Source organism: Neofelis nebulosa, chromosome 18 (assembly GCF_028018385.1).
Source record: "Neofelis nebulosa isolate mNeoNeb1 chromosome 18, mNeoNeb1.pri, whole genome shotgun sequence".
Lineage (NCBI taxonomy): Eukaryota > Metazoa > Chordata > Mammalia > Carnivora > Felidae > Neofelis > Neofelis nebulosa.
Window position 1 is genome coordinate 10,151,807 of NC_080799.1, and position 55,164 is coordinate 10,206,970.

Below are 55,164 nucleotides of genomic sequence, written 5' to 3' on the forward strand. Positions count from 1 at the left end.
GCCTTGAACCCCACGGCTACTCCTCGGGCCTCATCTTGCCTGACCACTTTTGCAACCTCAGTCACCCTGGTTTCAGGTGCCATCTGTATGCTAACAACAGCCGGCGTTGGCCACTCCCGAGTCTCAGTTCTTCATATATGCCCTGCCGCTTCCTGGACGTCTCTGCCTGGAGGCCCAACAGGCTTGCCAAACTCTGTGCATTCAAAACTGAAACCATCATCTTTCCCCAGAAACCTGGTTTCCCATTTTGGTAAATGGCATCCGCCAGCCATCCCAGCAATGACCTAGGGCAGAAGATTGGGGTTATCCTAATGTTTCCATCTCCCTCACCCTACCTATCGAGATGCTTCTCAAGCCCTCATCTTGCTTCCTTCCAGCCCCTGTCAGGCCCTGCTCCTGACCCCACTGTCCCTGCCTTCTTTCTGGCCACACCATCTCCAAGAGGATGGCTGTGGACCCTCTTCGATGGTGTCCCCACCTTCTTCTCCCTCCTGGAATCCCACTTCCCCAGGGGCTCCTGGAGATGGTATTTTGGAGCATAAATCTGACCAGGCGTGTCCTTCCATGACTCCCAAAACACCAGAGTTAAGGTCCAGAGTCTGTAATTCTGCATCTGAGACTCCATGGCTTGGCCTCCTCCTGGCCCCTGGCTGGGCCTCACCACATTCCCCTCACACTTTGCTGTGCGGCCAGCCCTGGGGGGGGGATCTCTCTTTCCTGGTCCCAGGCACAGGTGCCCTTTCCTACTACCTGAACCTCCTGCGCCTTCTCCCGGACACAAGGCCTTCCAAGCCTGTTTAAACTCAAGCCCTACAGCCTCGCCAGAGGGTCATGCATCCTGACCCTTGGGGGTCCCTAGGAAGAAAATGAGGCCCCTTCCTCCTCGCCCCTCCAGGTGAGAAACTGCCGCCCAGCTTTACTTTTGACGCTGTTTTACCAAAACAATAGGGCTTTTTGTTCCCCCCTTCCAAATATGAAATCATAGCACTGAATGTGCTCTTTCACACGGAGAGGGAAGATTAGATGTGCAGCCGCACAGGGGAGGACGATTCTCCAAGCACAAACCCAGAAGGCAAAGACTAGGGAGGAGGGCCCGGGGCCACGCTTCTCCCCGCGCCCCCCCCCCCCCCCATGCCTCCGTCCATGCAGCAGGCTGGAAGTGCTCATGCCTCTCTAGGTTGGCCCTTCAATGTCTGAATCCCCAGTGAGTAGGCCAAATGGCCACCTAGGGCGCACCCAGTTCGGTTTCGAACCACACTTTCTTGGTTACCCAACCTCTGCCTTCTCTAAGCTTCATAGCGGGAGAGCAGAACTCAGCCAAGGCCAACCCTTGAGGGGCGGGTGTTCGGTAGGGAGGTGGAGACCTGTTGGCGCTCGCTCAGAAAGTAGGCGCCCGGAACTGCAAAAACGAAAGGCTTTTATTGAAAAATATCAACTGGCCCTTTCCAAGACTGCCGGTCCCTGCCCAACGCGGGCTTTGGGACCGAGGCCCGACGGGGCGGGCAAGTAGCGGCGGCCACCCGGCCCCGCTCTCCGGAGGGGCTGAGGTTTCACTGTCCATGTGGGCTGGTCCCCCGCGCGCCGTGGGGCCGGGGAGCGGGGTGTGCTGCCCAGGAAGGGGCCGCGGGGTTGGTCCCTCCCGGTCCAGTGTGAGAGCTCCTGGCACCTGGGGGGAGGGGGGGCTGGTCTCCGAGGAGAGGCCGCACGCAGCACCGGTGGGCGCTCTCGTCCGTGGGGTGGTGGGGTCTCCCCGCGGCCGCCCCTCAGACGTAGTCCTTGCGGTCGTAGGCTGTGCTAGTGCCCGGGCCGGCGGAGCGGGGCGCGGAGTAGACGATCTTGGCGGGCGCGTACTTCTTCTCGCGCGGCGGGCAGGAGCAGCAGAGCAGCGCGCCCCCCAGCAGCTGCAGCGCCGCGGCCGCCCAGCCCACGTACAGGCCCGCGCCCATCTCACGCTTCTGCGCCTCCGGCACCAGGGGGTTGTAGAAGTCCCGGATGATGGTGTTGGCCGACCAGGACACCGGCACCAGCGTGAGCAAGGCGGCCAGCAGGAAGAGCACTCCCGCCACGATGGTGATCTTGGCCTTGGCCGTGTCGTCCTGCACGCAGTTGGTGCACTGGGCGCCCACCAGCGCCACGAGGAGCCCGAAGGCGGCCAGCAGGATGGCGACGACGATGAGGGCGCGGGCCGCCTGCAGGTCCTGGGGCAGCGCCAGCAGCGAGTCGTACACCTTGCACTGCATCTGGCCGGTGCTCTGCACCACGCAGTTCATCCACAGGCCCTCCCAGGTGATCTGCGCCGTGATGATGCTGCTGCCGATGAAGGCCGTCACGCGCCACATGGGCAGCGCGCAGCACACGATGGTGCTCAGCCAGCCCATCACGGCCAGCGAGGTGCCCGTGATCTCCAGGCCCATGGACATGGCTGCCGCGCCAAGGCCGGCTCTGCCGGGCGGCTCAGGGTGCGGGAAGACGACGGGCCGTGGCCGCCGGGCCTGGGTGGGAGCTGCCGCGCGCAGACGGAGGGATGCCTCGACGGACGCGCGGACGGCTTGGACGCACGGACGGACGGCGCGCGCTAACGGCTCCGCTCAGCCCGCTCGCCCCTAAGCAGCGCCTGCACCTGCCTGTGGCTTTGTGGGCGGGCGGCGGCGACTGGGCTGGCCCTGGGCTGGGGCCGGTGAGTCTTAGATCCGTGCCCAGCGCTCCGGCGGGGGTGGGAGGGGCGGAGCCGCGGGTCCCCGGGCCTGGAGACTGTGACGTGGCCCCTCTTCCCACCTTCACCAAGCGCTCTGGGAGGAAGGACTCGCCGGGGAGTGGCGCACCGCGCGGGGTGGGGGTGGGGGGGTGGGGGGGTGCCAAGAGAGGGCGGGGCCGGGGCCTGCGACCCCGCCCCTCGCTCTTCATCGCCCAGTTCCCAAGCTAATTCTCCGGGGCTCGCAGGGGTTGCGGTGCAAATCCCAATCTGCTCGACACTCCCCGACCTCCCCACATTTTCGGTGCCGTTCGCACAGGCGTCGTCGGGAAGGGGTCTCTGCCAGCTGGCCGGGATCCATGGGGCCTGGAAGGGCCCAGTGGGCGTGGCCGGGGCTGTTTTCCGGAGTGGGCGGCTGCTCCGGGAGCCGCACACCTGCTCCTAGGTCCCTCTGGCCTCTGAGGCTCTGCTGGCACACAATCCGGGCTTGATCCAGGCCCTGGAGGTCTGCGCTCAGAAGCCAGAAATCCGCCACTCCCCACCAAAGACACCGAGAAGATGCCCCAAACCAGCGCCGAACTCAAATTCACTTCCCAGCCCCACTGCTCCTCCCTTAGCTCCTGGATCCTGGTAGCAGAGTTGCTCTCCCCTCCCAGAAGTCCCTCCTCCTCATTGATTCCCCTCCTCCTGCGCAGCCTTGTGCTTCCTCCCTCTGGGCCCACCTTCATGAAATCGTAGTGAAAGGTTTGATCCTGGCAGAAGTGGGGAGTCAGAGGTGTTACTTACAATGCCTTCCCTCCTATTAACCTTAAAAGTAAAGCCGTCAGTTATCTTACCAGCAAAACATGGGTTTATTGGGAAATAGAGAATTGCAATCCAGGACAAGCAAGCTGCAGCAAAACCATAAGCAAGTCCAACAAAGGGGAGGATCATTATTTTATGGAGAAGGAGGAGGAAGTTGGGAGGGATTGCAAGAGTTCAGGATAATGCTGGTTTTCTCACTGGTTGAGTTGCAGGGGTGGTGAATTTCTTACAGAAGATGCTATGTACAATTTTTGCCGTTGGGGTCTGTAATTGATTATTCTGTCCTGTTGAGATTCTTCTGCTGGAGGCTGTAATTGACCATTCTTCCTGTAATTGACATGGAGTGCCAGCCTCCCCTTCTAGCTCCCCAGTTCTGCTTCACTAATTTTCACATTTCCTTCTTTTGATCAAGATCTTTCCTTGAAAGCATCGCTGATCAAGAATTAGGTATGTTGCGTATAGTGGTTTTGTCCCTGAGTCCCTGGAAGGCCCTTTTCTGGTTGTCACGCCCCACTTTGGAAGGGAAGTGCATAGCAGTTGGAAACCACTTAAGGCCAGGTTGGCATAGCAAGGAGGGTTAGGAGGGAGAGCTCTCAGGCATTTCCCATCTCAGGTCTGTATCTTCTCAAGGTTATCAGCGTTGGAGGTCATCTTGAAGTATGGAGCCAGTATAATCTTATTGGGTACATTTTTTTAAAATGAAAGATTGATAGGCAACAAGTACAGAATCAAAAGTAACGTGACAATTCCAACCTGTATGTTGGTTCTAAATCAGGACCTTAGGTCTGAAGGTAGCCAGCTGAAAATGTTTATTGGCACTTATTCCAACTTAGGGAAGAAAAGTTTCTGGCTATGAAGGCAGACCTGGACGCACATATGCCTCCTGGAAGTCCCTGCCTAAAGCAACCATGAAAGCAGAATGGTAAACACTGCCAGAGCACACGAGAAGAAGGAATCAAGTGCATTGGGAATCACGTGCATTGGGAAGATCCGATGCAAAGCAGCAACACTTCAAAGACTTAAAAACACATATATTGTTATCTTGGGCGCCTGGCTGGCTTGGTCAGTGGAGCGTGAGACTCTTGATCTCAGGGTTGTTAGTTCAAGCCCCATGCTGGGTGTAGAGATTACTTAAAAAATAAAATCTTTTTAAAAAGAGAGGAAGGGGCACCTGGGCGGCTCAGTCGGTTAAGTATCTGACTCTTGGTTGCAGCTCAGGTCATGAGCTCACGGTTCATGGGTTTGAGCCCCCATTGGGCTCTACCCTGATGGTGCAGAGCCTGCTTGGGATTCTGTCTCTCTTCCTCTCTCTCTTCCCCTCCTTCTCTCAAAAATAAATAAAAACTTAAAAAAAAATAAAAGAGAAATAAATAAATAGATATCTCAAATGGACTGGTTTGAAAACAAATGTTATCAAATAATAGTCTGTAAAGTTGTAAGTTCAGAGACCATGGATGTGTATAAGAATCCAATGTCAGTTAATAGTTGGTTTTTATTTTTACTTATTTATTTATTTTTAAAAGTTTATTTTTTCCTCTTAAAATTTTTTTTTCTTGTGATGAGAACTTTTTTTTTTTTTTAAATGTTTTATTGATTTTTGAGAGAGAAGCAGAGTGTGAGCAGGGGAGGGGCAGAGGGAGAGGGAAACACAGAATCAGAAGCAGGCTCCAGACTGTGAGCTGTCAGCACAGACCCCGATGCGGGGCTCGATCCCACGAACCACGAGATCGTGACCTGAGCGGAAATCAAGAGTCGGACGCTTAACCAACTGAGCCACCCAGGTGCCCCGGCATGATCATTTTTAATAGAAGCCATTAGGCCTTTACACTATTGAAATATATCTCCTTCTATCCGCTGTGGGTCGAAGGAGGCAGAGGCCAAGTGTTTTGGATGTCCTGCGACTACCTCATAGGGGGAGAGTAGAGTTGCTAAGGGGGTGGGTCTGAGTTTCAGAGGACCAACAGCAATGCTTTAGGTCAAGGTGTTTGGAGGGTTTCTACACATTTTTCCCTTTGAGTCTTAATAGTCCATTAGTACTTGTTGAAGCACCCAACCGGCAAAATGGATTCCCTGATCACCGTGAAGTTTGAGAGGGGCTCCCCAGGTCATGATAATCTTTTTCTTTTTTAAAGATTTTATTTTTAAGTAATCTCTTTTCCCCAATGTGGGGCTCAAACTTACAGCCCCAAGATCGAGACTCACATGCTCTACCGACTGAGCCAGCCAGGCGCCCTGTGATCATCTTTTCTAACAGAGGAAGCATTGGCCTGTCTACACAACAAAACTTTGGTCCAGTGAGAAAGCATATGAGCCATAACTAAAACATATTTGTCCGTGAGATGGGGAAGCTGTATGAAATCCATTTATATGAACAGGTTTCCCTGGATTATACTTTGGACACGTGGGGCAAGTGAGAGAGGCACTTTCTGTGGCCCTTATGAACTTTTCACCACAAATGTTCATTCACGAATGCTATCATTTTGTCAGTAGACCAGTGGTTTAATGCGTGTACGGTTGTAAGCACTGGGAATTTTAGAATTTCTAGTAGGGCCGATTATTATTTGGTCCCGACCAGAGTTCTCTCTCTTCTTGTGGAACCTGCAAGGATACATTTCCAAAGCTGTTTTTCCCTCTCTGGGGCCAATTGTTAGGTATCTTTTGTTGATGTCTCCAAAATTATCATTTGAGAGACCATCGCTTTAGACTATAACAGGGGTTTGGCTATTGGACTCCTTGAGAGCAGCATTTCCATTTTGATGATGGAAATGTCATCAGGGTGGATTACTTTGGTCCTCAAGAAGTCGAGCCTGGAGTGCCCAGCAACGTTAAGAGTCAGAGCAGCTGGCCAAAGTGTGGCATTTAATCAATTTTGGACATAGGAGTCATCCTTAATATTATTCCCATTGGAGATAAGAACATCTCATTGTTTCCACAATATTCCAAAGTCATGAGCTACCTCAAAGGCATATCAAGGATCAGTATAAATGTTTGAGGTTTTACCCACAGGTAAAGTACAAGCCTGAGTAAGAGCATATAACTCAGCCTATAAGTCACTGACATTGGGCTGAAGTAGCCAGAGATAAAGGTACGGCCTTAATGACTTCAAGGGAGTGGGAAAAGCATACCCAGGACAGTATTTACCATTTTCATTCTATAAATAAGAACCATCACTATGGGCGCTTGTGTGCCTCAGTCGGTTAAGTGTCTGATTTCAGCTCAGGTCATGATCTCACAGTTCGTGAGCTCAAGCCCCCGAGTCAGGCTCTGGGCTGACAGCTCGGAGCCTGGAGCCGGCTTCAGATCCTGTGTCTCCCTCTCTCTCTGCCCCTCCCCCGCTGGCCCTCTGTCTCTCTTTCTCAAAAGTAAAATAAAACATAAAAAAAAATAAGTAAGAACTATAAATAAACCATGAAAAATCTGCATCTGTTAGAGGAGTCTTGTAAATTGTCAGTGGGTGTCAAAAGGTTATCTGTTAGCAGTAAGCAGTCATGAGGGGTTTCATCTGCGTCCATTTCTAAGCCCGTATTCCAAGATCAGATGCCCTAAGTATCTAACCTAAATGCGACCAGACTGTAGTTTTTCTTTGAAGACTTTATGTCCCTTTAAGGACAAAAGTCTTAACAGATGGATGCTGTCTTCCTGTGAAGACGTTTGAGGAAGGGGGCAGAGAAGCAAACCATCTATGTATTTTGGCCAAATAGAGCCCGCAGAAAACGTTCTGTTTTTCACATCAGCTTTTAAGGTAGGAAGTACTCTCTGTGAAATCCTGGGGCGTTACTGTCCAGCTGTTATTTACATTCTTCCAAGTGAAGGCAAAAAGTTACTGGCTGTCCTTATCAACTGGAATACTAGAGATGTACCACATAGATCAATTACCGTGACAAATACGCTCTCAGTGGGAGTGGATGTTGGAAATAACACACTGGAGTTAGGAATACCAGGTGCTGAGGGATAACTGTCATTTACTGCTCAGAGGTCCTGGACAAATCTTCATCCTTGGCCCTTGGGTTTTCTCATGGGTATAATTGGGGCCTTACAGGGACTCGTGCAGGGATTCATGAAGGCTTGAGCCTTGTAATCATCTGTTATGGGCTTGATGCCTCGAAGCTCCTCTTTAGTTTTATGGCATTGATTAATTATGGGAAGAGGTTTTCAGGGATCTATTTGAATCTTGGTGGGAGGTGCATTGTGGATTCTGCTAATATCAGTTGAGGATCTTGCCCATAAAGAAGAGAATACCTGATCTGATAGGAATAAATGATCTGTGTCCCCAAGTCTCAACTATGGTGCCATCAGAGACAAAGCACAGAAAATATGCCGAAGGGCCATTTATTTCTCCTGTTTGGCTCTTCTGTCAAATTCTGGAATTATTTCTCCCTTTTAGGAGAAACAAATTCTGGCACAGTACTACTTTTCTAAGAAATCGCGGCTCAGCAAATGAATAGGGGTAGAGGAAATAAGGAGAAAAGGGTGCCTGTCTCTCAAAGGTCATGGACAAGAGGGAGTAGGTTCAGAGACAGGAACTTGTTGGTGTTGATTAGAAATTTCTATTATTTGAACCCCTACTATTCTAGGACTTTGAGATAAGGGTTGCTTTACAGCAGACAGGTTGAGCAGTGAGAATTAGCTTCGGTGTCAATGAAGACAGAAACCGGTTCATCCCTGGCCCCTTGGAGTTTCTGGGAGCCCCGACCCTGGGAACTGCTGGGACATTAAAAACACTGACCAGAGGGCTGAAGGCAGCTGGAGTGCTTAAGTTAAAAAAAAAATTTTCTTAATGTTTATTTATTTTTGAGAGAGACAGAGACAGAATGCAAGTGGGTTAGGGTCAGAGAGAGAGAGGGAGACACAGAATTGGAAGCAGGCTCCGGGCTCCGAGCTGTCAGCACAGAGCCCGACGCAGGGCTCGAACTCACGAGCCGTGAAATCATGACCTGAGCCGAAGTCCGACGCTCAACTGACTGAGCCACCCAGGTGCCCCTGGAGTGCTTAAGTTTGTAACAATCTTAAAAAAGATTTTTTTTAGATGACCTGGCTCTTTGCAATAATAGCAGAAATGAAAAGGTTATTAGTTTTGTTTATGGGCCTTCATTTGTCGGAGTTGAAAATTGAAACTTTAGTGGTCTTTCTTTTTTTTTTTTTTTTTTTTTCAACATTTTTTATTTTTGGGACAGAGAGAGACAGAGCATGAACGGGGGAGGGGCAGAGAGAGAGGGAGACACAGAATCTGAAACAGGCTCCAGGCTCCGAGCCATCAGCCCAGAGCCTGACGCGGGGCTCGAACTCACGGACCGCGAGATCGTGACCTGGCTGAAGTCGGACGCTTAACCGACTGCGCCACCCAGGCGCCCCTAGTGGTCTTTCTTTTAAAGATGTGAGTGAGTCAGTTTGCCACGCTAACTAAATCTATAGTGGTCACTTTTCTGTTCCATCCTGGTCCTTTTAACTGAAAGAATAAGATACTGGTTCAGGCCATTAATAAACAAACATAAAGTTAAATCCTACCCAAGTGGACTTAACATCTAAAGGGAGACCAGAATATTCTTTCTTTTTTTGTGTGTGTGTGTAGGACTAATACCTTTTAAAAAGTGTTGCTCGCCGGGGATTTCCAGTGAGTGTTCTAGCATCTTGCCAAAAGTTAGGGGCTTGTCTCTCTAAATCCCCTTTCAGGATGTTACTTTTCAGTTCATTTTATCCAGTGGCTAGGCTGGTCCTCAGCAACAAGCATGCAGACTGATAAAAATCTCAGAAACCAGGTTGGTAGGTTTGAATAACTATGTTAGATTATTCAGCAAGTTGCCAGGGGGTCCTCAGTCACTTTGGGACTTTATTTATGTCTGTCTGTATATTAAAAAATTTTTTTAATGTTTATTTTTGAGAGAGACAGAGCACGAGCTGGGGAGAGGCAGCCAGACAGGGAGACACAGAATCTGAAGCAGGCTCTAGGCTCTGAGCCGTCAGCACAGAGCCCGACGGGGGGCTCGAACCCACAAACTGAGAGATCGTGACCTGAGCCAAAGTCGGACACTTAAGTGACTGAGCCCCCCAGGTGCTCCGGGAAACTCTTTGAACTTTGGCTCCTAATCCATCGATTGAAACAAACAAAAAAAACAACACACCAAAAAACCCATCAAGAACCAAGACCTTAACAGGGGCGCCTGGGTGGCGCAGTCGGTTAAGCGTCCGACTTCAGCCAGGTCACGATCTCGCGGTCCGTGAGTTCGAGCCCCGCGTCAGGCTCTGGGCTGATGGCTCGGAGCCTGGAGCCTGTTTCCGATTCTGTGTCTCCCTCTCTCTCTGCCCCTCCCCCGTTCATGCTCTGACTCTCTCTGTCCCAAAAATAAATAAAAAATGTTGAAAAAAAAAATTTAAAAAAAAAAAAAAAAAAAAAAAAAAAAAAGAACCAAGACCTTACATCAGATCCCAAATAAAGCCTGGAGAGCTCGGACACAAAGCATAGGGCTTGAAATTCAGGAGAACAGGTGTCCTCAAACTCCACGATCAGCGAGAAAGCAGTGAGCTGGGCTCTGTGGGTATTGGCACCTGTCTGCTTCTCAGCCCCAGAGTGGTTGGGGGTCTACTCTGGATCCCACCTCTGATCACCGAGAAAGGCTGACCTTAAACATAAAACTGTTTGGGGCACCCGGGTGGCTCAGTTGGTTAAGTGTCCGACTTCGGCTCAGGTCACGATCTCACGGTTCGTGGGTTCTGGCCCCACCTTGGGCTCTGGGCTGACAACTCGGAGCCTGGAGCTTGCTTCAGATTCTGTGTCTCCCACCCTCTCTCTCTGCCCCTCCTCCCTTTGTGCTCTGTTTCTCTCTCTTTCAAAAATTAATTAAAAAAAAAAAAAAACATTAAAAAGAACCCATAGAACTGCCCAGTATTTCAGCAGCAAAAATGGCTTTCTTTGGGAATAGTAGAGAACTCATAATCCACAACAAGCACGCTAGGGCAAAACCAACCATAGGCAAGTCCAACAAATCAGGGGAGCATTATTTTATGGAGAAGAAGGAGGAAGTTGGGAGGGCTTGTTTTGAACAGAAGTCCATTGGAGAGAAGCAGGAGTTCAGGGTGATGAGGGTTTCTCATTGGCTGAGTTTCAGGGGTGGTCAGATTCCTTATAGAAGATGCAAGATGTTCTGTATGTCCTTCCCTGTTGGGCCCGTAATTGACAGTGCTTCCTGTAATTGACATGGAGCTGTAAGGCTTGCCCCACCCCCAGCCTCTCCTTCTAGCATCCCTGGTCCACTTTAGGGAGGCTTCCCTTTATTAATGTTCTCGGGCTATTCCTGACCCTGCTTGGAGCCTTTCTGGCATTGGCCTTGGTGGTTCTGCCTGGGCTGCCCATCATTCGGTCTCACCTCTCGCCCCAGCAGTTGGATTTCCTGCAGCCACTCACCCCACCACGTCCTATCTCCTTTGCATACTTCATACCCTCCTTAGCGTTAAACACCCTCCGTAGTACTTGAGTTTTCTAATTTATTTTTCATTCTTCCTTTCTCTTCTCCAGTATGTCAGCTCCACTGGGACACCCAGAATGTCCTCAAACGGGCAAGGGTTTCTGCCGGTTTTATTTGCTGCGAGGGAGCTTTGTAACCTAGTGGGAACCAGGGGCACCTCCAGGTGAGATGAGAGGCGTCACGGAGCCGGCCCTGAGCGTTTTTCTGGCTTGCCCCATGTCTGTCAAACCACACGCATGCAGCCTCTTCCCTAAGTGCCCGGGCCCTGGGGTGATAGGAGAGTAAGGTAAACAGGGCCAGAGGGCCATGAAAACCAGGGTCCCTGCTTCTTTCAGGGGCAAAGGTCTTGGGCTGGGCCTGTTGGGGCTGGGCTGGGCAGGGCTGGGAGTGCCCGGCCAGAGGGCCCAGCTGGTGCTGGGTGGGGGCTGCCTTAGAGGAACTTCGTAAGCCTGGGTCCACCTCACTGGACTGTTGGCTGCCCTCAGTTTCCTGTTTAGTGAGGGTGGCTTTGGGCCAGAAGAGAAACAGAAGCCTCAGGCAGTGTGGCTGGGCGTAGGGGGGCCGAGCTCAGGTGCTCTGGGCCAGAGAACGGGTCCCTGGCTGGTGGTGCCTGGGTGGGGTGCTGTGTGCTCTGTCTCTTGCCAGCTGCGAGGCCAAGGAAAGTCGTATCATCTCTTACCTTAGTTTCCTCTTCTGTTAAATGAGGGAAACGACGTCTACATGACCCACCTCACAGGGCGGGGATGAGAATGGACGCAGTGGGAGTGCAAATTAGAAAACAACCCAGGTGGGCCATGCAAACATGCAGGGAATGTGGAGCGAGTGTGGGGTATAGCTGGACAGACCTAAAGGTGAGCCCGGCTGCCCCTCCCCAGCCGTGTGAACTTGAGCAGGTACTTTTTCCTCCTTGAGCCTCAAGATCCTCACCTATGAGGAAGGGTTTGTTCTGAGATGCTTGGGTTGGGGGTGGGGTGGGGTGGGGGTGGGGGTGGGGGGAACAGGGGAGTGTGTGTGTGTGACGGACAAGGAGAGGTGCCTTGCTCCTGAGGCTGAGGGATAGGGACGTCCTGGGCAGGGCCACGCAGAGATGAGGTATCAGGGACAGAAAGCTTTGTGCCCTGGGGCCAAACTTCAGGGACTCTGCAAATAAGACTTTGGCTCTGGGCAAACAGCTCCAATCAGCTTTGTGCTTAATATCTACCACGGTTCTTACAACCCAATAATAAAAAGACAAATAACCCAATTTAGAAAATGGTCAAGGGATCCGAACATTCAGAATAGACAAAGAAGACACACGAATGGCCGAGAAGCATATGAAGAGATGCTCCAGGCCATTAGTCATTAGGCAGATGCAAGTCAAAGCCACGAAGAAATGCCACTTCATACCCACGAGGACGGCTGGGATCGTAAAGACGCACACAGACAAGTGGTGACAAGGAGCTGGAGGAACTGGAACCCTCACACCCTGGTGGGAATGTCAAATGTCAGAGCTGCTTTTGAGAACAGTCCAGCAGCTCCTCAACAGGTGGTTACTTTTTTGCCCCGGCATTTCCACTTCTAGGTGTGTACTCAGGGGACACGAGAAATATGTTCACGCAAAAGCACGTACATGAATGCTTGCAGCAACGTTATTCATAACAGCCAAAAAGTGGAAACACCCAGGGGCGCCCAGGTGGCTCAGCGGCTAAGCGACCAACTTCAGCTCAGGTCATGATCTCACGGTTCGTGGGTTCCAGCCCCGCCTCAGGCTCTCTGCTGTCAGCACAGAGCCTGCTTCGGATCCTCTGTCTCCCTCTCTCTCTGCCCCTCCCTGACTCACGCACCTGCTCTCCCTCTGTCTCTCTCTCAAAAATAAACATTAAAAAAAAAAAAGTGGAAACACCCTAAGTGTCAGCTGGTGAATGGTTAACCTAATGTGGTATGTCTATCGATGGAATATTATTTGGCCATAAAAAGGAATAAAGTACCGATACCTGGATAAACTTTGACAACTTTATGGGAAGTTAAAGATGCCAGTCACAAAGCGTGACATGCTAGGTGATTCCTTTTGCAAAAAATATCCAGGGGCGCCTGGGTGACTCGGTTAAGCGTCTGACGTCGGCTTAGGTCATGATCTCACAGTTCGTGGGTTCGGGCCCCGTGTCAGGCTCTGTGCTGACAGCTCAGAGCCTGGAGACTGTTTCTGATTCTGTGTCTCCCTCTCTATCCCTGCCCCTCCCCTGCTCACACTCTGTCTCTGTCTCAAAAATAAATAAACATTAAAAAATATATATATCCAGAGCAGGAAAATCTATATAGAGACAGAAAGTAGACTGGTGGTAGCTGGGGGGTGGGGGTGTTGGGAGGAAACGGGGAGCGGCTGCTAATGAGTACAGGGTGCTTTTTTTTTTTACGGTTATTTATTTTGAGAGAGAGGCAGAGAGAGAGAGAGAGAGAGAGAGAGAGCGCGCACACCACTGTGCTCAGGACCTGCAGCATGTCTGTGGGTGTACGTGCCCCAGAGTGTGGGAAGGAGAGTAGGATGTTGCTGTCTTTGAAGGAAGAGGGCTGTGAAGGGGTGGGAGGAGGCTGAGGCTCGGGGGCTCCAGACACAATGCCTCCCCCCCACCCCCACCCCAAAGCACACTCCTGGGCCTCCTGTCTTTAAGCGTCAGCAAGGAACCCTGCAGGGCTGAGTGATGTTTGGAAGGAGGGTTCTGGGGCTGTGCTCATCCAGGAAAGCATTCCACAGGAAGCTGGGCAGGGGCGGGTGGAGAAGGATTTGGCTGCTGGAGGCACTAGGTGTGATTGGGTAGAATGGGGTGTGTGTGTGTGTGTGTGTGTGTGTGTGTGTGTGTGTTTCCAAGGAGCACGGGGCTAGGAAGAGTGCTTGCAGCTAGATTAGCCTGTTTCTTATCTCCTCCCCAGCGTCCAACCCAGAGAGTAGCCATCCTCCTGTGTCTCCTGTGCCAGCGCGCTCTGGCTGGCCTTCTACTCGCCCCCGTAGGCAGTCACCACTAGGGCCACATTCTTGCAACCTCCAGCATTGGAAGTGTGAGAGTTGTGTGCAGAGGTGGGGCAGGGGAAGAGCCTAAGCCTGAGGAGTTTGGGGGCCCACCTGTCCCTTGCTGGGGGCAAACCATGTGGAGCCCAGGGACGAGGGTACCCAGGGAGCCCATCTGTGCCTACTGTGGATGCTGAGTCCTCGGAGGAAGTGTCACCCTGTAACTGGTGGCAGCATCTGGGTGTCGGTGTGGTGGAGGGTGTGTGTGTGTGTGTGTGTGTGTGGACGTGCAGTATTTGTGCATGATGTGTCCGGATGTGTGAGAATGAGGACTAAGCAGTAATGATTCTGCATATCGCTAAATGTGTGTTTTAAACTCTGTTATCAATTTCACTTGGTCACGGTGCTAATCTGTGTTCCCCATGCTTGGCCAAGGGTTGCAAACGGCAGCCCAGGGGCAGAATTCAGCCCGTGGAGTTTTGTTTGACCAGCACAAAGTTCTTCTACAGACTGAGTTAAAATGCTTCTCAGCGGGGCATGCGTACTTCACTTGCTGCCGGAACCCCCCACCTATGATCTTTGTTTGTTTGTTTAATTCACGTTTTCATTCTGAGATCATGGTAGAGTCACATACAGTGGGGGGCACCTGGGTGGCTCAGTCAGTTAAGCGTCTGACGCTTGGTTTCAGCTCAGGTCACCGTCTCCTGGTTTCGTGGGTCCGAGCCCCGCGTGGGGTTCCTCACTGACGGCGCGGAGCCTCCTTGGGATTCTCTGTCTCCCTCTCTCTCTGCCCCTCTCAGACTCACGGCTGTCTCTGGCTCACTCAAAATAAATAATCTTAAAAAAAAAGATTCACATACAGTTGTAAAAACTGATAAAGCAGTTTGTAAAAAGCAATGCAGAGACCCCCATACCTTCTATCAAGTTTCCCCCAATGATGACGTCTTGCAGAATTATAGCCCAGTATCGCAACCAGGATATGGACATTGGTAGGATACAGAGCAATTCCAAACCTCAAGGGTCCCTCATTTGCTCTTTAATAGCCACACCCACTTCTCTCCTAACCCCACCCCCTCTTTGCCAACAATCACTCATCTGTTGTCATTTCAAGAAGGTTGTATAAGGGCACTTGGCAGGCTTAGTTGGAGAAGCCTGTGACTCTCCATCTCAGGGTCATGAGTTTGAGCCCCACTTTGGACACAGAGATTACTCAAATACATAAAACTTAAAAAAATGGTGTTATGTAAATGGCATCACACAGCACGTACTATAACTTTTGGCATTGGCTTTGTTCACTCAGCAGGATTCTCTGGAGATTCATTCAGGTTGTTGTGTGAATCAGTAGTTTATTCCTTGTTATTGACGAGTGATATTCCCTGGTATGGATGTAAACATTTTGTGTCAGCATCCACCGCTTGAAGGATGGCTGGATTATTTCCAGTTTGGGGCTATTACAACCAATGCTGCCGAAAAACATTCATGTGCTGGTTTTTGTGTGAGTATGTCTTAATTTGTATGGGATAAATGCCTACGGATGTAATTTCTGGGTTGTCTGGTAGGTACATGCTTAGCTTTTAAAGAAACTGCCAGACTGTTTTCCTGAGTCGCTGTACTATTTTTCATTTGCCCCAGCAATGTGTGAGCTATCCAGTTTCTCTGCGTCCTTAGCAACATTTGGTATTGTCACTATATTTTACTGAAGTCATTCTGATAGGTGTATAACGATATTTTGCTATGGTTTTAATTTGCATTTCCTTAATGACTTAATGATGTTAGACATCTTTGCATGTGTTTATTTGCCATCTGTGTGTCTTCCTTATTGAAATGTCTGTTCATAGCTTTTGCTCATGTTATAATTGGATTGCTTGCTTTTTTTTTTTAACGCTGCAATTTTCAGAGTTTTTTTTTTTTAAACCTATAACCCCAAGATGAAGACCTAAGCCCAGATCAAGAGCTGGATGCTTAACTGACCAAGCCACCCAGGTGCCTCCAGAGTTCTTTATATATCCTATATAGCTATCCTTTGTTGAATGTGTGATTTGCAACTGTTAATCTTAAAAAATAAAACTGACAGTAATTTATTATTATTATTATCTTTTTAAGTAGGCTCCATGCCCACCGTGGGACTTAAACTCACAACCTGGAGATGAAGCTTCAGATGCTCTATTGCCTGAACCGGCCAGGTGCCCCCAAACTTCCGGTTATTTTACCAGCAGAAATGGTTTTAGTTGGGAATAACAGAGAATTACAATCCGTGACTAGCAAGCTAAGGCAAAACCCCCCAAACAATGAAGAACAAACGCTCTTTTATAGAAAAAGAGGGGTCAGTTGAGAAGACTGTTATAAATAAGTCCATTGGAGGAAACTGGGAGCTCAGAGTATCGTGGCTTCTCATTGGCTGAGTGGGGACAGTCTCTCATTGGCTGGGCTGTTGCTGAGGGAGGAAGAAAGCCTTTCCTCCTGGGCTGGGGTAGTGAAAGTAGCATCAGCTTGTAAGTCTCTTCCTGTTGGATTTGCAATTGGTAATAAGTGGTAGGACATGAGAGAAGTCCCCCCGCTGCCCTTCCAACTCCATGTTAGCGAAGTTTCTCTATTAATTTTAACACAGTTGTTGATCCCACGCTAGCTTGTCTTTTTGTCCTCTTGACAGGGTCTTCCAAAGGGCAAAACCTATATTTTTGTGTTTAATTTTATGTGTTTATCTTGTATCCTGAGACCTTCTTAAACTCACTTATTCCAGGAGGGGTTTTGCAGATTTCTTGGGGTTTTCTACAGAGGCAATCATGTCATCTGCAAATAGGGATAGATTTATCCTTTCCTTTCTCATCTGTACACTTGCCATTCATTGATTGATTGATTGATTGGCCTTACTGCTCTGGCTACACCTTCTGGCACTAGCTGAATAAGGGTGGGAAGAACCAGCATTCTTGGTCTTGGGGTGCAAGCATCTAGTCTTTGACCATTGAGTAGAACGTTAGCTGTAGGTTTTTTTGAAGATGCTCTTAATCAAGTTAAGGATGTTCCCCTCTATTCCTATTTTTCAGAGTTTTTTGTTTATTTAAAAATTTTTAAATGTTTATTTATTTTTGAGAGAGAGAGAGAGAGAGAGAGAGAGAGAGAGAGATCGTGAGCAGGGGAGGGGCAGAGAGAGAGGGAGACACAGAATCCTTAGCAGGCTCCAGGCTCTGAGCTGTCAGCACAGAGCCGGACGCAGGGCTCCAAGCCACGAGCCGTGAGATCATGACATGAGCCGAAGTCGGATGCTTAACTGACTGAGCCCTCCAGGTGCCCCTGTTTTTTGTTTTAAAGCATGAATGGATGTTGAATTTTGTCAGATGCTTTTTCTGCATCAATTGAAATGATTATGTGAGTTTTCTTCTTTAGCTTGCTCATGGGCTGGATTACATTATTGATTTTTGAATAACGAGCTGGTCATGTGTGCCTGGAATAAACTCCACTTGTCATTGTGTATAATTCTTTTTATATGCGCTGAATTCCATTAGCTGATATGTTGTTGAAGATTTCTGAGTCTATATTCATGAGCAATAGTGGTCTGAAGTTTTCAATTTTTGTACTGTATTTGTCTGGTTTGGGTATCAGGGTAATATTAAACGAAATGTTTAAATCACCATGATGATCATTCTGTCACCTGAAACATTAAAAAAAGAAATTTATTTTAAGTAGGCTACGCGCCCAACGTGGGGCTTGAACTCACAACCAGGAGATCGAGTCACCTGCTCTACTGACACCTTCTTGAGCGCAGGCTTCTCCCCCACCCCCATTCTTTCCTTTTGTTTAACCCTATCCTTAAGGACACCCTTGAGGCATCATGTGCTTGATCTGCCCTGGGGATAGGACTATGACACACGTGATTCTTAAACAGTTTTTCTCTTCTTGGGTAGGTCCTCCAGTTTGTATACAGCCTCTAGGGCTACAAAAGCAGGTCTTAAGGGAGGTGGGGTTGTGGAGATCCACTCATCTTGTAACACTCCAAGACATGCTTCTGTCCGTTAGTCGCCTTAAGCCATTTTTGGTCACGCTGTACTTGGCCTTTTTCTTCAGCCGTGCAGCTCCTTTGGCCTTTGGACGTCGTTTTGCACCTACCTCCCTTTCACACAACAGACCTCTCCGTTCTCAGGTTTTTGGAATTGGACTGGATTATACCACTTGGTTTCCTGCTTCCCCAGCTTGCGGATGGCAGACCAAGGGACTCTTCAGTGTCCGTGACGGGGCGAGCCATTTCCTTTAACTTCTCTCCCTCTCTCCTTGTCTGTCCTCTTTCTGGATGACCCTGATGAACACAGTAGAATTTTCCAGTGAAAACTGGGCCTAGAAATTCTTTCTGAGGAGTTTCAAGTTGCAAATTTAATTTCCTTAATACAGGGCTATTCAAATTATCTAAATTATTTATTTCATATTGGGTGAGTTGTAGCGTGTGTGTGTCTGTTTGAAAAATGGACCATTGAGTCTAAATTGTTGAATTTATGTTGTAGAGCTGTTCATAATATTTGCTTATTAGCCTTTGGATGGTCTGTAGGGTCTGGATGATTGCTACTGTTTTATTCCTGTTGGTAAGTTTGTCTTCTCTCTCTCTCTCTCTCTTTCCCAGCCTTACTAAAGGTCTGTCATTTTTTTTTTTATTAAAAAAACTTTTTTTCTTAACATTTATTTATTTATTATTGAGAGACAGAGCGTGAGCAGGGGAGGGACAGAGAGGGAAGGAGACACAGAATCCAAAGCAGGCTCTGGGCTCTGAGCTGTCAGCACAGAGCCTGACATGGGGCTCGAACCCACAAACCGCAAGATCATGATCTGAGCTGAAGTCGGATGCTTAATCAACTGAGCCACCCAGGCTCCCCGTAAAGGTCTGTCATTTTTATCATTTTCTTTCAAACAACCAACTCTGTCTTTCACTGATCCCTATTTTCAAGTTCATTGATTTCTGTTTTAATCTTTGTTATTTCCTTCCTTCATTTGCTTTGGGTTTATTTTGCTCCTCTTCCGTTGTCTCTCTCTTTTTTAAATACTTTATATTTAGATTTGCTTTTTTTTTTAAGTTTATTTTTGAGAGGTGGGGGAAGCATGTGAAGGAGGGGCGGGGGGGGGGGGGGCGTTGGATGATCTGAAACAGGCTCTTCACTGACAACACAGAGCCCGATGTGGGGCTTGAACTCATGAACAGTGAGATTATGACCTAAGCCAAAGTTGGATGCTCAACTGACTGAACCACCCAAGCATCTAGATTTGTACCCCCCCCCCCTTTTTTTAAAAGAGGGATTGTGAGCAGGGGAGGGACAGAAGGAGAGAGAGAGAGAATCTTAAGCAGGCTCCACACTCAGTGCAGATCCACCTTGGAACTCAATGCCATGACCCTGGGATCATGACCTGAGCTGAAATCAAGAGTCGGGCGCTTACCCGACGGAGCCACCCAGGCGCCCCATATTTTGCATTCGTTTTAAGCGTGTCCGTAATTGGTCGTGTGATGATTTTTACCATGGCTGGTTTAAGATGATTTTTGTCAGGGGATTCCGGGATCTCTGTCATCTTGGTGTTGACATCTGTGGCGTGTCTTTCTCATGATGAGTGACAATGATGACAAATGATTTTCGGTTGAATCGTAGGCATTTTTGTATTATGTTCGGAGAGTATTGATCTTATTTAAACTTTCTGTTTTAGATGTTTTATTTTGACACTGTAGGAGAAGGGCAAAGGGCTTCCTCATATTGCCAGGCAGGAGCAGAAGTCCTTCGTTCCCCATTTGGCCTTGGTTAGCCCTCGGGGCAGGGCGGAGGGGAAGATGGGAGCCCCTCTTGACTTCTGGACAAGGACAGGAGTTCTGGTTCTTTAGGTAGTTTCCACCGACAGCGTGGTGGGGGGTGACCTCTTCTGATACAACCCGTTGGGGGAGGCTGTGTGGTGTCTTTTACTCCTCGGTGAGCGTAGACGGCTAAACTCCCTGTGTGGCCTCCACTGATACTGAAGGGGCAGATTGTGACATCACCTTAGTGGCGGTGTTGCTTGCTTCGGTACAGCCTTCTTGAGGGTAGAAGTCTAGGCCGTCTCTACCTGGCTACGCAAATAATGTGTAGCTGGTTGGCATCAGTCTTTCCCTGGCGTTTGGCTGGTGTAGGGTGGTTATCGTCGAAAATTTCTTTGTCTTTCTAGGCTGCCCCTTTCCTGGTGCTTTGACGAGAGCTTTCTTTGGGGTTTTTCTTTGTCTGTGCCCGTTGGCGTCTTCCAGTTGTCTGCTTCTTCGGTTCTACGTCTCGGATTCATGAAGGAAAAAGAAAGCCTAGGGCACTCACCATGCTCTATAAGGAGCCCGAAGGTGGCTAGCAGGATGGTGACGAATAAGGCATAGCACGTCCTTGGGTCTAGAGGTTCCTAGCTGGTCTGCTTTCTCGCCACCTTTCAATCTTCTCAGTTATGTTGTATCTGTAGAGTCCAGGGGTTTGGGGGCGCCTTGGGTGGCTCCGTCGGTTAAGCATCTGACTTCGGCTCACGTCATGATCTCGCGGTTGGTGGGTTCCAGCCCCGCATCGGGCTCTGTGCTGACGGCTCAGAGCCTGGAGCCTGCTTCGGATTCTGTGTCTCCCTCTCTCTCTGACCCTCCCCCGCTTGGACTCCCTCTCCCGCCCTCTCTCTCTCTAAAATAAGTAAACATTACAAAAATAAATAAAATAAAGTCCAGGAGTTTTAGCTGTACGTGGCAGAAGGAATAAGGAAATGTAATCTACTTCATCTTCTTACGAGTCGAAGCCCCCACTGTTGTCTTTCACTTGGCTCTGACCGTGCATTTTCATTATCTGTCCATCCCCTGTAACGACTTGAGTTTGAGATACCTGGCTTAGCTTTTGTAGCTCTCGGTTTGGGCCCTGGATCCCTTCCTGGCAACCAAAATGAGAGAAAGGGAAAGGAAAAGAAAGAAACCCAAGGGACACTCAGTGGGGATGGGCTGAGGCTGAGGGCACTGCGGCAGAGAGAGGGATGTGAGACCTTGGTCCTCCGCTCCTGGAGGGTCTTGTGTCCTCCCCTCGTGAAGCCTCCCTCTTAGGGAATGGAGAGTAGAAGACTCTGGTGCATTCTAAGTTTATGTAAGCCTTGGGGACCTTATCATATCTTCATCCAAACAGCGTAAAGTTAAACAAAGCAGCTTTTGAGGCCCAAGGAGAGAGAAGTTGATTTAAGATAGGGCTCTATCAGAGGTTACTCAACCCTGAGTGTTTTCTGCCTTATCGCCGACAGAGGCCACCCTCCCCTATCAGCACAGTCCTGGGGCACTGGTGCCCTGACTCTGAGCTCCAGCCCAAAGGAGAGTCCTGTCGCCGTGGGCTAATGAGCAGCCCAGTGGGTGCCAGGTAGCCTCCTCCCCCGGCCAGCCCAGTGCCTGCCTGATGGGCTTGTGACCACAGAGGCCACTACGGCAGGCAGGGAGGCCACGCGTGGCTTTCTCTCATGAAGGCTGTCCCCAGTGCCCACTGGAAACAAAAATAGCACCAGTATGGTCCTCTCCTTCCCCAGGGACCACCGAGCCTGATGCAAACCCATCATCCCAGACCCCTGTGGGGAGGATCTCAATAGTTTGTCTGTTCCCCGACGGGTGCTCATTTGGGATTTGTATTTGCTTTACTTGTGCGGTTGCCCGTCGCGCCCTTCATGAACTTACTAATGCCTCATACACTATGCTGGTGAATCCTTGCCGTGTTGCTTCTGATCTGGAAGTTGCCTTACAGCAAAAGACGCATGGGGGTAACGTCCTGGGAAGTCCCGCTCTTATCACAAACCCCACCATCTAGAAGCATCTGGCCTTGCGGGATGACGAAATGGCCATTCGAAGACAGCAGTGGCTCCACCCAGGAGACGACAGCCTGGGAGGCTGGACTCCTGCCTGGCAGATGCCCTTTCTCCTGTAGGCGGAACGCGTGTGTGTTCGCGAACTTCTTCCCTCCTCTGGTCTGCCAAGGAGGATTCAATCATTGAGATAGGACCTGTCCCCCATCTCATGGGTCAGAAGGACAAAGTGCTTACTAGGGGAAAGATGACGGGGAGATACGAAGTTAAGTGTTGAGATGGGCAGGAGAGGAACAGAGCTCTTTAGAGCTCTGGGGGTGGCAAAGAGGTTTGGGGAGAAGCTTCTGGATCTGCTTAGGATCAGCTGTGGGGTGTGAGAGGGGAGGAAAGGAGGTTCTCATCTGTTGCAGTGGACCACAGATCTCCATACTTGGGACATCTTTCAAAAGGCAAGGGTGGGGTAGGGAGTTCCTATGTACTTCTGGGTCATGCTTTGTGAATGGGACATCAAGCTTGGCCTGAATTAGGTCCCCAGGATTTTGGTGTATGTGGATCCGAGAGCGGAGGGGCGAAATCACCCGAGGAACACCCTATGGTCCACTCTTAATAGTCTTTTCTTAACCCAAAGGAGGAATGCTCTCGAGGGGGACTTCATGATAACAGACCCACTACACTGGAAGGGAGGGGGCCTCCTGGCCATTAAGGTTCCTTGTGGCCCTACGAGAACAGGCAAAAGCGAATCACCACAGTGGATGAGGGGATTGACTCTGACCATGGAGGTCCTCCATGGAGGACTACGCTTACCAGAGGGAAGCACGGGCAGTGCCAGTGTAGCTCAGGGACCCTCCTGAGCGTCTACATTCTGCCATCACCACCGATAAATGTTCAAAAAGCCCACCTCCAGGGCCAAAGGCCGGGAGGCCCAGGGAGGAAGGTGAAGCCATCTCTATGGGAGAAGAGTGCTGGCCCAGCCTCCAAAGCTGAGCCGTGGAGGAAAGGAGGGAAGGCACAGCGTGAGATCTGCTGCAAGAAATCCGTCATCTTGTTGCTATACTCTAAAGTTACCCTCTTTCCCTTCAAAAAAATTTTTTAATGTTTATTTTTGAGACAGAGAGAGAGAGCATGAACAGGGGAGGGTAAGAGAGAGAGAGAGAGGGAGACACAGAATCCGAAGCAGGCTCCAGGCTCTGAGCTGTCAGCACAGAGCCCGACACGGGGCTCCAACTCACGGACTGTGCAATCATGACCTGAGCTGAAGTCGGACGCTTAACCGACTGAGCCACCCAGGCGCTCCCTCTTCCCCTTCAAACATATATTTTTATTTTTTATTTTTTAAAATTTACTGATTTATTTTGAGAGAGAGCGCGCGAGTGGGGGAAGGGCAAAGAGAGAGGGAGAGCGAGAATCCCAAGCAGGCTCTACACTGTGTCAGCACAGAGCCTGATGTGGGACTTGAAGTCACGAATCATGAAATCACGACCTGAGCCGGAATCAAGAGACAGACGCTTAACCGATTGAGCCACCCAGGTGCCACTCAAACATAGATTTAAAGTTATTTCACACACTCAGGAACGTGGAAAGAGTAATATAAGAAACCCCCATGGGACTCCATCACTCAGATTTAGCAAATCTTTTGTGCCCCTTCACTATCCCATTCCCTTCTCTTCTTCCAGGGAACATTGTCCTAAAGTGGATACATCATCTTCCTGTTCAGGTTTTATATTTTTGCTACTTACGTATACGTCCACTCACAATACGTAGATCTATTTGGCGTTTTAGACATTTTTACGTAAATGGTCTTCGATTGCACATACCATTCTCCAGTTTGCTTTTTTCATTGACCGTATGTCTTCAAAACGGACCCACGTTTCTACAAGAAGCTCCAGTTCATTCATTGTAACTGCTGTGTAGCATTCCGTCCTGGGAGTGTACCACAGTTTACCTCTCTTCTCTCCACGAGCATTTGGATTGCTTCCAACTGTTTTGCTATTACAAATACGATGCGAGGCACGTCCTTATAAATGCCTACAGGTACATATGCCCGAGAGTTTCTTTGGAAGCAAATCGCTGGGTCGTAGGGTAAATGCACCTTGCGCCTTACTGGATATTGCCAAATGAGTCTCGAAAATTGTTGTCTAATTGGCACTCTGTCCAGCATGTTGGAGACTTCCTATTGCACACCCCTGCCATACTGGCTAGAGTCAGACCCTTTATTGTTTGTGTTTGTGTTTGCTTTTGTTTTTGCCATTCTGCGGGTGGCAAGTGACATGTCATTATTTCGTGTGCCTTTCGCTGGTTATTGGTGACATCATGCATCTTCCCACTTGTTTATCACTCATTTCAGTGCTGTCTCTGTGGGCTACTTTATTGACGGAGTTTGCCTAGTTTTCTGTTGGAATGCTTGTCCTTTCCTTATTGATTCATAGAATTTGTGTATTCTGAATGCTAATCATTTGTTGCAAATATCTTCTCCCAGACCATGGCTTATCTTTTACCATTTTTACGGAGACTTTCGCCACGCGGTTTCTTTTTTTCTCGTCCTAAAATACGTTCAGTGAGGTCCTTAAAAGGCACATTGTTTTTTTGTCTGAAGATTTAATTTTTTTTCTTAAAGTTTATTTATTTATTTTGAGAGAGAGAGAGGGAGAGGGAGAGAGAGAGGGAGGGAGACAGCGTGTGCATGTATGTGCACACGTGAGGGGAGGAGGGGCAGAGGCAGAGGGAGAGAGAGAATCCCAAGCAGGCTCTGTGCGGTCAGCATAGAACATGACGTGGGGCACGATCTCACAAACCATGAGATCGTGACCTGAGCAGAAATCGTGAGTTAGATGCTTACCCGACTGAACGACCAAGGCGCCCTCGAGGGTTTTATTTTTAAGTAATCTCTACACCCAACATGGGGCTTGAACTCACAACCCCAAGATCGAGAGTTGCATGCTCTACCAACTGAGCCAGCCAGGGGGCCCTAAAATGCACAAATCTTAAAAGGACAGCTTGATGAAATATTTATGTTTGCACATACCAGGAAACCACCACCCAAATCAAGATAGAGAACATTTCCATAACCCCTGGTGTCCCTTCTTTTTCTGTCTCCCCAGAGATGGCCACCTCTTTCACCATTGATGACTGTTGCTTGTTTTGATATTTTATATAAATAGAATCTGTGTGTATTCGTCCATTTCTGACTCCTTTAACTCAAAGTAAGGTCCCTGCATGGTGTTGGGTGTGTCAGTATTTCATTCACTTTTCATTGCTGTATAGGATTCCGTTGTGTGAGTATGTCGCAACTCATGTCCATTCTTCTTTTGATGATGAGCAGGTGGTTTGTTTCCAATTGCTTTTCTATTACACGTGAGCTGTTCCTTGTTTTGCAGGCACACACGCCTTGAGAATTTCTCTCGCAGTGGAAATGCTGGGTCATAAGGTTTACACACCATCCACCTTAAGAGGTCTTGCCAAATGATTTTCTAAAATCGTTGTGCCAACCAACACTCTCTCCAGCATGTGGGCAGGTTCTGTTGCTACACATCCCCGTAAATACTTGCTAGTGTCAGACTTTTAAAGTTTGTTCTTCTGTGGATGTGAAATGCTAACTTGCTACAATTTGCATCTGTCTGATGGCTAGTGAGGTTGAACACCCTTTTTTTTTTTAATGTTATTTTTGAGACACAGCACAAGTTGGGGAGGGGGAGAGAGAGGGGGGACAGAAGATCCCAAGTGGGCTCCATGCCAACAGCAGCCAGCCCAATGTGGTGTGGGGCCCGAAGTCACAAACCCTGAGATCATGACCTGAGCCAAGGTTGGATGCCCAATTGACCGAGCCATCCAGGCACTCCCCTCTCCTTTTTTAAAAATGCATTGAAGACCTTCTATAGATTCATTGGTCATTCCAACTTCTTCATCTTATAAGATGCCAATTCATAGCCTTTGTCTGTCTTTTATTAGGTTGTCTTTTTCTTATTGATTTTAAATTTTTTTAATGTTTTATTTATTTTTTTTTTTTTTAATTTTTTTTTTCAACGTTTTTTTATTTATTTTTGGGACAGAGAGAGACAGAGCATGAACGGGGGAGGGGCAGAGAGAGAGGGACACACAGAATCGGAAACAGGCTCCAGGCTCCGAGCCATCAGCCCAGAGCCTGACGCGGGGCTCGAACTCACGGACCGCGAGATCGTGACCTGGCTGAAGTCGGACGCTTAACCGACTGTGCCACCCAGGCGCCCCATGTTTTATTTATTTTTGACAGAGAGAGAGAGAGAGAGAGAGAGAGAGAGCGATGAGCAGGGGAGGGGCAGAGAGAGAGGGAGACACAGAATCCGAAGCAGGCTCCAGGCTCGGAGTCTGTCAGCACAGAGCCCGACGCAGGGCTCGAACTCATGGACTGTGAGATCATGACCTGAGCTGAAGTCAGATGCTCAACCGACTGAGCCACCCAGGCACCCAGACTCATACTTATCTTTTTGACTTAAGTTACGCATTGCCAGTGTTTGTTGCTTTCAATAAAAATGATCACATCTAGCACGCCTGCTCTCTGCTCATGGCCATGCCTCTGGGGAGAATTTTCTGAGGGGTCACAGGCCCTGCCCTGGGAAGCCCGTCTGAGGTGGGAAAACATGACAACCTGGGAGTGCTGGCCCTGGACGCCAGGGATGGGCTGCGCTGGCAGAAACAGCCAATGTGGTCAGGTGCCGTCCATTTCCGGGATTCTTGGACAGTGGGGTCCAATAGGACCTAGCCCTGGGCTGTCTAAAACCCAAGTCCTCAGCAGTGACCACCCTGATTCAGGATCCCCTCCACCTTCGCTGCCTTATCTCCTTCCTTCTCTTTCCCTACGGAGCCTCTTCAACTGGCTACCTGGGAACTGGCTCTGGGCCAGCCGGGGCTGGCTGTGTCTCTGAGCAGGTCTCTACCCCCCTTGGGTGCCGTGCTTTGCTGTGTGTTAGTGGCGGCGGGCCTCTTGGTGGGAACCTGGGACCCCCTGGACGTGCGTGCCCGTGTCTGTGGATGGTGGCTGTTTACTTCTGGGTGTGTGTGCGTTCGTGTTTGTGTGAGAGGGTGTGTGTTTCTCATCCAGGGAATCCACTGTGTTCCGGGCGTGCTCTGTCCCTTCCTGTGGGTGGCAGTGGGAGGTGGGAGGTGAGAGTGGCCAGGGTGGGGCTGGGGCTGTTTTCTCTCCGACTGGCCCGGCCCGGTTGGCTGCTTCTGGCTAATTCCAACACTCTGTGGTGTCACGGAGCCTGGGAGTGAGGAATGAGTCACTCCTCCCTCCCACCTGCCTGGGAAACTTCTTCCCTGTCCCCAGGGCCAGGTTTCACCAAAAGCCATAAAGGGCCGTGCCCTGCCGGGGCTTCTTCCGTTTTTAGTCTGCTGAAACCGAGCCTGGGGGCTGCCCGGATGAGACCCAGTCTTACTGATACTAGGTGGCCTGAAGCCACCCTTCAGGGCTTTCCTCTCTCTGCACTGAGCCTTCCACCCTGGGCCTTGTCTGTTCCCCAAACTCTCTTTCTCCCCAGGGGCCAGGGGAGGCTGCAGGTGGGGATCAGAGGCAGGGGCTTGGTGAGGGGCTGGAGGCAGGGTCCGGGAGATGGCCAGCTTGTCCTTGGCCGGGCTGCCTCTCCAGTCCACCAACAAGTGAACCAGGGTTTCATCAACCTTCCAGGTCCAGGTGGCAGGACTGTGGCTGCGGGGGTGACAGCTTGGGGGAGGGGAAGGCAGGGGCTGCGACTCTGGAGTCCGCGTCACCCAGGGGCCCCTGCCCCCCCCCCTGCTGTTCTCAGGCTGGCACACAATCCTCTACCTACCCTCCTCCCTGCCCCTCTGGACAGACAGCAGACCCCACCCCCCCATCCCCAAGCTCATTTTTTAGTTTCACCCCTCTCAAACCCAGTCCCTCCCCTGCTCCTGGGGCCACCCCATCAGGTGTGGGCTGCCCCCTTCCTGTGGACCTCACTGTCCTGCCCTGGATGGTCACCTCCTCGCCCTTTGCTTCAGAGCTTCGGCCACACATGCTGTGCCCTCTGAGACACCCAAGGGCGCCCACTTCAGGGCTGCCCAGCCAAGGCCACCCCCCCTACCTTAACCGCACTGGTCGTCTTTTATTTAGCATCATGATGAAAAATCTGGGGAGCCATCTATGGGCTCCCCATTGGCACTGCACGCCCTCCCTTCACTAAACCCCACTGGGGGCACTTTTGAAAGCCCCATCGCACCTCCTCGTGTCACAGCTGTCCCTTCCTCTGCACCCACCAGAGCGCAGGAGAGATTTTCAAAACTCTGCTCCTAGGGCGCGCGGCCCCCCGGAGGCTGCAGTTCCTACCAGTAAACACACGGGGGCGACTCGCGGGAGCGCTGCCGCAGGTCGGTGCGGGGGGCCCAACCCCCTGGGGGACAGATGGACAGCCGGCACTCGGCACTTGTCCGCGGGGATCTCTTTTCTCCTTGCTGGGCGTCCCAGCGCACCCGGACAGGGGGCTGAGCTTCGGGGTGTGGCCAGTCACCCTGAATTTCCACTACCCTGCTGTGTTCCCGCACCCTTCACCCCAGCCCCACACCATCTCAGCCAGGCCTGATACCCTCCCGCGTGTCCACAGCCTACCTACAGTTCTCAGAGGCAGGGCCTGTGGGGTTCTGAGTTTCTCCCCAGCTCCAGCGAGCCGGGGTTTCAATGACATCTTGGAAACAAGCTGGAGCAGACCTGATGCTTGTGGTGGTGGTTACACACTCTTTGGTCCCCGTCAATTCTGGGTTCACGTCCTGCCCGCACAAGCCGTGCGTCCCTGGGGAGATCTCCGAACTGCTCCAAGCTTCCGTTTCTTCATGGGTAGAACGCGTCGCTAGCACCAAATCGTAGTTTCCTGGGGGTTAACAGCAGCTGCGTGCGGCCTGCCTGGCACCCGACAGGCAATTGGGAAGTGCTAATTACTGTTTTTCAAGCTGCTTTATTGAGATACAATTCACATACCATATAATCCGACCATGTAAAGTGTATAATTCAGTGGGTTTTGAGTATATTTACAGTTAGGCAACCATCACCGCGGTTGTAGAACATTTCATCACCCCAAAGAGAGACCCCGTACCCTTTACCCCCGCCCCCACCCCTCCAGCCCTAAGCACTGACTCGTGTCCCGTCTCTATAGATTTGCCTCTTCTAGACGTTTCTTGTAAACAGACTCGTACAATATGGGGCCTTTCTACCTGGCGTCTTGCACTTAGCACAGTGTTTTCAGGGTTCGTCTGTTGCGGTGTAGACCAGCGCTCCCTTCCTTTTTATGGCTAAAAGTAATCCCAATGTAGGGACCTAGTCTGCTTTGTTGATGCATTCATCCACTACTGGCCACTGGGGTCGCTTCCACCTTTTGGCTGTCAGAATAGAGCTGCTATGAGCATTTGGGGGAGTTACTATTGCCTGTAAGGCAGCAAGGCCCGAGCTCCCCGGCCTGTCCAGAGCATGGGGGAGAGAAGAGCTTGGGAGGCTTGCTTTGGTCCCAGAGGCCCCCGGGGGCTGTTTAGTTAGGTAGGACAGGGGAGGCCACTTCCCCATCAGCAGGGGAGCCCAGGGGGTCAGGAGAGGCCGGGGAATGAAGGCATTCCTCAAGGCCACAGGGCTGGGGACGCGGGAGCCAGGAGAGCCCTTGTACGTGTGTTTTAGGGAGGGGGTGGACAGTATCCATGTGACCCAACCCTTGGGCAGCTCTGGGGCTCTGGCTTGCCGGGTGGCGGGACAGGCTAGATGAAGACACCAGGCCTGAGCAGCTCCTGTCCCGCCTGCTGACTGTATCTCAGCATCTCACCCCTGCCTGCCAGGCCCTGAGCGTCTGGGCTTCACAGACCCTCACCACACCTGCCTACCTTCCCCCCACCTCTCTGCCCCTCCTGCCTTCCGGGCCTCTACTCCCTCCCTGCGCATGTGGTTCCCAGTGGGTCCCTCCTGCCCACCCTCCTGACGCATCCCTTAATTTTTCTCCCAACTTTGTATCTTGGAAAATTAAAACCTACAGAAAAGTTGCAAGAATAGCTCAGTGAACGCTCACTCACCCTCCACCCAGGTTCACCACTTGCTAGCGCTTTGCTCCATTTCTGCACTCCCTCTCCCCTCCCTACACACATACTTTTTTTTTCTGGGCGGTTTGAGAGTTACACGAATACCGCCTGACCGTTGACCGCCCAGTACTTCAGCATAGGCATCTCCTAAAACGGGACGTTCCCCACCAGAGAGGTTCTGGAACATGAGCAGAACTGAGTACTGAGTCCTGCCTGCTGGCAACCCCAATGCCCCTTCACTGCCCAAGCATGAGCCAGGAAGGCTCCCTGGAGGAGGTGGGGCTTGGGCTCAGCTAGCTAGCTTGCCTTCTTTCTTCTTTTGTTTCTCAAATAGACTTTATTGGGGTGCCCGCGTGGCTCAGTCAGTTAAGCATGGACACTTGGTTTTGGCTCAGGCCATGAACTCAGGTCGAGCCCTGCATCAGACTCTGTGCTAGCAGTGTGGAGCCTGCTTGGAATTCTCTCTCTCTCTGCCCCTCCCCTGTTCATGCTCTCTCTCTGTCTCAAAATACATATATAAACTTAAAAAATATAAAATAGGCTTTATTTTTTAGAACAGTTAAAAAAATTTTTTTTTTCAACGTTTTTTATTTATTTTTGGGACAGAGAGAGACAGAGCATGAACGGGGGAGGGGCAGAGAGAGAGGGAGACACAGAATCGGAAACAGGCTCCAGGCTCCGAGCCATCAGCCCAGAGCCTGACGCGGGGCTCGAACTCACCGACCGGGACCGCGAGATCGTGACCCGGCTGAAGTCGGACGCTTAACCGACTGCGCCACCCAGGCGCCCCAGAACAGTTTTAAATTTAGAGAGAAATTGAGAAACATAGTGCAGAGAGTTCCTGGATAACCCCCACACCCAGTTTTCCTATTATTTTTATTATTTTTTTTAATGTTTATTTATTTACTTTTGAGAGAGACAGAGAGTGAGCAGAGGAGGGGCAGAGGGAGAGCGAGACACAAAATCTGAAACAGGCTCCAGGCTCTGAGCTGTCAGCACAGAGCTCGACACTGGGCTCGAACTCCTGAGCCGTGAGATCATGACCTGAGTAGAAGTGGGATGCTTAACCGACTGAGTCCCCCAGGCACCCCCCTGTTATTTTTTAAATTCAGTTTTTATTTTTTTAAAAAAAATTTTTTTTTCAACGTTTTTTATTTATTTTTGGGACAGAGAGAGACAAAGCATGAACGGGGGAGGGGCAGAGAAAGAGAGGGAGACACAGAATCGGAAACAGGCTTCAGGCTCCGAGCCATCAGCCCAGAGCCTGATGCGGGGCTCGAACTCACGGACCGCGAGATCGTGACCTGGCTGAAGTCGGACGCTTAACCGACTGCGCCACCCAGGCACCCCTATTCAGTTTTTATTTTAATACCAACCAGTTTTCTTATTATTAACATCTTGCGTGAATGTGGCATCTTTGTTCCAATTAATGAGCCAATATTGATAGACCACTATTAACTAAGGCCCGTCCTTTATTTTGCTTTCCAGTTTTTACCTAAGGGCCTTCCTCCTGCCCCTAGGATCCATCCAGGACACCCCATAACATCCAATCGTTGTTTCTTCCGAGGCTTCTCCTGGCTGCGACGGTTTCCCAGGCTTTTCTTGTTTTTGGTGACCTTGACAGTTTTGAGGGGTCCCGATCAGATATTTTGTAAGGTGCCCCTCTATTGGGATTTGTCTGGTGTTTTTCTCATGATTATATTGGGATTGTTTTGGGGGGAGCAAGATCCCAGAGGCAAAGTGCTATTGTTTTCACATACTACCAAGCGTATATATTCCCGACATGGTTTATGGCTGTTGATGTTGACCTTGATCACCTGGCTGAGCGAGTGTATGTCAGATTCCTCTACTATAAACGTAGTCTTTTCTCCTCCTTCCCATACTGTCCTCTTTGGAAGAAAGTAACTCTGCAGCCCACACTTGAAGGGAGGGGGTTATGCTTCCCCTTAATGAAGGAGTAGCATTTATATATATGTTTTGAAAATTTTCTGCATGGGAGATTTCTCTTTCCCTCTATTTATTTATTCAGTCATTTTTATCTTTCTTTTTTTTTTTGGTTCATTTTATTTTTGAGAGAGCGAGAGAGAGAGTGCTAGCATTTCTTTTTTTCTTTCTTTCTTCTTCTTCTTCTTCTTCTTTTTTTTTGTTGTTTATTTTATTTTTGAGAGACAGAGAGAGGGCACTAGTGTGAGCAGGGGCCAGAGAGAATCCCAAGCAAACTCTAATGCAGGGCTCAAACTCATGAACTGTGAGATCATAACCTGAGTTGAAATCAAAGAGTTAGAGGCCCAACTGAGTGAGCCACCCAAGCACCCCTCAATCACTTATTTCTATTAATATCTGCCTTCTTTTATTCGCTCTTATCCAGTAAAAGTAGTAATTCAGGGGGCGCCTGGGTGGCTCCGTGAAGTACGCAACTTTGGCTCAGGTCATGATCTCACCGGTCATGAGTTCGAGACCCCACAACAGGCCCTGTGCTGACAGCTTGGAGCCTGGACCCTGCTTCAGATTCTGTCTCCATCTCTCTCTGCCCCTGCCCCGCTCGTGCTCTGTCTCTCTCTCTCTCTCTCAAAAATAAATAAACATTAAAAAAAATACTAGTAATTCAGTAGCTAGATGTTGATGCTTGTTCAGACACACACGGGCTCTTCTTAGAGAGTCAGAGAAGAGTAGGTGGTCATCTCACCGTCGAGGAACCTAGCCTAGCATGGGAGGGCTGGGGGGCGGGAGGCAGAGACCACATCCACACGCAGTGTGGCAGGTGCTCTGATGGGTTGATCACAAGCGTGCGGGTGAGCCAACAGGCTATGGCCTTAGAGCTGGGCTTTGAAGGAAGGGACAGGCTTTGCTGTGCAGCAAATGATGAGTGTGCTCAGGGTGTGGTGATAAGGGACGAGAGGCTGGCGGACACGGTGGCCAGCCAGGACATTAGGACATTAGGATATGTGGCAGGAGAGGAAGGCTGGGCCAGACTAGGGTAGACTTTAGGGGTCCCTGGGGTCGGGACTTCATCTCGCTCACTCAGGACACCCGGGAAGGCTTCTGGGCAGGGCCAGTGTGTGTCTCAAGGTCACTGTGACCTTGGTGTGGAGGGGGAGGCTGGAGAGAGGCCAGTGAGGAGGCTGAGGAAACAATGGCTGGGGTAAGGGCGTTCTTGCCACATCAGTTGGTGTTTGTTCTCTCTCCTGTCCCTGTTGCCAGCTGCCATTGGCCAGGCTTTGGACGGGGAGGGTGGGAAGAGAGGCGGGCTGAGACAGAAGCTCTCCTTGAGCTTGACCCCAAGGTAGAAGCTGAGGTCAAGAAGAACCAGGATTTGGTGTTCTGGAGCGGATACAGACAGGGAGGATGGGGGAGAGGTGCCTTCCTTTGGAGGCAATGACTTAGGGGGCATGTGACAGGGGAAAGGCCCTACGGTGTGGTCCGCCAAGCACTGTTCCCAGGAACAGAAGGCGATAAACTTTTAGGTGATGGCTGCCTGGTTCCTGGTCAATGATTTCTGATCCCCCCTCCTCCCCACCACGTGTAGCTGGGAAGCCCCTGAGCCCCAGGCCCTGGGGGGGGCCACTGGGCCTGGAGGCTGGAGGTTTCCATGGCAACCGGGGCCTGGCAATGGCTGATGGGACCAGGAGGGACCTGTGGGTGTCTAGGTGTGTGTGGGGAGCTTCATACTTCCTGGGTGGGGAGGCCTGGCCTGGGGAGGTTGCGGGGGTGGAGAGCCGCGGGGTGAGGGTAGTGACACCAAGCTGGCATCTGCGGCTCCCCCAGCCCTGCTGGGGAGAAGCAGGCGTGTGTGCGTGTGCGTGTGTGTGTGTGTGTGTGTAGGAGGGAGGGAGGAGGGATGGGGGAGGGAGGGAGGAGGGATGGGGAGGGAGGGATGGGGAGGGAGGGAGGAGGGATGGGGAGGGAGGGAGGAGGGATGGGGAGGGAGGGAGGAGGGATGGGGGAGGGAGGGCATTCACTGGTGCTGCAGGTGGATACTTGGGCTCACGCCAAAAGTTCAAACCATGTAGGTTAAGCCCGGCCATAAAAAGAACATTGAAAAACAAAAAAGTTCAAACCTAACCACAAGCGTGGCTGCTCCTGGCTCCCCACCTCCTGCCACCCAGCTGATGGGGCAGGTCGGGGCGCGTGCCCTTCCTTGGGGCTAGACCCATCAGCAGCTGGGAGCCGGCGGGGGGTGAGGGCCGCTGGCCGGGCTGGGTCAGTGGGTGCATCCGGCGGTAGGACCAAGATCTGGCAGCTGGACTTGAGGGGCCCGAGGAGGCCAGGGGTCTGCGGGTGGGGTCCACCCCATCCATGCCAGAGGCACGGAGGCAGGAGAAAGTCTGAGAGAGGCCTGGAAGGCCAGGCCTGGGGGCCTCCACACCGGGAAGGAGGGGTAATGTGATCTCTGAGTCACTTGGGGTTGGGGCTTGATGCCATTTAGGATCCTTAGACTTCTGGTTTTGTCCTTGGCCTGTCACTCCTGACTCACAGCCTGCCTGGGAGTCCCCAGGTCGGCCTGCTGGTTTCTTTCTCCCCCTCAGTGTGTCATAGAAGCAGAGACAGCTTCTCTGCTTGTCGTCAGCAGGTGCGTGCCCTGCCCAGGCTGCTTGGAGAGCAAGGGTGCCAGGTGAAGCTCCCACCAGGGGGGTGGAGAGGAAGCCGGGTGGGACGGCTCCAGACCGGGCCCACTGGAGACAGGGCCAGGCCTTGCCCAGGGCTAGCGGGTTGCTCTGGGGGTCCTGGCTGGTTCTGGGTCAAGACACCCCCTTCCCCCCACCCCCGTGACACCCTGCCTCCCGTGCCCTGAGGGTCCCCCTGAAAGCAGGACAGCCCTCTCTCTCCTCCCCCACACTGGTCCAGGTACCTCCCCACGAGTCGCAGCTGGCCAGGCCTGCCCTTGCTCAAAGCCTGTCCGTGGTTCCCCTGTGCCTCCAGGCTCCTGAACTTGGCACTCAAGGCCTCCCCTGATGTGCCCAACTTGATTTCCAGCCCAGCCCCATCAACTGCCAGCACCAGACTCCACAAGCACCCCCACCGGACGCCCTCCTCTCTTACCTATCCCCCTCCCCCCGGGTATAGAAAGATCCATCCCAGCACCCTCCCTCCCCCCCCCTCACACCACCGCCTTTTGCAGAGCTCTTTCTTCATAGACTTCTAATCTTTTACTCACCCTTCAGGTCTCCTCTCCACCTGCCACCTCCTCCAGGAAGCCTGCTGTGGGCCCTGGGTGGGGTGGGCCGTTTCCTTTGCAGAGTTCACACAGACTGTCTGATACTGGAAATTGTCTATTCAGAGTGGGGGTGGGCTTTGAGGGCAGGTGCCAGCCACGTTCCCCATTGAGTTCCATGTCCAGCCCTGGGCCTGCCAAGCTCCCTGTAGCCTCCTCAGAAGACAAAGGAGAAACAAAGGAAGAGTAATAAGTGAGAGGGTGGGTGCAGAGGACAAGCCCCAGAATCAGGCAGGGCCGGGTGTGAATCCTGGTGGCCCTGGAATGTCACACCAGTTCTCAGACCCTCCGTTTTCTCATCTCTAAAATGGGAGTGATGATACCCTTGCGTGGTTTTGTAGGAAGAGACAACGGTTTCTCGTCATGCTAAGGCCCTCAGCCTAAGTGCCTGGCTTGTAGCAGGTACTTGAAAACTATTTGCTGACCAGCTGACTGGAGGGGTCTGGTGGAAATGGGTTCCTTGGCTCCGGAGGGGCGGGGCTGGGCGTCAGCTGAGTCCTCAGGGACCCCCAGGCCTTTAGGTTCTGTCCTTCCACTGCTTCTGGAAAAAAGCAGATACATTCAGTAGAGACAGGGCTGCCTTGAAATGGGGGGGGGGGCAGGGGGAGGGACAGGGGTGGCTGGGAAGGACACCGCACCTCTGGGGCTTGGGATGGATCTTTCTGAGAAGCAGGGGAGTGGCCCATGATCGGCTGCACAGCTGGGTGGGATGGTAAAGGATGATCAAGGTCGCACATAAATACGGGGTTCCTTCCAGAAGGAAGCTGGGATCCGAGGCACGAATTTAATGGGAAGTAATTAAAAACTCGCTCAGTTACGAGGGGCGCCTGGGTGGCTCCGTCAGTTACAACTCTTGATCTCAGCTCTGGTCACGACCTCACGGTTCGTGAGATCGAGTCCCGCATCGGAATGAGGGACTGAGCTGTCAGCGCAGAGCCAGCGTGGGATTCCCTCTCTCCCCCATCTTTCTCTCTGCCCCTCCCTGCCTTTCTCTCAAAATAAACAAACTTAAAAAAAACAAAAAACAAACTCATTCGTTTACGTCCCTTCAAGGAACGCTTGCCCCCATCTGACCCTCTCTCTAACCAAGCACATGAAGGGGACTTGAAGTCCCTCTCTCTCAGAACCCATGTCCCCATCTCTCCACCCGGGTGGCCGGCAGGCAGCAGTGTGGCCTGGCTTCCCTTCCCTGGAGGGGCCACCCTCCACCCCCACCCTCTCCCTCAGCCCACGTGGGGCCCAGCCAGGGGGTAGCACAGGCTCAGCCGGTCTGGCCAGGCCGGGCAGTCAGGCCTCCTGTGCAGCCAGGCCTGTCATTACCCCGTCCCCAGCCGGTGGGGAGGATGGCCGCTGGTGCGGGCTGCCAGGCAGAGGGCCAGGCCTCCGCTTCCCAGCCTAGGAACTGGTGGCCTGTCCTGGGCTCACCGGACCCCTGTGAGCGTGGCCCGAAGAATCTCAGTGGGCCAAGTGCTCCCGGGCCCCGACTCTGTGTCTTTGCTTGAGCTTCCCAGTCCCTGGGCAGGAGGCACCGTCACCCTCCTTACCCAGATGAGGAAATCGGTTTGAGAGAGTTTGCTTCTGTTGCCCAATGTCACAGAACTGGTAGTGGCAGAGCTGGGACTCGACCCAGGGAGGGCCAGGGTTATTCCGGATGAGAGCCACACAGGGGCCACCACATCCTCCCTCACATTCTGAAAGTCCCAGCCGGGGGCCCAGCCTTTCCACTGGGAAGGTGCGGGAAATCTCTGTCGCTGCCAGAGCCGTGCAGGAGGCGGCCAGTCTGCACCAGCCGGGGGCTGGAAGTGACGGCCTGTTGCCGCAAGCCTCGGGGAGATCCGGCTTTGGAACGAGCCAGGGAGATGGCTCTGAAGTGCCCTGGTGACACAATCTGTATGCTCACCGGGGACCGTGACATTCCATTGCAGACTACTTACTGACATTTAAACATTGTGGAACTTAATGGCATTGTCTCTGGCTAAAAAAGAACACGATCTTAACTTGTGTCTGTGGGCTGAGAAGTTTGCAAGCTATTGCAGAAATAAATGGTTTCGGACCAGCTTTCTGCTGGACTGATTTTTGAGCTGAGAGTGAGGCTGTTTCCTTTTTTTTCTTCAAAACACCTTGGTGTTATAAGAATCAAAATGTTAAAGGGGCGTCTGGGTGGCGCAGTCGGTTGAGCGTCCGACTTCAGCCAGGTCACGATCTCGCGGTCCGTGAGTTCGAGCCCCGCGTCGGGCTCTGGGCTGATGGCTCAGAGCCTGGAGCCTGCTTCCGATTCTGTGTCTCCCTCTCTCTCTGCCCCTCCCCCGTTCATGCTCTGTCTCTCTCTGTCCCAAAAATAAATAAAAAACATTGAAAAAAAAAATTAAAAAAAAAAAAAAAGAATCAAAATGTTATGTTTGGGGTGTGTGTGTGTGTGTGTGTGTGTGTCTGTGTGTTGTGATCATGGGCTTGGCTGAGCTTCTGGGCCTCTGGGGACCAGGAGTCCAAGAAGTCCCAGCTCCTACCTGGTGTTAGTGGGACCATGGCTGAGGGGGTGACTTCTTTGTCGTCATGGTGCTGAACTTCTTGCTGACAAGGCATTTTCACATCCTCATATCGTCTGACAGTTGCCTTCGAGAGGGAAGGGCTCGGATATCCTCCGTTGACAACAAGGAAAGTTGAGGCTAAGGATGAAACCGACCTCCCTATGGTCACACGGCAGGCAAGATGCTCCTGGCATGGGCAGGGATGGGTGAACTGATCTGGGGAGAGGACTGTCCTTGATAAAAACCAGCATGTGTGGTATAATTCTACTGGCATTAAATTATACAGCAAATATTGGGAGAAAGAAAAAGAAATCAATGCCAACCTTGCCCTCCTTGGCCCAGAAGCAAAGATGATGGGTGGCAATATATATATATATATATATAGATGTCACAGTAAAAGGTTGTCCAGGCTGTTGGGAGTGGCAGGCTCAGGGAGCCCAAGCGCATGCAGGAAAAGTGTCTGGCTTTTGCTAGTGTTTTTCTTTCAACAGGTGGGTGGGACCCAGCCAGTGTCTCCTGGCGTAAGTCAAGCATCTACAAATCTCTCTCCAGCTCCACTCATGTGCAGAGCTGCTCACGGTCCCCTGGGGACCCCCCCCTCCTGTTCCTTTTGCACACCTGGGCCCACAGCCCCATCTGGACTCCCCACAGACCTCCCCTGCTCTGGGCCTGCCGTCTGCCTGGGCCTCTCCTGCACCCGCCCTTCCCTTCCCCCGCCTCTGATGTGCTTGGCTGAACTGGGCAGGGAAGGACAGCTTCTTAGTCACTTCTTTGGGCCACAGGTGGAAAGTTCTAGGGCCCGTGTGCTCCCCCTCCCCCACTCTTACTTCTCCAAGTGCCAGTTGGCTGTGTCCCAGGAAAACAAGGGCAGGAAGTTGGCAGGGGCGGGGCAAGGTGGGGGTCTGGCCATCTGGCCAACTCACTTCTGTACTCAGAAAGCTTGCTGAGGGGCTGGGACTATGGCTAAGGAGGCTCTGATGGAGGAGTGCCCATCCCGTCCTGGGCAAGCCCTCGGCCTTCTCCGGCCTCAGCTTACCCATTTGTGCAAAGGCTCGAAGAGACCCTGCCTACTTACTGATGGGGAGGCTGTGATGAGGTCATCACAGGAAAGCACTTAATCTCGAAGGGTAGTTATCTCTGTTGCTCAGCCCACAGGCCTTGGGGTGTGCTGTTCCTCAGAGCCTTGTAAGGAAAACCCTGGGAGGTGTGGTCCAGGCAGAAACCATCCCTGTTTGTGTTGGTGTGTGTGCCTGCCGGTGTGTGTGTGTGTGTGTGTGTGTAGGGGAGAGTGGGGGAGGGCGTTTGGGAACCAGGAGAATGCCTCCTGCCTTACAGAGCGCCCCGAGCATTCACTGAGCATCCCTGTGCTGAGACAGGCATTGCTTCGGTCTTTGGGAGCCCCCCAGCCTCACAGAGGGGCCGGATGCGTTACCGCCAACCACAGCGCAAGACCGCGACTTCCCCATCACGCTAGATTGTCCCAGCCGGCCCTGCGGTGTATCAGGTTGTCAACACGGGGTCCAAAGGCCTCCGGTGTGCCCAGGGCTCACAGAGGACTCCAACCTAAATCACGCATGCTTGCTGATGCTTCCATGGGAAGCCGGAGGACACACAGCCACCCCAGGGCACCGAGCGTGGTGCTGGACAGTGCTGGGGGCTCTGGGACCTGAAGATCCCCACGTGGTGGCGACCACGTGGAGGGTGAGGGGCTCCCTTGATCCAGCCACTCTCCTTGAAAGACCCCCTCAACCCCTCCCCTGCTTTCTTTCACCTCTATTTAGTTTCCAGAGACATCTCCTTAGGGTGTGCGGGCACCTCTCTGCCTGGCATCCAATGCCCTTGCTGATCCTGATGGGCTCAGTGATACTTGGGGCAGAGATTTCTGGCCCTTTCTCTCCAGCCCCTCCCCCACGATCCCAGGGTCTGGTCAGACTGGATTCCTCCGGGTTCCTAGAATTAAGTGCATTCCACCCCCCCCCCCCATCAGCACCTTTGACCTCCATGTTTCTTCTCCCCAAATGTCTTCCTTCACCTAGTCCCGCTGCCTTGCAAACTCCCGTTTGTGGTGATTCCTGTTCTCAGTGCCCTCTGCACCCCCAGAGTTGTACCACGCAGCTCCCCTTTCCTTCCAAGCCCCCTTCCCAGAGCCCCACCTCCATTCTGTCTGTGTTCTTCCTCCCTTTTGAAGCCTCCTGGGACTTTGCCCCCATCCTGGCTTTATCTGACCACCTCTCTGTGTGTCTTCACAGAGTAAACAGGCTTTTGCTGGGCTTTGCTCCCAGGGTCTGGCCCGTAGCGTGCTCTTGGTGATCTCCCCCACTCAGGTCTGGCCAAACAGGCTGCAGCCCCAGGAGGAGGTGACCGAAACTCTCCTGGTAGGGGGCAGGAGTGGGGGGGCAGGTTTCCCTCTCTCTTCTCCTCTGGCAGGGCTGGGAAGCCTGGTGGTGGTAAGAGGGGGGACAGCAAGTAACAGACCCAGGAGTCCTGGCTCCCCAGCCCCTCGTTCCCCAAACTGCCCTCGTCGAGCCAACACCAAAAACGCGGGTGAGGCAAGTGGGTGGATGGTGAGAATGGGGACAGTAGTGATCAGGCCAGTGGGGAAGACATATGGACAGGACTACAGTAATTGGGGTGGGGATTTTGTCCTCAGACCCCCTCCCTGAGGGTCTCCACCCCATCTGCCCACCCAAGCCTGGAAGGAGGGAGCCCTGAGGTGTGGAGATCCTGTCTTTGGGACCTGAACCTGGCTGGGCGTGGCTGCCCCATGGGTCCAGGTGCCTGTGGACTGTGACTCAGTGTCTATCTCCAGATTGACCTCAGCAAGGGCCTGGGGGCGGGGGTGGGGGGGTGGGGAGAGGGCAGTTTCCCCTGAGACTGGCTCTCCAGGATCCTGACTCAGGGGCCCAGGGTTGAGGCCTTGAAGGGCCTTTGTTGGCCCTGACTCTGGAATCCAGAGAAACTGGTCAGGGGAAGTCCCCAGGGACGGAAACCCCTCCCTCTGCCCCCGCCCCCCCACCAAGAGCCATATAACTGCTCCAGTCTCCAGTCTCCTGTCAGACTGGAGACAGGAACTGGTCCGGTCACACTCGCTGTGCTGGTGCTTCTGACTCTGGAGCGATAAGGAGCTGAGCCGACCGTCTCTGCCTCTGCACTCGCAGTGAAAGTCTTCCCTCTAGACGCCGAGGGTCTGTCCTCAGTGCTTGGAATCCTACAGCCCCCCGGGGCCGGATCCCCACAGCCTTCCAGGTCCTAGACCCCGGCAGACGCCGAGCCATGGCCTCCATGGGACTACAGGTGATGGGCATCGCGCTGGCCGTGCTGGGTTGGCTGGGCGCCATACTGAGCTGTGCGCTGCCCATGTGGCGCGTGACGGCCTTCATCGGCAGCAACATCGTCACGTCGCAGACCATCTGGGAGGGCCTGTGGATGAACTGCGTGGTGCAGAGCACCGGCCAGATGCAGTGCAAGGTATACGACTCGCTGCTGGCGCTGCCCCAGGACCTGCAGGCGGCCCGCGCCCTCATGGTCGTCTGCATCATCCTGGCCGTGCTGGGCGTGCTGCTGTCCGTGGTGGGCGGCAAGTGCACCAACTGTGTGGAGGACGAGAGCGCCAAGGCCAAGACCATGATCGTGGCGGGCGTGGTGTTCATTCTGGCCGGCCTGCTGGTAATGGTGCCGGTGTCCTGGACGGCCAACAACATCATCCGGGACTTCTACAACCCGCTGGTGGCCTCCGGCCAGAAGCGGGAGATGGGTGCCTCTCTGTACGTCGGCTGGGCCGCCTCGGGCCTGCTGCTCCTCGGGGGGGCCCTGCTGTGCTGCAATTGCCCACCGCGCACCGACAAGCCCTACTCGGCCAAGTACTCTGCCGCCCGCTCCGCCCCGGCCAGCAACTACGTGTAAGGTGCCGCCACTCAGCTCTGTCTCCGGGCTTTGCTTCTCCCTGGACTGAAGGTGCAGCCCATGCCCCCGGGGATGGATGTTCCTGCCACGGGCCGCAGGCTGCACAAGCAGGGACTGAGCCAGGCCACCGGCTGGCAGCCCCTTCCGGCCCCCTCGGACACCTACCCAGAGCCTCCTCTACGCCAGCAAGGATGGATGGACAGAAAGAGACTCCTGTGCTGCCCTCCTCTGGCCCCGGGGACACAGGAGAGGGGGTGGAAGTAACAGGGTGTGGCGGAGGGGGGAGCTGGCTCCTGCCGGTCAGGAGAGCACGGCCCTGAATTTGCTTGGGCTCTGCCTCCGCGGGTGCCCGGCCCACTCCTGTGTTGGCCGTGAGGATGGCTGGCGCCTCGCTCCCCCACCTGCCTGTGGAGCACAGTTGACACAGAGTTGACAGACGGGTTTAGAGGGGAGGGGTGAAGGCGCTACAAACTGGTTTGGGTGGTGGTGGGGGAGGAGACCGCGGAGGCTGCCCAGGCTGCCTGCACCCCTCCCTGCCCCCACCCTGCAGCCTCAGGGCTCTGCCTCAGCGGCCTGGGCAGGAGGACCCCAGCCTCTTGTGACCGGTCACGCCTGGATTCGCCACCCCTGCCAAGGTCGTTGGGCATCCTGGGAAGAGCAGGGGGAACGGTCTTTCTCTGGCCTTCATTCCCAGGAAGTCCTGGACCTTTTTTTCCCTGCCTCCTCTCTGGTTTCTGTTTTGTAACTTAATATCTGTTTGTCATGGTAATTACTATAATTTTCTACAATAAATGGGACCTGTGCACAGGAAGACCATATCGTTTCTGATTTCAGCCGTGAAGGTGGGCAGGGGAGGGCTAGAAGCCTGGGCAGGGGTGAGGGAGGAGTACGACCGCTGTGTGGTGGTCAACACAAGAACACTTAAAAAAACAACAACACCAACCTGGTTTCGAGGAACTGTGACAAATCAGAGCTGGCCCTCACCTTAGGAATCACCTCGCTCAAGCCCTTCGTTTGCTGGAAGGTCAAGGCAATCATAGGAAACGCACTGCTGAAGTGCTGGGGACCCCAGTGGGGAGGCCACGTGAGAACACTCAGCCCTGGGGGGTGGGCCACCTGCCCTCTATCCATCTTTGTCCCAGCTCTGTCCGAACCTGGGCATCCAGGTTGGTCTGCTCACCCTCCAGGTCCCACGTCCTGGCCTTGGCCCGGGCTGTTTCCTGCTGTGGGTCTAGAATGTCCTTTTTGCCTTTCTCCACCCCTCGGAATCCTGCTTGTCCTGAAGGCCAGGCTTCAGTCTTCCTCCCTAACGAGCCTTCCCACAGTCCCTGTGTGGAGGAATTATCATTAGTCCTGATCATACCCCCAAGGCCTGGGGGTCACTGAACCCTTTCACCGGGCAGACACGCCCTGAGCTCAGCTTTCCAGCTCCTTTAGAGATGAGGAAACTGAATCCTGGCCATGTGAAGGTATTTGGCCAAGGCCAGAGGCACGGGCATGAGTTTCCTGTCCTCGAGTTAGCATGAGAGGGCCCACCACGGGAGGTGTCAGGAAGTTACATCTGTGGCCCTGTCAGGGCTGGCTCAGGGGCGGCCTGGGGTGGGGGCCCTCTCTGTTCCATCTCTTCTCACTTCTGTCCTTCTCAGGGACGGACGTCAGTTTCCTGGGGAAGAGACTCACAGAGCCAGAGTCCTGCTACCCCTCCTGGGACTCATTTAATGGGCAAGGTTGGCTCAGGGGCCCCATTTTACGGATGAAGCAGAGGAGGCCCAAGGACGGGCCTGGAGGAGGCCTGGATGAGAGGGTCAGAGGCCAGCTGGGGGCTGAGGACTGGGCCTCACTCCCTCCACCTGGGCCCCCTCCTGCTTTCGGTACAGGTAGACGATGCCAGAGATGAACCCATCGCTGTCAGAAGTTCTGGGCACCACCTCAAGCTCGGATGTGGCCAGTTCCCACCGGTCCACAGGCCAGGCCACTAGGCGTTCCCACGCCCCGGCCTGCTCCAGCCTGTCCAGGGTAGCCTCCAGGGCCTCCTTGTAGTGAAGGTTGGACGGGTTGGTCCGGGTGGTCAGACACACCAGCCCCCCTAGGGAGAGACGGGGGCGGGGGTGGGGGTGGGAAGAGGTGAGTGGGGGAGGGGCAGGAGCCCTGGTTCCAGGCTCCACCCCTTCCAGGAAAGGTTATCTTTCCTGCTCTTCCCTCAAGGGCGTACATTCTCCCCACCACCGTCACCCCACCGGCCCCCCACCCCCCCGCCAGCCTTTTCCTATCTCCATGCCTTTGCTGCTCACTGTTCCCGCCTCAAGGAATACCCTTCTGCGTTTTCAGCCTCCTATACCAACTTCCAGGCTCACGCGTCCTTTACGCTGGGAACTCTTGGCTTAATCCCCTGGACAGAGGGGACTCCCTCCTCAGTGCTCACCCAGCCCCTCTGCCGGAGGATGTGGTGTATCAGGATGCACGGGAAGGAAGCCCTTGGGACCTTGGGTAAGTCCCATCACCTCTCTGAGCTGCAGTTTCCCAGCTTACAGAGTGGGGCTTGTTTCCGGGTCTCACAGGAAGGACCACATTAAGCGCCGGCTGAATGAATGAGTGACATATCCTTTCTGGTGTTCCCTAGACACCTATAGCGTGCCCAGTGTGGGCTCAGATACATGTAGAAGAGGCCAGTGTCTGGAAGGCTTCCTGGAGGAAGCAAGGAGGAGAAGCTGGGCCCTGCAGGGTGGGTGGCTGGGGCTCCGTGAGAGGAAAGGCTCTGAAGCAGGGGAGCCTGTGACAGGGGCACAGCAGACGGGGCTCTAGCCAGCTCAGGGGCCTGACAAGCGTGGGCGGGGCTGGTTATGCCAATGGGGGTTTCCTGTTCTCTTGAGCCCCACCACTACCTCTCTCTCTGACCCCATCGAACACCCTGCTCCCTGAGGCTGAAGCCTGCCCAGACTGGCCCAGGCTTAGCCACAGGCTCGGCTCCTGGCAGTGGAGGCGAGGGGGACAGGGAGAGGATGCGGCCTTGCTGCCACAGGCCCACTTTGGGGCTTCCTGAGCCCATCCTGCAGCCAAGTCAGGGCCTCAGCATCTGCCTGCTCAGTCCCCCATGCTCCTTTCTGCCTCTGACTCCCCGTGGCTGTCTTCCTGACCTGTTTGGGCCTGTGGCTGTGTTCCTGTGCCCACTGCCGTCAGCGCTCCCCCCCGCCCCCGCCTGTCCCCCGGAAATGCCTCTCTTCCCTGAATTCTCAGAGTGTGTGCCCTGGTCCTTTTCCCCACGGCCCTTCCTGGGGTGCAGTGGGGTGCAGTGGGTTGGTGATCGAAGCCCAGAGGGCAGGGTGTGTACCCCCCCTCCAGAGCAGAGGCCAGCACGGGACAAGGCACACAGGAGGAGCACAGTAAACACAATCCTTAGCTGCACATCAACCCACGGGTGGAGGTTACAAAAAGTGCTCACGTCTATCATCTCACCTGAGCAGCCCATTTCACAGATGAGGAAACTGAGACCAGGAAAGAGCAAGAGACTCACCTGACAGTTGTCAGTGAGTTCGTGAGGGAGCCGGAAGACGAGGGAACTGAACTGAGCCCCCACTGCGTGCCAGGACTGGAGCAAAGGCCTCAGACACGTCTTTTCACTCAGTGCTCACTGCGATCCATTGGGGAAGGGTCTCTGTCACCGCTCAGAGGCGAGGAAACAGAGCCAGGGGGAGTGGAGCTGCCCAGTGGATAAGAGGGCAAGCTGGCTACCGGTCTGCCCTGCCTGCTTGCCTGGGTCTGTTGATGGTGGCAGCTGGCGGCTGGGAAGCTAGGCTAGGCTGTGTGACCCTGGGCAGGACCCTGCCCCTCACTTAGCCTGAGACATTCGGAGGTTAGTGTCTGTGGGTGTGCGGTGGGGGGGGGGGGGGGAAGGCATTCACATGGGGTTGGATGGGCCTGCTCCTCACCTGGCTTGGTAACTCGCAGAAGCTCAGGTACCGCACTGCAGGGCACTTGGCCATCGCTGAGGGCACCCACCATCAGTACCGCATCGAAGGTCCCTGTGTGGAGTGTGGGGTCTGTCTTTGGTGTGGTCTCATGATACCCACAGGGATGACATCAGATCACGGGGTAGAGGGCTCAGAGAGAGGGGCTCACAGGGGCTCAGAGAGGGTCCCGGTGGGGGTTCATGGGGCTCAGTGTGGGTGGGGGCTTGTGAAGAGCTCAGCAAGGAGGATGGAGGCTGGACAAGAGAAGGGCACTCACTGTCGAGGTGCCTGGGTGGGAAGGGAAGTACCTTCAGAACTGGGCAGAGGCTCCTGGCCCAGGACGCAGAGGCTGAGATTCTGGTAGAGGCCACGGGCTCGGGCCCGTTCCAGCATCCCTGGGCTCCCATCCACCCCATGCAGCTGGAGGAAGCCCCGAGCCTGCAGCTAAGGTGGGGGGACTCAGTCACAGTTCACACCTGCCATCTCCCAGCTGGGTCCCTGCACCTGGGGAGGGCAGCAGGCTCCGCAGTAAATGTAGTCCACGTGTTTGGGACCGGTGAGTCTGAGCAGGGAGGCAGAGTTCTGGGGCCAGGGGTGGGAGAAAATTTGAGCGAGTGGGGAGTTGAAGAGAGGACAGGGGATGTGGGGAGGCCTCACCTCAGCAGCCACCAGGCCGGTGCCACAGGCCACATCCAGGATCAGGGCAGCATGGGGTGGGCCCGGAAGGGCTTGGGTAAGGCAGTCTACTGCGAGGCGGGGGGCGCGGTACTGCAGGGCGGCCACATCCTGGGGACAGAGTACTGAGCTGACCGGCAGCCCGTGCCCCAGTGTTTGGGTGACCTCTGTGTAGGGTGGTCTAGGAATCAAACAGGCCAAGCTGTGTGTGTGTGTGTGTGTGCGCGTGCTTATTGGCACCTCCTCCAGGTGCAGTCCCAGGGTGGAGAGGTCTTGTTTCCTGATTTTTCAAGGGGCTGCCAATATGGAAACATGGGGCTGGTCAGAGGCCAGAGCTGCTGTCAATGAGCCGAAGAGGGGGCCAGTCCTTGAGGAGGCAGGACTGCCGGGTCTCACCTCATTCTCACAAGCCACCCTGGGATGATGCAAAGCTAATTATTCCCTCTTTAGACATAGGAAAGTTGAGGCTGGGCAAGCAAGAGGAGAGAGGGGAAGGAGCCTGGCCAGTTTACCTGGTCATAGTCTGGAGCCCAGCGGTCATAGAAGTGCAGCTTGTGGCCCAGGTCGGTGATGCCATGTGATGCCCCCACCCGGGCCCGCACTTCGGACAGGCTCCCGCCCTCTTCCTGCGCCATCCTCCTGTGGGGACACAGCCTTGGTGTCCGAGGCACACTGAAATTTCTCCCATTCCCACCCCTCCCACCCAATCCCATTTCACAGGCGGTGACACTGAACATACAGAGGGCGAGACTGTAACACCTGGAGTTCAGGGCTTGGGGGAGGGGTGCTCCCTGTGGCCGGAGGGAGGACATGACCCTACCTCCCCACTCTTTAAGCGGTGAGCTGGCGTCCTGGACCTAAGGGTCTCTAAACAGGTAAAGGGTCAGAACTCACCGCCAATCGGACTCTCCCGCGGTGCTTAGAGCCGGAACTCGGGGCGGGGCCTGTACGCCGAGCCGGGCCCCGCCCCCACCTCCCCGAATGATTGGCTTTCCGCTATGAGAAAGTACCCAATCAAAGGAAAGCGCTGGCAGCCGCCCCCGCTACCAGCCAATGAGCTCAAACTTCTTGGCCTCTCTCTCTCTCTCTCTCTCTCTCTCTCTCTCTAGCCCGGGGAGATCCAGACTTTCCGAAGCGTTTTCAGGGTATCCGCGTTTAGGAGCATCTCTGTGCCCTCCGGGCTCTTGATGTCCTTCATTAGGAAGTGAGAGCCTCTGAAATCTTAGGGGGAAGAGGGGGGCCTAGGTCTGTGCTGACAGCTCAGAGCCTGGAGCCTTCTTCAGCTTCTGTGTCTCCCTCTCTCTGCCCCTCCCCCCTCTCAAAAATAAATAAACCTTAAAAAATTAAAAAAAAAAAAAAAGGGGGGGGGGTGCCCAGGATCAGCCTTCATTTTTAGACCCCACGGCCTGGGCAACGCTATCCTGTAGAACTTTCTGTGATAATGGAAATATTCTATACTGTACGCTTTTCAATACAGTAGCTACATGTGGCATTGAGCATTTGAAACGTGGCTAGTGCTACTGAGGAACTGAATTTTGAGTTTTATTTTGCCTTAGTAATTTAAATAGCCATCTGTGGCTAGTGGCCTCCGTTTTGGACAGCGCGGAGATCCTTGCTGCTCAAAGTATGGTCCCAAAACTTGGTTGCTCCAGGGGACCCCCTTAGGGGAGGTTTTTAGAAATGCAAATTCTTGAGCCCCGTTCCAGACCAATAGAATGAGATTCAGATGGTGGGGTGGGGGGGAGGGGGGGCTGGGAGGGGCCCAGAAATCTACTTTTTTTTTTTTTTTAAAGTTTATTTATTTTTAGAGAGAGGGCACTTGGGTGGCTCAGTGGGTTGAGTGTCTTGACTTTGGCTCAGGTCATGATCTCACAGCTCATAGGTTCAAGCTCAGTGTCGGCTCTGTACTGACAGCTTGGAGCCTGGAACCTGTTTTGGATTCTGTGTCTCTGTCTCTCTCTGCCCCTCCTCCTCTCGTATTCTGCCTCTCTCAAAAAGAAATAAGCGTTAAAAAATTTAAACGACAAAAGAAGAAAAGATATCTTGAGAGAGAGAAAGAGAAAGTGGGGGAAGGGCAGAGGGAGACAGAGAGAGAGAATCTCAAGCAGGCTCCACACTCTCAGCACAGAGCCTGACGTGGGGCTCAAACTCATGAGCAGTGAGATCATGACCTGAGCTGAAATCAGGTCAGACACTTAATGGACTGAACCACCAAGGCGCTCCCAGAAATCTACTTTAAACAAACTCTCCAGCTGATTTCTATGCGTCTGAAGTTTCAGAAGCACTAGCCTAGAGGACCCTTGGGGATCAGAGTTTGGACAGGTGGAGTTTGGGAGTTTGTTACAGGTGTCTAGGAGGGAGGTGATGGTAGCATGAACTTGGGTAGCGGTCATGGCTGTGGAGAGGAGTGGATGAAGGTCAGAGACGTTTAGGCGGTCGAGGCAGCAGGGCTTTGGTGATTGAGAGCGAGTGGCCTGGGGAAGCGAGTCGTTGGGAGTTGAGACTTTGGGTGGATGATGGTGCCATTCACAGCCAGGGAAGCCCGGGAGGAGGAGCAGGTTTGGGGGCAAAGAGGATATTAACCGCTTGGGGTTGTTGAGTTTGAGGGGTCCACGTGAAGATGTCCAGGAGGATGTTTAATGCCAGAGTCTTGAGCTCAGGAGACAGGACAGGCGGGAGACAGATTCAGGGTCACGAGTATAGCCAGTGATTGAGGCAGCCAATAATGGTGGGATGTGCAGGGAGAGATAAGAAAGGATGAGAAGAGAAGGATGGAACCTGAGGACCCCTAACCCTTCAGGGTGGAAGAGGAGTGTCTAGGAGAGTTGGAGAAAACCCAGAGAAGTTGGGAAGGATGCCAAGAACAGAAGAGTCTCAAAGAGATGAGGAATGGCCAACACTGAGGTGTGTCGAGAGGTGGCATAAAATGAGGCTTCGGAAGTGAGCCCTGGATATAGGGATGTGGAGGTCTTTGGGGGCCAAGGGAGACCCTGACAGCATACACCGGTGGCCAAATTTACCACCTCTCCTTGAGTTAGACAACGTGCCCCAGCCTCCCTTGTATGTTGGCGTGTCCCTGTGGTTGAATTCTGGCCGATAGAAGGCAGATGTCGGTAAAGTGCTTTATTTCCAGACCTGGACCATAAACGCTTCCTATCCGATCCTCCATGGAACAGGGTCCAGGCGCCCAGAGGAGAGTGGGGATGCCAGATGACGGAGTTGGGGACCCTAAATGATTGTGTATAGCACAACCCACCTCCCCCACCCACCTGCACGGGACTGTAACATGAACAAGAAACCCACTTCATTGTGTTGAGCCACGATTTCAGGATTGTCCGTTACAATAACGTCATTTCCCTTCGTTGACACGGTGACCTTGGCAAGAGCAGTTTTGGGGGAGTGGAGGTAGGGGAGGAAACCCAGATGTCAGCTGTCACCTGCCAAGATCCAAACCCAAATCTGTTTTAGTCCAACGGTGTCCGGTGAATGTGTCGTGAGTCCGTTGTGCTCAGCTGACAGAACAGAACACGTGCAAAGCTGCAGCCAAAACACAGAGAGATTTACAAGACTCGTACAGGAAGCTGAGACTGGGCAGTCGGGTCAGAGGCTCACTTATGCCATCAGCGACCCAGGCTCTTGTCATCTTCCTTCTCTGCCACCGTTTGCACGGAGGCCTTTGCGCTCCTGACTGTCACCTCGTCATGGCTGCTGCACCTCCCAACAGGATAGGGTGAAGGGGAAAGGGCAAAATGCTAGGCCAGCTCAGACTATTCATCATCACAAAAGCTTTATTGGAAGCCCAGGGCCGGGAGTTCTTCATCCCATTGGCCAGTTTGGGTCACATCGTCACCCCAGAGTGGTCACTAGCAGGTGAGTCGGGAGGGGGAGATTGGGGGTGGGGACTGGCTCAGTCATCGGACAGCGTGGGCCTCCTCTCTATAGCCTCATGTTTCATTTAGGCCAATAAATATTTATTGTGCACCTAATGTTTATCAGGCCCTGGGCAGGGCACTGGAGTCACAGGGGTGAGTCAGAAACAGCCCCCACTCTACCCCGGTCCAGCAGGGTGGGGGAGATGGGTGTCTTCTCCTGTTTGGGCTCTGGGCACTGTCTCCTCAGTATCTGTGTTCAGGCTTTTCCTTCTAAGCATCCCCCCCCCCCCCCCCACACTGGGTGTCCAGGGCCACTCCTTTGTCTGGGGTTAACGTAGGTGGGCACTATGGGGTTGAAAGATGTCGTCACGAGGAATGTCCCCTTAGGTAAGGTGGATAGCCCCAAAGGTGGTCCTGTTGGACCATCAGAGGGTGGCCTGGGTGGCTCCATGACACAACCTGGGGAGGCCCTGGGGGGCCAGCATATCTGTCCCCACAGCCCCTCGGTATCTCCACTCGGTGGTACCCCACTTGCTGACGGGGGCTGTGTGGTTTGTGGGCACCAACATGGCTTCTATAGCAATGGCTCCTAGGCCGTGATGGAGAATGAGACTTGCCATGTGGGGTACTGGTGGGGGCTCCCAGGCTTGGACCCCAGGCCTGACCGGCTTCTCTCCCCAGAGCGCACTCCATTCCTCCCCTTCCAGAGCCTGGGAAATTGTCCCAGCCTCAGGGCAGGAGGCCCTTCTCTGACGCATCAACTGTTCTTGCTCCCTGTCATAAGCCCCCGTAAGTCCAATGCTTTGGAACTCCAAAGCCTTTCCTGTGCCTTTTGCTGATAATGACCCTCCTCTGGAGCAGTGGACACCATCCAGACTGCCCCCCAAAACTAGTCTGGGGTGAAAAGCAGGAGTTCATGTTTCAAAACTATTGTCTAACCTCACAGATGTACAAGCCGGAGGCCAAGGGAGGCAGGTGGCTGAGGACGGGGGGGGGGGGGGGGGGGGGTGGGTATCATCCTGTGGCCAGAGTGGGCAGCGGGAAAGGGTCAAGCGGACAGGGGTGAGGCCACGTTAGGCCAAGATGGCCCACACACAAGACATGGTGGTCGATGCCAACGGGCAAGAGCTCTGGGGGAAGGCATGGCTTTCGGGGGCCAGGCGTGGGAGGGTGGGAGGTGCGCATGCATGAGGCCGTGGGGGTCAGTCGGGATGCTTCCGGACACAAGTGTCAGAAACGCAACTCGGGGAAAGGAGGGAGAGGGGGACGGGCTGCTGATACGAGGTGGGTGTGCTTACATGTGCACCTGCGTCTGATGGGCGGGAGCATCCGCAGGGGTGCGGCTGACGTGTGCAGGGGCCCAGGCCACAGGGGGCCCGGCCACCAGGCTGGGACTGGCTCTCTAACCCTGGATGGGCCGTGAGGAGTTACAGTGTCAGACCTTCATTTTCACAAAGACGCCCAGAAGGCAGTGTGGGGAGTGGACTGGGCGGACTCAGGTGCCCAGGGGCAAGAGCTGGAGGCCTGAACAACTATGGGGTCTGCAGGTCGGGGGGGGGGGGGGTTGGGAGGGGGGTGGGGACAAAAGGGCAACCTCTCTTCCTTTTGGTTTCCTGTCTCCTTTCCCGCCTCTTCACTTCTCTCCCCTCTTTCTTCTCAAGTAGGAGAGCGCCCCACCCCTCAGTCCTGGGCCTTTTTTTTTTTTTTTGGTCTCTATCTGCACCCACTTTCCAGATGATCTCATTTTGTCCCGTGGTTTTAAATACTATTTATACGCCAGTGAGTCCCAAAGAGGTGACTCCAAGCCCTGACTCTCCCCTGAACTCTGGACTCTGAGTACCTGATATCTCCCCTTGGAGGCCACGGGCCTCTGTCTGGCATCGTGCCCAAGCCCGGCTTTCCTTGTCCCCACTCCCAAACCTGCCCCTCCTTGTCCTCCTCCTTCTCATCTTCCAGAACCACTGCACCCAGGGGCGAAGCCCAAGCCATTATTCCCCCATCCCACATTCTGTCTTCGGGAAATGCTATTACCTCTCCCTTCCGCCTCAGCCACTCTGGTCCCGTTTACTCCTTCCCTCTCAGCCAGACCCCTTGTGCAGCCTCCTCACTGGGCTCCCTGCCTCCCCTCTGCCCCCCACCCACAGTCCATTTTCCTTATAGTAGCCAGCCAGGTGGTATCGATTATTGTTTGTAAAATTTTTATGGAAAATTCCAAACACACAAAAGAAGAGATTGGCACAATGATCCCCATGTATTTTGTTCGTCCCTCAGTTTTGATAGCTAACAAAATATGCCCAACCAGAATGATGTTTTCACAGTATGAACTTGATGAGCTCACTCCCCTGCTTAAGACCTAAATTCCAAATTCTTTACCATCCTCCTCCCTAACCTTTCTCCTCACTCCACTGTCCTAGCCTCTGCTGCTCCTGGAACATGCCGTGGTTACCTCAGGACATTTGCACTGCTGTTTAGGGGTCTGGATCATCCTTCTTTCAGATCTCTGCGTGACTGGCTGGTTCTCAACTTTCAGGTATCTGCTACCCGGAATGAACAAATATTAGCATTTTGTCATTATTGCTTCAGAATATGTGAATGTAGAAAAAGAGAGCATTACAGACGAAGGTGAGATTTCCTCTGAATTCCTCTCTCCCCGCTCTGCTGCCCCAGGGACCCAGCTACCACCCTGAATGGGCGGGACCTTCCGGGTCTTGTTTTTGTATTTTTACTACACATGTCCGGAACAACATAATATTGCTAATGGGGTTGAGAAAATTCATATGAACGCCATCATTTTATAGTGATTACTCTGTGACTTCCCCCTTTTCATCACTTAACACTACGTTTTTGAGACCCTTCCACGTTGGTGTATACAGATCTCATTCATTGTCACCACCGCGTAGTCATCTCTCAAACAGATCCATCCAATTCATTTCCATTTCCCTATTGATGGGAAAAGATGCTGCCACAAATAGCCTTGCACGTGTTCCTTTGTTCACAAATGAATACTTCTGGAAGGAGTGCTTTACAAAATGGGGCTTGCAGCCCAGTAGGGGGTAAGGAAAACAATTCAGTTCCTTGTGCAATGGATCAAATAGAGAACGCACACTGCATGTAGTAAGGGCAACTACTGTCTTGTGAACTCATTTCGGTTTCACATGCGTGTGCAACGGGCATGGCCCCCTGAGTCTGAGAAACAAACGGAACTGCCAGGTCAGGACGCGTGTCACGTCTGATGCTCTGGTTGCCCCCCGCGGACTCACCGACACATTTTTGTCAGACTTTTTTTGTCTTTGCAAACGAGCATGAGAGAGTTATCTCATTGTGGTTTTCATTTGCGTTTCCCTCGATTACTAAGGAGGGTGGCAGCTTCGCACACGTTTATTGGCTCTTTGGGTTTCCTCGGCTGTGAATTGCCTTTGCCTATGTGTTCTACAGTCACTTGATTTCATCTTATCTATCTTTATGTTGGTAGGAGTTCCTTAGATGTTCTGCCCATTCTGGATACTGATTCTGGGACTGCTGTGTGAGTCGCAAACATTTCTCCCAGGCCAAAGCTACCTTTTGGCTTTGCTCACAGTGTCTCTGCACCAGATTCAGCAACAAAGAGTTTATCGGTCACTTGGGCCAGGGTGGTGACAGTGGGGAGTGGGGGGGGGAGGCAGGAGCAAATGGCCAGTGGCTGGAGGCGGTGGTAAGATGGTTACGGAATTTTTTTGCAACAACGTGATTTGAACGGCGAGGTGAGTGAGTGACCACCGAGGAACATTTTCCTTTGTTCCTTTTAATAAAAGTCGCATATGTTGAAGGTGCACAACCTGCTGTTTTGAATATCCGTATACAGGGGCGCCTGGGTGGCTCAGTGGGTTAGGCGGCCCACTTCGGCTCAGGTCATGATCTCGCGGTCCGTGAGTTCGAGCCCCGCGTTGGGCTCTGTGCTGACAGCTCAGAGTCTGGAGCCTGCTTCCGATTCTGTGTCTCCCTCTCTCTGACCCTCCCCTGTTCATGCTCTGTCTCTCTCTGTCTCAAAAATAAATAAACGTTAAAAAAAAAAAAAAAAAAAAGAATATCCGTATACATTGTGAAATGGTCACCACAGTCCGGCTAAAATTAGCATATCTATCACCTCGACTTTGTGTGTGGTGTATGTGTGTTGAGAAGATTTAAGATCTATCCGCTTAGGAAATTTCAAGTAAACAATAAGGTATTATTGTTAGCTGTGCTCACTGTGTTGTACATTAGATCTCTAGAATTTATTCATCTTTCTGATGGAAACTTTGTACCCTTTGACCAGCCCACTTCTCCCAACCCCAGCCTCTGGCTCTGGCTGGCAACCACCATTCTTTTCTCGGTTTCTGAGTTTGGCTTCATTAGATTCCACGTATAAGTGAGATCATGCAGTATTTCTCTTTCTGTGTCTTACTTCACTTAGCATAATGTCCTGCAGCTCCATTCCGTGTTGTTGGGAATTTTCCTTCTTAAAGGCCAAATAATATCCCATTGTATCTATCTCTCTATCTATCTCTCACATGTTGGAATGCATATGAATACAGCTACTATGAAAAACGTATGGAGGTCCTCAAAAAATTAAAAATAGAACTGCTTTATTATCCAGCCATCCCACTTCTGGATATAGAGCCGGAGGAATTGAAATCAGGATTGTGAAAAGATAACTGTGCCCCTTGTTCATTACACCATTCCTCACAATAGACAAGAAATGGAAACAACCTAAACGCCCTTCAGTGGATGGAGGAACATTTTATTTAGGACACAAGAAGTCTAGTAGAGAAAAGGGCAAACAGGGAGAGGGGCAGTGGTTGAAGATGGGTGGGTGGGAGAATATCCGAGAGAGGTCTAAGTGAATAAGCAGAAAACAAATACACTAAACACATTGGTTCTTGGGACGCCTGGGTGGCTCAGTCAGTTAAGCGTCCAACTGCAGCTCAGGTCATGATCTCCTGGTTCGTGAGTTCGAGCCTCGCATTGGACTCCGTACTGACAATGTGGAGCCTGCCTGGGATACTCTCTCTCTCCCTCTCTCTCTCTCTGCCCCTCCCCTGCTTGTGTTCTCTCTCTCTCTCTCTCAAATAAATAAAAAAAATAAACATATTGGTTCCAAACAAACTGATCAAGAAACAAATTGGTGAAAACTATATTTCCCATTGATGTCTGTTCATATGTTGATTTTTGTACCTCACAGGGGTGGCTTTGCAATCTGTTATTGGCATTTATGCATTTTGTCCATTTATCAGAACTTTTA

At 52.7% G+C, this 55,164-nt stretch overlaps 3 protein-coding genes across 3 annotated transcripts; 1 reads left to right on the plus strand and 2 right to left on the minus strand.

Annotated features, from left to right (window-relative positions):
* Positions 1 to 1,397: 1,397 nt before the first annotated feature.
* On the minus strand, positions 1,398 to 2,771 carry CLDN3 (claudin 3). The gene has a single exon (XM_058710844.1). It carries the CDS (start codon positions 2,418 to 2,420, stop codon positions 1,764 to 1,766), a length of 657 nt encoding a protein of 218 aa, XP_058566827.1. The 5' UTR covers positions 2,421 to 2,771; the 3' UTR covers positions 1,398 to 1,763.
* Positions 2,772 to 40,546: 37,775 nt separating this feature from the next.
* Positions 40,547 to 42,224, plus strand: CLDN4 (claudin 4). The gene has a single exon (XM_058710510.1). It carries the CDS (start codon positions 40,784 to 40,786, stop codon positions 41,411 to 41,413), a length of 630 nt encoding a protein of 209 aa, XP_058566493.1. The 5' UTR covers positions 40,547 to 40,783; the 3' UTR covers positions 41,414 to 42,224.
* An 879-nt stretch (positions 42,225 to 43,103) lies between these two features.
* On the minus strand, positions 43,104 to 46,998 carry METTL27 (methyltransferase like 27). The gene is given in 7 exon segments (XM_058710509.1): positions 43,104 to 43,377; positions 43,379 to 43,499; positions 45,340 to 45,432; positions 45,669 to 45,804; positions 46,018 to 46,146; positions 46,548 to 46,674; positions 46,930 to 46,998. Coding segments are annotated over 6 exon segments (729 nt in total). The 5' UTR covers positions 46,671 to 46,674; positions 46,930 to 46,998; the 3' UTR covers positions 43,104 to 43,250.
* Positions 46,999 to 55,164: the final 8,166 nt, after the last annotated feature.

What these genes read in the sequence shown, in the direction of transcription:
- CLDN3 (XM_058710844.1), bottom strand. Translation starts at nt 2,420, where the DNA reads ATGTCCATGGGCCTGGAGATCACGGGCACCTCGCTGGCCGTGATGGGC.
- CLDN4 (XM_058710510.1), top strand. Translation starts at nt 40,784, where the DNA reads ATGGCCTCCATGGGACTACAGGTGATGGGCATCGCGCTGGCCGTGCTG.